Genomic DNA, 61,841 nt, shown 5'->3' with positions numbered 1-61,841 from the left:
GAACTCAGAAGATCACCTCATTACCCTCTTCTATGATTAAAAAAACCCCACCTTTTTTTTTCCTAGAGATTCAGTTATGCTATTCCTTAAGTTCCCAGAGGACATAACATCCAAATAAAAGGATTTTTTCTGTACCTTCTTCTGGAAGGACTGATTCTTATTTCCTTTTTGCCTCTTCCTCTTTAAAATTTTGTAATAATTAAAAACCTGGTATAAAACAAAAAGCTCTTCTGTGGCTGAAATGCTATGTTTTCCATATACACCTCAGCAGTAGGTTTTACTTTTTATCATTTTGACAACTGAGACAGCATATGTGAAACAGGTGATCCCAGCTAACAAAGGGTATTTCCCATGACAGCTTGCTGGGCAGGAGAGGAAGGGTTTAAGAATTGCATAACAGAATTAAGCACTGAACATTTCAGATGCTTTAAAGTCAGTTCAGAGCTATATATTTTGGCAAATAAAGGAGAGATTTTTTTCATCACAATGGATTAACTCTGAGAAGTTATTTTTAGCTTGGAATATTAGTTTTTCTCCAGGCCAGTCCCATAAAATTTGAAGATCAGATTTATACCATTATACAGAAAATATCTCCTGAAAGAAACACCCTGCACACTATCTCTTGGCTACGCAAATAGCTCTCATCAGGTAAACTTCAAACAGCCAGCCTCCCAAAGAAATCTGATACGTAATCACTCGTTGAAGAAGAGTCTGTTGTGGAAGAAAGATGAGAAGCTGTTTTTGCTGAATGTGTTGTGTCATTCTGCACGTACAATGGCTGCTGTGTGGATACTGTATTTGTTACACAGTCGCTCTGCCTCTCGTATTGACTCCAGTTCAGAGACTCTTGTTTATAACAAATTTCACTGGTCATGGGAAAGTTCATTCTACAATTTTATGAGCAATGTTTAGTTCGTTTACCTCAGGAGGCAAAGAATGAGGAACTGGAATGTGATCTGCCAAAGAAGCAGTTCAAGGGTGAAGTGTTCATTTCTTAGCAAATCTTATAAAATATGTCTTATCTCACTAATGCAAATCTCAAGAGGCCCAAACTCTTCCTCTCACCTTTGTGCCTTTAAACATGAGCCATGCCACCTGCAGCAGGCGAGTCCAATAATCTTCTGTGGTTGTGGGCCTGAGGACAGGAGAAGTGAAAAAAAATGTAAACAGATGATTTCTTCCAGTCTGCAGGTAAAAGAGCTTCTCAATTCCCAAATGGCTTCATAAAAATAATTTTTTTAGAAGACAGGTCAAAGTTCCCTCCCCACTGCACTCCAAAGACACACACTGTTCCTCATTTCAGGCTGATGTTCATTGCATTAACAAACATTTGACCATTAAAGAGGTACAACCTTCTAAAATAAGGAATCCATCCAACCTTCTAAAAATAAGGAATTCAGTTTACCACTTAAAACAGCAAAGGGGATAGCTTAGATGCTTTGAGGCAGACTTTCCTCCTCTCCAGTTTACCACTTAAAACAGCAAAGGGGATAGCTTAGATGCTTTGAGGCAGACTTTAGTCCTCTCCTCTCCTCTCCTCTCCTCTCCTCTCCTCTCCTCTCCTCTCCTCCTCTCCTCTCCTCTCCTCTCCTCTCCTCTCCTCTCCTCTCCTCTCCTCTCCTCTCCTCTCGTCTCCTCTCCTCTCCTCTCCTCTCCTCTCCTCCCCTCCCCTCCCCTCCCCTCCCCTCCCCTCTCCTCTCCTCTCCTCTCCTCTCCTCTCCTCTCCTCTCCTCTCCTCTCCTCTCCTCTCGAAGTGACCAAGCAGCTTCTGCTCTTCAGGGGAGCTCATGCTTCATGCAGAAGATACAGCTGGGTCTGTGAAGAAGTTGTGGGATGTAACTGGGGAGATATAGAGATATGGCCCCCTTCCAGTCTTTTCTTTAGAGTGATGTAGCTGATTCAAACACTTCAGTTAAAAAAAAAGTCCAACCTTTGGGTAGTCATCAGAGACCAGCTCTTCTGTTTACACAGTTGACCTTAGCAGTCATACTCTGGAGCTCCTCAAGGCTATCAGAGAAACTTATCTATAATATGACCACTTTACTCTTCGGTCCAGAGTCTGTGAGTGATAAGCAAACAACCTGCTTTAAGGGCAGCAAGCAGCCTTAAGTCTGAGTTTTCCCTAGGCATAATAATATGGGGTTCAAAGTACTGTGTTCTGGTACGAGGCTAGATGCAAATTTCTGTGACCATTGATTGCATCATGTATCATACATGGGTGAGTCAGGGATGTTGTGAAATATTTCCTAGTTATTTGTAACAGTAAATCCATAGCAGAATGTGAATTATGCTCTGATGCCAAGTGCTCCTTATCACAGCATCTGGGTGCATATAATTATTTTACAAACTACTTCTATTATTTTATTTTGCCTTGGCTGACTTAGCATGAATGGCTCCTCAGTTTGATGATGATACAGAAGTCCGTAAGGTCACTGTAATTTTTAAGTTACAATTTCTGTTTTCTAAGTAATGATGTTTGTGCAGATTGGTGTGATACAAGACAAAAAAATTAGAAATGACGCAAATACTAAACTTCTCTAATTTCTGATTATGTATCTAGTTCTTTCCTAATAAGAATCTTTACCAAGTCATTACAAATGCCAATGGCCTAACACAAAACAAAAGATAAATAATTTAAAGGAAAGAAAAAAGGAAATAGCCAACTTTGTCTGACAGCACAGGCAATTTTTTCAACATTTCTAGACTGCCCAGAAAGATACAAACATTCTTTAATACTGACTTAGGAGTTGAACTTTTCAGTTTAGTAGGTGCTCTTCCTGCTATCATAATTGCTTTTTAAAAACAAACAAAGAAACAAGCAAAAACCTGTGTCTTTCACATTGTCCTGAACTCTCTAAGTTTCCTACCTCTCACTGATTTTCAGAAATCTGTCTGCTCTTTTGGGATTCTTGATGCCAGTATTCAAACTTGTTCCAGTAATATCTTTTACTATGGAACCGTGATTACTTGACCTGTGGAATCCTTCTTTGGCTAGCTTTCTCTTGGTTTCCAGTTTTGCTTAGTGGTTACTGAAATCACTTGAATCTGTTTCCCTTTTCTGTGACCAAATCCATGAATTTGTCTTGTTTTCCTGAAAGTGTTATGTAAACTAGTACTTGCTATTAAGTGATTTTGTGAGTTGAGAAAATTAGTCATGTAATATTTACAGATCTCATTCAGAAACACAGAGGGTGTTGGCGGTGTTGGCAATATAGTCCAAATTATCAAATATCAAAAGTTGTTTGAGCACAAAAATATTTCTTTACCTTTGGTCTCCATTTTTCTCCTTCGTGGTTACTCTGTTACCTCTTTGTCTAGTTTCATATCCAGCTTTTATCTATTTTGTCGTTGTGCTTACAGTCACACATATTTGTGTATTGTATTGTATCGATGTGCTTTCACACATCACTGTTATTTTATGTTGCAGTAGCAACAAACATTCACAGAGAAATACTTATTGTCTTTTGTACCAAATCATATATTTTCTACCTCCTTCCTATTTAGAATCACAGACCAGCTGAGGCAGGAAGGCACCTGTGGAGATCATCTGGTCCGAACATCTGCTCAGGGCAGAGTCAGTGAGAGCAGGTTGCTCAGAGCTGTGTCCAGTTGAGTTTTGAGTATCTTCAAGGATGGAGACTCAACAGCCTCTCTGAGCAACCTGTTCCTGTGTTGGACCACCTTCACAGTAAAAAAGTGTCTTATGTTTACATGAAATTTCCTGTATTTCTGTTTGTGCCCATTGCCTCTCATACTGTCAGTGGGCACCACTGAGAAGAGTCTGGCTCTGTTGTCTTTAGTCCCCCCAACAGGTATTTATGCACATGGATAAATCCTCCTGAGCCTTCTCTTCTCCAGGATGAGCAGTCCCAGATCTCTCAGCCTTTCCTTTTATGTCAGGTGCTCCAGTCCCTTAATCACCTTTGTGGCCCTGCGCTGGACTAGCTCCAGTATGTCCATGTCTCATAGTGGGGAGCCCAGCACTGAACCCAGCGCTCCAGGTGTGTCTCACCAGAGCTGAGCAGAGGGGAAGCATCAGCTCCTTCAATCAGCTGGCAATGCCCTGCCTAATGCGGCACAAGATATTGGCCTTCATTCTACAAGGACACATTGGTGGCTCATAATTTTAATTGTTTAATTTAAAATGTTCTACCTTATTCCTAAATCTTTGTATTGTTTCTGTCCCAGTCTTCCTGAATATGTATATGAATCTTCAGTAAATCCTCCAAGCACCACATCAAACATACACTTTTCATTAACTCACAGAACTCCACCTTAAAGCAAATATATTTGTTGTTTAAAGAGACCATGCTGGATCTATTTTTCTTAAATTGTTTTCCTCTTATTTATGCAACTAAATAACCTTTTGCTATCAGTTTTCCTTGCAAAATCTCAGTTTCAGCCTCCATCTGAAAAAGATTCCTTGGTTCTCTATGCCTGTATAATTGCTTGATCTAAAGTTTTTCTGCTCCTTACCAGCAACCATCTCTTTCAAAAGATCAACTCAGTGACCCTTAGCTTTCAGTCTGCCTTTCAGGGACTTGTCCATTGTACCATTCCTCCCTCTCACCCCCTGTGCCAGGCCTCATGCCCCTGGATATTGCTTCAGCAGCAAAATGCGATGAGCATCGTTTCTTTGTCAGCAAATGGAACCGATGATTTTTCTGCAGTCGTTCCAGCCTGTAATATTTGCTGCTTTTCCTTTTTTTGTTTGTTCATGGCACAGTTGCCCAGGAACATCTAACTCAAACAAAACCACAGGCAGTGGTTTGCTGGCATCTGGTTTGTATGGACCAAAGTGCAGGAGGGTTTTCTATTATTATCTTGTTAAAAGTACTCAGCGGATCAACTGCTTTTTCTGTTGCTGCTTCCAGATTTCCCTGATTACCTCCATTGTAAACCTCCTGAAGACAGTGCCTGAATTCAGACACAATTTTCAATTGAGTGTTACTGGCAGAGAATTTGGGATAGCTGAAAAAGTTGCTTGCTGGAAAGAGGGAAGAATAAGACGTAAGGGATGTGGAAATCAGAGTCAAAGTAAGAGCCAGTACTTGAGAAAAAGATACATGAAATTCAGCCGTTTACCACTGGATGGCTCTACCTAGAAATTACAGACGTGCCAATACACCGAATGCCAATACACCTTAATACCTCTTGGTTTTCTGCAATTTTTTGTGGTATTTTGATACACTATCAAAAAAATCCCTTCTGAGTAGCCTGACTGCCTTAGATTTTATTATGTTACACTGAGATAATAGTAAAAAACTAAAAAAGAAGAAAAACCCCATCTATTGCTCAATCCTGTTTTCCAGTTAAAAGCTCTTTGCCTGATCTTAAAGCCTCATCACTAGTGACTAGTTGTCACTGAACAAAGAAGTACATTAGCATTGTGATGCATGATTTATTTTTAACAAAGACTCAATTCAAGCATTGGAATTAGAGTATGTATCATATGGCAGGATTTTATACAGGTAGGCAGTGTTCCAGCTAATCTGCATTGCCTTTAGAAATAGCATTTGAAACTTTTATAATATAATTAACTAGTTCCTCCTTTGGAATTACACAGAAAATCCTGTCTTATCGCAGAAAGTCTGTCTAGGGAATCTGACAGAGAGCCGGGAAGAAAACTGCCAATATCGTACTGAGCTAGTCCTGCAGAGATGAATAGTATTCCTTGTCCTCGAGATGCAGACAGGTGAAACAACAAGCTCCTCCTCTTATCAGCTGGGATTTGCTGAGGCTTAGAGCTTATTAAATCTGGAGACCTGCTGAAAAGGGAATCCAGAGCTCACCCAGAGGCAAAAAAGCAGAAAAAGGTTCTTGGGGGAAGAAAGCCAAGGGCAGGAGTGAAAGGTAGGGTACACCCTGCTCTGGCAACATTGGTAAAACCACTTCAGGCTCTGCTGCCCTCTTCCTAGGACCTGTGTTGTGGGCTGCTGGAGACTCTGCTCTAGATACTGCATCTGTACAAAAGACTCCTTCAATAAAAGGTGGAACTACATTCCAAGCTGCAAAAATATTTCCTCCCAGACCTACTGGTTAGTCTTATCACTAATCCAATGAGGTGCCTTTCTATCTGGTACATAGGATATAATTAGCTGCTACTTAATTAAGTGAGCATGTGTGAATAATCATTTCAGACTTGTGAAGCAAAGAATGCATTGTAACATCCCTGTGGGATTCCTGCGGTAGGAAGTGATCTGACATAGTCAGGGGCTCAAGCACTTTTTTATTCTGCAGGAGATGCTTTGAAATGCAATGATCTGGGATGGATGCTTTATTTGTTTGCCATCTGAAATACTAATGTTGATCACTCCTATTTGCTATGCACACTCAGGTTTACAAATAAAAAATAATAATTAAGGATTTTTTTCGCATTGTTTGCTGAAATGATTTATATGAACTTCAAGCATTTAAAGAAGTTTTCAATGTATGAAAAGCATTAAATAAAACTAAACCTGGGAGAAACTACCAGCCCTTCAGATTATATATACATATTTTGAAAGTTTAGATACTTGCAAAGGAATGATGCATCTTGGGGAAAAATCCAGAAAAATAAGTCACTGCTAAATTTCCTCTTTGAAAATGGACTTTTAAAGAAATGGACGAGGCCTACAACAACACAAATTCTATGAAAGGAGCAGAACTGATGTCTTTGCATCCTGGAAAGCTTAAAAAATGACCCTAGAAGACTCCCTAAAAAGATCTGGAAGGTGCAAACATAAACAAGGTTATAGCTGCTGATAAACCCTTTAGCCGAGCTGGTTGGTGAGATGGGGAATAATTCGCTTCATTGCTTAAAGACTAATTGTGGTTTGCACTCTACCCAGCATACTGCAGTTTCAAGCTCCTCTCTGCTGCTGACTGAAATGCATCATACCCTGAGATATTTCAGTCATCAGCAGAGAGCAAGCTGTACACAGTATTTATCGTGTACAATAGTATTTCAGTAAATATATCTCTATATATCTGTACATTGTGGACCACCTTTTAGCCTCATTGTTATTTGAGGCTAGAGGAATGTTAAAAAGTAGGCAGCATTTAGATTTCTTTTTTCTTTAAAACCATCCATTTCTAAGTTATCATGCTACTAGTTAAAAACAAAAAAAGAAAAAAGAGGAAAAAAAGAAAAATTTTGGGCTTTTGGCCAGACATTGACAATGGAAAGAGGGCAGCCTGCCCAGCATGCTACCTTCTGATGCTTTACAGGACACTTGTGATTCATGCACTGCAGACTAAGTAGCAGTGCTTATATGCTTATGTGCCCATATGTGGTTATACACGGAAACCACAACATGCTCTCTGCCATCAATGGGATCACTTGTACAGTAAGGTACTTTATTCAAAATACATTGGTGCAGCATTTTTTATGACCATTAAAAAAATATGGGCAGAACAGTTTGACCACTGAAGGTAAATAAAGGATTATGAGTGAAGAGGTTGAGATCGAAGGGAAAGATTTCCGAACTGTGACAAGACCAGTCTCCTAGTTTATGTAAATTAGTGAGAGGAGAAACGAACATGAACTGAAAAGACTTCATTAACTGGCTATTCATTACTAGAAAAGACTAATGCTGGGAACATAATGTAGAACAGCTTCAATATGCTATGTCCAATACTGCTGTCTTTTCTCACAGAAAACTCCCTTTGGCCTTGGAGATTTTATCAGAGGATGCAATGGTCTTGCTTATAATTTTCTCATATCAAAGGCCTTGCTTTTTTTTTCTTGATTTTTACATATATTGAACCTGTAGAGATAACTGGATATAACTAAAATATTTATGTGAGCCACAGAAGAGAAACAAAATTTAACACGAGAATAAATTGTGTATTTTATTGACTAGAAGGAACATGTAAGGCAGCAAATGTTCCCTATTACATTGTCACATGAAGTACAAAAAGCATATTATAATGCAGCAAGAAATCAGGAAATTCATGGCCCTTGCCTCTGTAGGTAACTAAAAGGTTTAGTGGTCATGACTACTTCATTTTGAAATATTAAACACTGAGTGCCTGACTTGATCGAAGTAGCTGTGCTGAAGGTGCTGTGCTCCTTGACTCGTGTTCCTGGAGGTAAGGCTCTGGGCCTCGAGCACAGTCAGACTTCTTGGTGCCACAGGGGCAGCCTCCTGCCATGGGCAGCTGGAAGTGGCAAATGCAGGTAGGCACCAAACCTCCCCCATCTTTTCCACAGCCAAAAGGCTCTCTGTGTGTCCATGCCCTTTCTTCCCTCCTCGGGAATGCATGCTCTTCAATAGGTAGCGCGTGGCCAAGAGGAGAGAGAACAATACCACAACCACCTTTCTTCCACATAACAGGTGGAAGGCTGGAGTAATTCATCCAGGAAACTCCCTTCAACCTCAGATATCTCAAAACCAGACTTGCCTGGCACTTATTTGGAAGATGGGAATCCTCACATTTTACCTAGAAAATTATATTGATCTATTTTCCACTACCAGCAATGAAGAAAGAGGAAACAAAACTGTGTGTGATGGAGGCTTTTTCCCTTTTTAAAGACTGATGTTTTACTCAAAAAATTGATTATACTGGTGTAATTAACATATTGGAAACTGAGTTTCAGGCTCTAATCAAGTGTGACATACTGGGCAGCTTGAAATATAACTGATTTTGCTGCTGTAAGGAAGGTAAATAATTCATGACTGTTCTTTATGATAAAGTACTGGATAATATGCTTATCTCCTTCAAGTGCCCTCTACCCTTCCGAAGATCAAAAGGATTCAAAATATCCCCTTGGTCATATTGCACAAAGTCATTATAAAGTAGGTGATAATATTAAGGTGTTATCTTTAACCTTTTGAATTTCAAAATTGCTAGTTAATGGTATAGACTTACCAAATGGGGATAAAGCTAAAATTGATAACCTAATAGACCATACCTGCTTGAATATATGCACAGGAAAATGGATTTATTTTCTGCACTTATTCCTACTATTAATTTTAACAAAAAGCTATGGAATATTGGCCCTCTCAAAGGCTCCCAGTTTATAGTTTCTAGAACACAAACATTTCACCTACAAGTGACAGGCAGCTGCCTTTGCACTGTTTGACAAAACAGGCCCAGGCTAAGCAGAGATTTATTTATACTGAACCTCTGTGGTGGAACCTGTATCTATACAGGAAGAACTTCAGCCCTCTCTTACATTTATGGCAGTGTAGCGTTAGCAGTTACAACATATTGAGACACACTAGCTGAATGGAATAGATGGGCAAGAGTTACTTGGTGAAGAAATTATAAACTGTCTAGTACTATCCTATAGATGAGTCCATTGACAGCATTTTTCTGTTCTGCTTGCATCAGCCAATAGTGCATCACATATGGAGCAGATGTGGCCAGCGAAACAGCTGGTGCTAAAACCCTGCCTCCTTGGTATGTACGTTCTGGGCAGGTTATTCTGGACTAGCTCCACCGTGGGCAAATTTCAAGTATGGTCCTGGTGTGTGTCCTCCTGCTGAGTTTCGTCCAAAAGGAATCTGCTTCATGTGCTTCAAGAGGCAAACCAAAGCACAGTGAGGGCATACAACTGGCAGATTTCGTTTGAAAATAAACTCTTGCACTGAAATAAAAAGCTAAGATCGATGTACTTTGGGTCAAAATTAAAGCAGTTTCCTAGAGGAAACTCCCTGGGACTAGAAGGTACATGGTAGAGAAGGAAACAGGGAACTGTGCAACTTACTTGAAATGTTTTTGTTTTCTTTTTTGGGGGTGGGGATAACACATTCTTGATGCAATGGACTTGCTGTAGCAAAGTACACTGACAAAAGTAAGTTGGCATGGCCTCAGACAACCCAAGCTACATTTACAGATGGAGGGACTGACTGAATGACTCCCTAAGCTGCTGAAGCTTTCCCTCTTCTCTCACACCTATTCCGCGGGGTGCAGGAGGCATGGCACATGCAGGGATCTTTGCTAAAGGGGTCAGGTGCTGCTATGTTGTAGAGTGCCCCAATTCATCCAGCTCCGAATCTGGCCCTGGGAGTATACACAATATATATGTATATAGAGCTCTCTGGATCTACAGAAGATTTAATTCCTAGTGATTTATTTCTTGCTCCCCTCCATACTATTTCAACCAGATAATGGAAACACCAAAAAAACTGTTGGACCGGTGTAAGTTTGACAAGGCCTGAGATTGGTCCATAGTAGTGATGAAAGATCAGAGAAAACAATACGATAATGTTAACGTTAACGTTAAGCATGAAAGAGTAGTCTGTTACTACAGTAGCTTTGTTTCCACAGGGAGCACTTTTTGCAGCAGAGGTATCTGTTGAGATTTGCATTAAACTGCTGATTTTTTCCAGTTTTTGTGCTTTTTAGATGCTGTTGATCCTAGCATAGCATATGATTGGGTACAATATTATTTGATTAAACTGTTGTATGAATTAGCTAGGGATGTGTAGGTAGGGCCAGACTGATGCCTGTGCCTTTTCCATGCCTATGGCTAAGAAGACTTTGGATACTAGTCCCAATCATATATCATATCACAGCAGATATTTAGCAAAATTATGTTAATAGAAGCATTGTGCTACAACGTATTTTCTGGCTGGCAGAGTTGGAGGCTTCTGAGAAAAAAAAATTCAAAAATACATCCTCGCTGAGAATGAAAATAAATTTCTTGTAATATTGCAATGTATGGATGCCTGATGATGCCTTTTTAAGCAAATTCTGTACATCCTATTTGGATCAATTCAAGCAGTCCAGTTACATCCTTCAAACAGTAAATGTCCTCTGTCCTTTAAGGAGTACCCCAACATCAATCTCAAAGCCATATTCATTGACCATACACCTCAAGCTTGGAGGGTGAACTCCCACTTGCCCAAGGTATTTTCATACACTGCCTCTGCTAAGACAAGCTGCCTGCCTGGCTATGGTAGGCACTGAGGTACTGAGTGCACGTTGAGTCTGACTTTCCTCGTGACAGGTTTTGCAGATACCAAGCAAAACCTGATAAACCAGCTGAGCTGTGCTGTTTGGTGGAAGCTGAGATGTATGAGGGTCTGCAGACTCCAAAGAGGGCCTACTGTGAAATGCATTTCTGCTTTGGCATCTCACTCTTCCCACCTATTTGGCATGACAGTCTTGACATGTTTAGATGTCTTGCTGTGTCAATTAAAAGGAGAACGATAGATAGTGGCTGAAATGGGGTACACCATAAGTTGCCAACAAATAAGCATTTTCTCTAAGATTGTTCTAGCTGTTCAATTCACCAGGGTTTTTTTTTTAATAACAGTTAATAAAGAGAAGTCCATCTGCCTGGACTGAGTGTGTTGCAATCAGCTATTTTAACAGTACACAGTTTCACAATGTAGTTTCATTTAGACATAAAAGAGGAAGCAAGTTCAGCATGTTGCAGTTCAGTCAGTTATAAAACCCCCTCATCTCCTAAGGGACTTTCTTTCTATACTTCCGTGCTACAGAGGATTAGAAATAAAACACATGTCATCTTAGAAGTGTATTTAAAAAGGAAATAAAAACAGAACATTGCATTTTGGGGTAGGACAGATTCACAGGAAGCTTTGAACTGGTTAGAAAAGAACATATTTTCTGAACCTGGTCAGCTGCTGTATCTTTGGAGGTAAGAACTAATATATACTATGCATTTTATAAATGTATGAAAATGTTGCTCCTGCTGTCAAAAAGTGGCTCGGTTCTGTTTGTGTTGAATCACAGCTGGTAGGTGTTAAAACGAAGATGTACTTTTTCTGTGTTGAACACATGTGCATGTTTGCAGAGTCTCAGCCACTGTCCACATGCAGTTTCTGCTGCTGTAAGAAGCGATGAGAACATTTGAAAAGTGCCATCTTCACAACCATGACTGACTGTGATTGCAGTGCAACTTCAAAATGCAAAAAAATTTATTCCTCTGTTATTTCTAAAGTCTTTCCTAAAATCATACTAAAAATGTTTTTCAGAATACTTCTAAAGGGAGTCTTACCAGGTGTGTTGCTTTTATCATGATTATGGTATTTTTATTGATCTTTCTGTGCATGTTAGTGTATTGTCTAAATAATGTCTTCAAAGTGGAGTACTCTATTTGTAGATTAGAAATACAAATAGGCACCATAACTGATAAGCATGGGCATCATATTAAAAAAAGTTCATAGAAAAAAAGCTGAGAGTTCTCTAAAAACAAGATGATGTTAAAAAACATAAACAAAGAAGCTTTATCATTGTATTTTCCTGATTCATAGTGAATTTCCTGGTTCGCTGCAAATTCGCAGCTTGACATGGGAGTACACACACAATATGCACCCTCCCCCCTCTTTTTTATACTCTACAGCAGATGTGACTAACATTTCAATGCTCGTTAGTGCACCATTTCCCTCACTCCTCCTGGGAAACCCCTTCAGCCTTTTCTGTCTTTCTTGCTTTACCATTTATTCTTTTCACTTCTAGAAAGTGTATTCTCTTCTATAAGAGGGCATATGAATTTATTTCCCCTTTACTTCAAATGCTTAAATACAAAATATTGCAGTCCATATAGATCAGTCATGACAGCAACCAACAACTCATTAAAATAAACACAAAAATCCAGAAACATGAAATTATTTCCACCCCAGAAAGACATAAAAGCACAATGTAGAAATATCATGCAGTCAGTCATCTTTCTGAGTTTGGAGCCCGATCCTTTCCTGCCTCACATGTCATATTGTTGCTTACAGCTGTAGATATGAGATGTAAAATGCTATCAAACCAGATTGATGGTGCCCTAAACCAACTTTGTGTGGGTATAGATGATTAAGAAGAGTGTGGAAAATGATGAACCAGGCTTGCTCTGTACAAAGTTTCAAAGAACTTGAACTGATAAAACAGACTTGGATGGGAAGTTATTTGAGAGCTCAAGAAGCTATGGTTACCCACATACAGTTTTCATTGTATTTTTATGAAAGCCGGTCCCCCCAAACCCCACTTAAAGATACAACAGCACTCAAACATGCAGTAAAAATGTATTTTTTTCTAAAGGAAAGAAACCAGCTGCTCCTGAAGCTCACTGCCATCCATTTAGCATGATTAAAAATGGATAGACACTCATATAACAAGAACATTCAACAGTACAATAGACAAATAAAGTATAATGTGTTCTTGGGGAAGACATCTCTCCTCACTTGCTTCCTTCAGCCTGTACTTCAAGGAGATTCCCTCATACTCTTGAAATACAGGAGTATTATCCTCTCAAACATACTCTACTTGTCCCCCCCAAGACAAGTCATATTCCCCTGTGGGAGAGATACTCCTAGCTTTCCTGCATGGCTTGAACTGTTGACGTGTGAATAAAGAAGATGAGCAGGCCTCATGGTTTCTTGTCTTGGAAGACCAAAAGATCAGAGCGAAGAGAGCTGTGGGAAGGGGTTTGGCTCATGATCACTGCTGAAAGAGCCTCACGGCACAGTCCCACAGGTCCCAGATCTTCCAGAGCAGCAGCAGCAACAGGGAGAGGAAGTTACACATGCAGCGGGTGGCGTTCGGATGCTTGTGCAAAAGCACCTCTTAGCTAGTCCTCTTTTGCCATGGGCAAAATGGGCCAACTCCTACCTCAAATAGCAGCCTCCTTTATCATAGAATCATAGAGTCATAGAACAGCCCAGGTTGGAAGGGATCTTGAAAGATCATCTCATCCAACCTTCCGTGGGAAAGGGAGTCTAGATGAGATTATCTAGCACCCTGTCCAATCACATCTTGAAAACCTCCAGCGATGGGGAATCTACCATCACCCTGGTGAGGTTGTTCCAATGTATGATTGTTCTCACTGTAAAAAATTTCTTTCTTATATTGAGATGAAACCTCTCCCAGTGCAACTTGTACCCATTGCCTCTTGTCTTCTCCAAGTGGCTTCTTGTGAAGAGAGCCTCTGTCCTCTTTGCAGCTGCCCTTTAAGTACTGGAATACTGTGATGAGGTGTCCCTCCAGCCTTCTTTTCTCCAGGGAGAAGAGTCCTAACTCCTTCAATCTTTCCTCATAGGGCAGGTTCTCCATCCCTTTGATCATCTTTGTGGCCCTCCATCGGACCGTTTCCAGTCTGTCCACATCTTTCTTGAATTGTGAGGACCAGAACTGGATGCTACAGGTATGGCCTGGCAAGCACTGAGTAGAGTGGGATGATCACATCTCTGTTTCTGCTAGTAGTGCCCCTGCAGATGCAGCCCAGGGCCCAATTTGCCTTCATTGTCACAGCAGTGCAGTGCTGACCCATGTTCAGCCTGTTGTCCATCAGGACCCTCAGGTCCCTTTCAGCAAGGCTGCTCCCCAGCCGCATCAGATCCTAGCCTGTACTGGGGTCTTTGGTCATGTCATCCCAGGTGCAGGGACTTGCACTTGTCTTCGTTAAACTTCATACTGTTATTGCTAGCCCACTCGTGCAGCTTGTCCAGGTGTCTCTGTAAGATGGCTCTCCCTTCTGATGCATCCACCTCACCATGTAGTTTAGTATCATCAGCATTACCTTTACTCAAGCCAGCCCTGGGCACTGGAGAGAGCCCTTATCAAATGGGGTTCATATACCAAAGATCTGTGGGTTTCAGGCATTAAGGAAAGGCTATACTCATCTATATGCACAGCTCATTATACTACCTTCTTCACTCTCCTGATTTCTGTGCGCTGGCTCCACTGAGGCTTCCTGGGAGCTGTTTCACACCAGCCCCAATGGAAGGTGAGATATGGGTTCTGCAACATATGCAGGCTCCCTCTCCAGCGTATCCTGCTTGCCAGGTGAACTCTTGTGTGCATGTCCTGCAATCTGACGCAGATCCCAAACCTCACTGAAGGGATCTATCTCATCTCTATAGCCTGGAAAAGTGTCTCTTAAAATGAGGAAAAATACTACAGATGGATCCACAGGATTTGGGTTCCCTCAAGACAGGGAGACTTTGTCATCTAGTGAGTCAGCTAGAACTTAATGTATACCCTGTGATAAAACTTGAACTCCAACTACCAGCAGCACAACTTTATTGCCATTCAGAGCCTTGCTCACGGATGTGAAAGCCAGACATATTCAAAACAAGCTTGTCTCTTCTATGAGTTTCCATCCCCTCCTTTTGCAATGCAAAAGAATGTCCCTTTCCCCACTGAGCTGTGATCCCAGCTGGCACCACGTTCTTTCCATTCTCTCTAGCAACTTTTCATCTTGCTCAGGTTTTTATATAGGATACAATTTATTGTATCTCTTTGTGTACACTTCTCAGGCTTTCCTTAAGCGTTTTGCTTATCCTGAGCCAAGAACTCCCATTCTGTTTGCCTGCTCCCAGACTCTAACCTGAGGTCTTTATGCAAACATTGGCACCATCTCCAAGCATTATAACCCAGCAAATTTGCTGTCACTGAGAAAATACTGGCAATTCCACTGGATTCTCTACATGGCTTTAAACATTCATCCTGCCTTTAGGCTTTTCTTCCGCTGAAGAACCGAACAAAAACCCCAGGGAAGACATTGAGTTTTTAAGATCATCTGACAGTAATAAAGACTATGTCAGAAAAGATGGTGTAGACCAGTCTTCTCCCTCTGTCTCCACTGGGATCTAGGCTTAGATAGAATGTAGTCAGCTCCCATTGCCAGGGTAGTAGCTATGCAAAGAAAAATCTCTTTGTTCACCTCACATGCAAAATGCATCGGATCAAAATTGTAAAAGGGACTGTTTTTCCTTGTGCAATGAAAGTCATACAGTTATTTTCAGGAAGACGGAAGTGAAATCTGTATTTAAGGAGCATGAAACCCAAAATATTGAAAGACATTAGATATAATCCCTGTGTACTTAGAATCCTGGTGTACACGTGCGTCTGTGGCATGGAAGGGGGATTAAGAGAAGGGGCACAAGAAAGTAGAATTAATGAAAACTGTCATCCTTATCAGATGTAAAATGCAAGAATTAAAGGTGACTCAATTGCATGACCAGCCATTGGTAGTGATGCAATAACAACTTGATGAGCGTATATATTACATTAAGTACTAGGACCAGAGATATATGCGCCTCTCTTTTGCATGCAGGCTCTCAGCACCACCTATCAAAACTTCAATCCGATTTCCTTGCAGAGCTGGGGATAATCAGATTAGAGCGACATCCCTTGCCAACTTTGGAGGGTAAGCTGGTAACTCATTCAGCAAAACACACAATGCCTGAGCACGATGGAAGCCTAATCTTTTTGAATTTGCCAGTTCTTTTGTTTCTAGTCCTGTCTCAGTGTGGTCTAAAACTCTTAAAATAAGTATTGCAGAATGCTGTGCAAAGAAATGAAACCAACGGTTTCATTTCCCTAATGTATCACCTTATGACAGAAACACTGTGCATCTGGGTACTAGGAAAGAGAGAAGTGTCACATGCTACCTGAACACAACTGGCTGTGCATACATTGTCTGAGAAGTGAACAGGCCATATGTTATATTGCTACTTATTTCTCAGAATCCACATTAAAAATAAGCATAGGAATAAGCGTATAACAATTCCAGATTCATACTAGCCGAAGTTAGTGGTGACTTTGCAATAAAACCATCTGGGCCATGGATGAGTGGGGGAAGGGAACAGCCTTCGCACTGCAAAGGGGGGGAACAGAAGCAGAAGAGAGAGAGGGTGATGAATTGATAACCTGAGTAGCTCTAGCATTTGGCTAAGATTCCCGTGGTGGCACCTTCATCACAGCTAAAACCTAAAGCAGGACAACAGCAATGTACTTCAAGGAATGCCAAGCCCCAAACACGATTTTTGCCCCTCATGCAAACAGATCTCTTTTCATCAAATGTCACCTGCCTGTGGGAAATCTCACACAACTTGTAGCACCAAAGAGGATCCACAGTCACCAAGCAAGTGTTTGGATGCATCTAATCTCCATGAATATTTCATTCTGAAGGAGGTTTATTTTCCCTCCATCCTCCTTCTTCATATCATGGAAGTGATTTCCACCCCCCCCCCCACCCCCCCCCCCCCCCGAGGAAAGTCTTTTCTCATGCTGTTTCCTTCCATACATCTGCATAAAGTCTATATCCATGCTTAGACAGGATTTAGCCAATATTTATTATTAGTGCAACATTTTGCATTAGCAACTGTGACACATGAAATACTTTACTAAGAAATGAGTCCTTTCATTCTTGGAAAAGATGTTGAGCAGTTGACAGTGGCATGGGGTAGTGCAGCGAGTGCCAGAGAGATGCCACCTCCGCATTCACAGTTTGTGGGAAGATGTTCCAGTTCTGGTGCTCCATCACAGCGGGTGTTTTGAAATAGACAGGAAAACTGTCAAATAACTGGGACATATGTTCATATCTGCAAAGACAGTATCCGTAAGGATTAAAATGATATGATTGGATTAAATAGTAAATTAAGAAAAGTACTCACTGTTAAAACAAAGACAAGCTATTTGTTCCTCTATCACACACGATATATTGTACTATAGAAAAAAAATCCATTTTTTATTTTTATTAATTTATTTTCATTTAAGATTTACTTTCTTTTTGCTGAACCACACAATTTCTTTAGGACATCTTTCCCATGGATCATGTCCTTGACATCTGTTTAAAAAAAAGACACAGAGATTGACTCAAGAACAATTATATGGTAGTGGAGCTGCTAAAGCTTGGGTAGAACATTTAGTGATGTGCAGATGCATGTGTGTCCTTTCTAGCAAATCCCGTCTTTCATTGCTAACATGTCTATGCAGCTTTTGAGACTGAGCTGCTGCTCAGAGAGTGGAGAAAGTTAGTGACTGCTGGAAGCTGTTTGTGCCTTTGTAGAAACGCAATGGAAACTGATTTCAGAGCTGGTGGTACTCACAACTAATCCAACAGCGGAGGAGCCAAAGTACTTCTGAAATGTGCGCTTTCCTATGCATTGCATAGGAAATACGTCTCTTCAATACGTCTCTTCAAAAGTGCGCTGCAGATTTCTACATCTAGGGTAGTCAGTTTAAGATCCTTTTATAGTAACTGGAGAGCGATAAGCAAATCTACAGCATAATTCATCTAATTTCGATGTAGATGTCTAAAGCAGGCCAGATGAATCATGCTTCCAAAAAGCCTTGCTTTTGCCACTGACATTTTCCTGTCTAAAAGATAGAGACAATTAATTCCATCCTGCTTGGCATGCAGAAGTGCAAAGTGCTAATTTAATGATCTGAGATTTTTTAATGAAAAATGAACCACACTTACAATCATTGATTGGTCTGGAACAAGGGGTGATACTCTCAATATGAATCTCAAATCAACATAGTTCAGAGGCAGCTGACAAACCACACATACCAAAAGCTGCTTCAAAGCATGTGAGAAAAAGGGGGAAACGCCTTGGCTTTTTACGGAAGTCAAGGGTGAAAATACACATATTTAAGTGTAAGCTATTACAGCAACTATTACCACAACAAAACACTTGTTCCTCTCTTCCCAACTCACTTGTTGTTGGATGTATTGGACATGCGATATATTATGTTATACAGAAAATGCTTTGATGTGACTGAGTTAACAGTGCAACAGGGAGACTAGCTGATCACTTCACTCATTGACTCATGTCCTCTAGAAAGACAGAGACACTCTTGTTCATGTCCAAATCGGAAACATCTCTCCACAGCTAGTATCAGACTTGCGAGTGTAATCACCACTCAATGATTTTGTAATGAACTAACGGTTTCTTCTTGTCCTTCTTCTGCCCGCTGGTGGTTCCTTTCCTTTGGTGAAGGATGCTGTCAGAAGGTTACCTTTATGGAATTGCCTACCTTTGTGAAGACCTGAACCCTGAGCTCTACAGCAAGAGTTCAGCTGAGAAAGTGGTGTATGAAATGAGGTCCATTAATTATTCTTCCACGGATGAAGCACAAGGAAAAAGCCTCCTTCAGAGATGCAGATCTGCTGGCAAGTGCATTTCCTCAGTCCGCTCTAGAGGTAGCAAACACAGCAGAAGGCAGAAAGATAATCTCCTACAGCCTGCACAGCACTCAGAGCCCGAAGGGCAGCCGTCTCCAGCTATGCACGTCTGTGAGGGGCTGACAAGAAAAGACACCTACCTGGTTCCGTCTTCCTGCAAAAGCATTTGCAAGAACTACAATGATTTGCATATAGCCGGGGACTATGTGATGCCAATTAGCTCAGTCACGACAGATTTTACCTGCGACAGCGGCATAGGCCCCTTCTTGGAGTCCTCAGAGATTCCTCCCCCCATGGAGTCCATGAGGGTCCCCCCCAGTGACACCAGCCGCAAGCCAGTCCAAGGCTACTCCTCATGCTGGCGGCTGGCAAGCTTAGTGCCCCACCAGCAGCCCCTCTCCGACTCAGCCCTGAATGACTACCTTGAACAGAAGCTGGTGGAACTATATAAGCAGTACATCATGGATAGCACAGCAAACAGGGCATCCCCCACTCAGATCCTGGCCTCAGAGCTTATCATGACTAATGTCGATCAAATCAGCATGCAGATATCACGAGAGAGGAATATGGAGACCACCAAGGCCAAAGACATTGTCATTAGCCGCTTCTTACAAATAGCCAGTGAAAAAATATCCTCAGAAATTAGCACACCTAGCCTGCATATTTCCGAATATAGCCACACTAATGCATAGTATTTGAATGTCTGTTGTTAGAAAGTTTTTATATTCTGCAAAGTCAATTTTTAGTTTCTTAAGATATTTTTCTGCTTCATAAAAAGACATTTACCATCTACCACTTGAATTAAACCTTCCAGTACATATTAAATAAGTAAAAATATCTGTACTGTGCAGCTCCTATTGTGATTCAGATTACTTATTGTTGTGTTTTTGTTTTTTTCAACTTTTTCCCCAAAGGCTTATTTCAGTGAGTCTCAGACATTAAAAAAGTTTTGGTAGAAAAATGACTAAGAGCATATGACACTCTTCCAGGTGCTCAGGTGTTCGCTTTCTTCCCCATGTGCTTGACATCTCATTTCAACTTTCGTCTGTCTGGAGTCTGCCATCCTACCCCGGGGTCTGTGTGAAGCGAAGGCTTACGTCCACGCAAGAACAAGCACAATGATCACAGAGCCACAGAAATACAGAATGTAGGATGTCATCTAGTTCACCTCCCTGCCCCAATCGGCTTTACTTATGACATCCCTCACAGAAGTTATTATAATTTGTTCTTGAAGATATCAAGTGATAGACATTTACGGTTTCTTCTATGCTAACCCTAATTATTTCCTTGGTGTCTTCCTGTTCAAAAGTTACCAAGCCTTTTTGTGAAGCAAAAAGTGTTTCCAACCAGACTTTATCGGTAGGAGCGTGCATGTATACCTGTGTGTTTTGCACTGAACTGAACTATTACAATGGACACTGGTAACCTATGATCACAGACAGACACCACCTTTGCCAGCTGCTTGCAGACCTGCAGCTGTGGAGTGGTCGTGTAGGGACAGCAATGATAATAAAGGGGGAAGAGAAAGAAGAATTCACCTTTGTTAAGAGAATTGCGCATTGAAAAATATGGGCTAATCCAAAGTCCACTTGATTAATGTGAACAGTTCCTTTGAATGCAGAAGGAGAGCTGAAACGGACCACTCAGCAGCATGGCTAACCCCTTCTTTTGTTGGGATCATTGCTGTGTATCAAAGGTCAAGGTCATTTGAACCTGTTGTATTTCTAATAGGAAGGTCCTTTTTTGTAAAATTTCACTAAGTCTTAAAAATGAAGAAGAAAAAAAGTAGCTGCCTTGTGGGCACAGATGGTTACCTACTTTGAGTCTGTATAACATGTAACACGTTGTCAATGCCAATTCGTCTTTGGTTGAGTTTCTAAGTATCAGTTTAATATAAATACTAATTTATAATAAATGTTCATAAAATGTTTCATGTTATTGATTCCACAGTGTTGTTTTGGCCTTTGTGTTCTTTTTATGTTCTCTTTTTTTTTATGTAAGGCATGCTTTTATGTATATTCCAAAACCAAATGTAAAATAGTAAACATGTCAGTTTATTCTACTGCTGCTGTCTTTCCAGAGATTACTGGGGTAGCTCAGTATATTTTCCTGCTTGTGCAATGAAGGGCTATCCAAAGAACAGTTGCCGTAAGAACCTTTGATGTGTAAATCCAGAGACTGTATATCTGTTGCCATAGCAGCCTACCCAAATACTATTATTCAGCAATTCAAGATAAATAATATGTGGCGTATAATATTTCTAGACTGTGATCAAATGCAATTTACAAATAGAAAAAAATGCTATTTTTAAGAGAAAATAGCATTCATGGTAATGCATAGGCACACATGTGTGTTCTGCATGCAAAATCCATTACCAATAGATCTTAAATATCTTGAAACTCTCCCAGAATAAAAGGGTACACTAGAATCTATGAAAATTGTTTGCAGAGGCCAGCAAAAGTGAGTAAATACAGGAATTTTTATGTCCTACAAATATAGATTCAGGCTTTTCAAAACATGGAGGTTTTGTTCGTGCTGATTGACATTCACATCACTGAATTTTAGTAGCAAAAGATGTAGTAGAAAGCAACTTCAGAGTTGAATGCATAAATCAATACCCTTGCTGAAAGATCTGGCACCTTCATCACAGAACATAGTCAATTCCTACACTCAACTCTACCCACTCCACAGACCGCACACCGCGTGCACAAAACAGCATTTTATCATCCATTACTCAGAAATCCAGACCTTGATTTTCCCCCCAGCTGGTAGGGCTGTGACCAAGACCCGCAGGCAGCAGCCGCTCACCACAGCCTCCCTTCTCAGAACAAATGCAGGAAGCAGCGAGGGCAGCTGGAGAACAGGGGCTGAGAGGTCTGCCCTGGCCCGCGGGAAAACGCCCTCTCGTTTACTGGGCTCACTCCACAGCTGCTGTGTCAGAGGGCTGCAACGAGAAGTGGGGGCTCGGCACTCAGAGGACAGTGCTGCTATAGCAATGCACTACAGAGCAGTGGAGAAGGAAGACAAATCTTCAATGTGCAAACTCATGGCTGGCGCTTATAAAGGGCATGTTTGATGCTTACATTTATTAATCCATCAACTACAAATCATTCCATTATCATGCAGCTTTTTCCAAGCAAATCACTTAATATAATTATACCTACTTTCAAGCAAAGGTCTTATTTTGTATTGTCAGACTGACATTTATGGATTTTATTCATGGAAGGGTCACAATCATTGCAGAAGCTCATTTATTCCGGAAAGACACCATCAACCTCTTCCTCCCCACAGCTGGTTATTTTCTTTTCCCTGCCTAAATATAAATCCTGTAGTGTACTTTCTTCTCACACGAATTACATACCAGTCACATCCCATTATCTGAAGCAGTACCAAGTAGCTCTTGGATTTAAGGCAGTTTCTACATAAACAACTATTTCTTACTTTCCACTGTGCTCAGCTGAAAGTTCATTTATATCTCTGTCCTTCCTCCATTTAAAACTAGTCTTCCTCTGCACAGGTACCTCTCTAGGTGTGGCTGTTTCAAGCTAAATGCACTTGGGTAGCAATTAGGCTGCTATTAGCATGAGTCAGATTGTTATCTAAAGCGATTATCATATTCTCTCTCCTCTCTCTCTCCTCTCCTCTTCTGCCTCAGGGTCAAATGTTTAAAGAGAGAGAGACCAATTTTTTCGTAGCTCCATTAAATAACTAATTTTTAGCCAGGGGCACATCGTTTCTTGACGCGAGCTTATCAAAATGCTGATGGAGTCCCAGTGGCTGGGGAGCGCGTGCTGGAAAGGAGAGTCTGAATTCTGCCCTTACAATACTTCATAATAATATGGCTATTTTAATATGACTAAGATCACTTAAGAAGGCAAAGAAAATTGTAATGAAGATTTCAGTAACTGTTCGGTTGATATTTTGACCAACTGCCAAGAAACTAATCTCAGAAGGATAGTTTATAACCACCTTCAGCATACGCCAGCAGCTTTCTTAGGTGTTTTTTACAGAACATGTTACTCATTGCTGATAACATGATTACAGCACCTAGGAGTTACGTTGGTTGTATGTAGTGTGACTGTGCCGCCAAGAGTCCAAGCCCATCACCATGGCAGATGATGAACAATACCTGTGTGCCTCCAGAAGGGCTGGGTGTGTGGTGTGATGCAAAAAATCCTTGGTGGGGGCAGAAAAGAGAGGGAAAAGGAGGTTGTCAGATTTGTTGCAACCTGTAGCTCCTGCATTTGGGTTTAACCCCTTTGCTAGCTCTGATTTCTTGTCCATAGTCTTAAGACTACCCCTTCCCTAAGCTTCTCTCTACCATGGCTTTCTCTCAGAGATAGGACCTGCTGAGGATGTAACCAGCTGCCAGAATAAGGTAGGAGGGGGGTAAAGGGACTACAGGTTTGATTACCATGTTTATCAGTCAGAATTGCTGTAAAATACCCTTGTTACTAGTGTCCACAGGGGAGGCATCCCGTGTTCTCACAGATTCAGGAGAGACAATTACCGATTTAGGGAGATCACCACATTACAGTGAAGACTCACTACAGATTTTAAACAAATATCAAGATATGAAAGGCCTGGTGCACTTTTGCTAATTGCTGAAGTTAGTAACTTGCCACAGATCTTAGCGTATTATTAAGATTTATGTTAAAGGCAGCCTGTTGGCCTCCAAAAGGCAGCTGTGTGCCCACGACAGCTGGTGGGTGTCCACTTGGCATCCCTGTGATGTTCGCAGAAGCAAACTGCTTCTGACAGACTGATACGATGACTACGGACAGCGCTCAGAAGGGGCGGAAATTTGTCCATCTGCATTAATTACTCACAGCGTGGACACACCAGGTGGCTTAAATTGGTGTATTGACATCTGCCGGTGTAGATGGGCAGGACTGGCCTCTGGTCAGTGGAGCCACGGCAACTAACATGGACCAAGACCCGGCTCCCAAGATGTAGTGTGCTGGGTGAAACCATCACTGTCTTAGAAGACCATTTACAGTTTAGGAATGTATAGCAAAAAATGACTAACATGTAAAGGAACAGAATTTTAGGTGAAAACAGAATTATTCTGTGCATTGCAGCGTTACTTCTGCTTCTGCTGTACCAGGAAGGTCTGGCTTGCCATCTCCCCAGCATTAATGCCGACAGGATTAGGGTGACTTTTTGGAATACTAAGCAGGCTTCCTAGGGGCTGAAGGGAACAATGTTTCCGAGGTTCATTCTCAGACCTTCTTACATCTCTTTCAAGCAAACGTTGGATGAACTACCTTACCTGAAGTGGAAATCCCCTCAAGGAATATTAACAGCGCCTCATTTTGAATTAACATCTGATTATTACTGAACTCTGTACTGCCATTCACCCCAGCGTTACCCTCCCACTTTATCTTTCCACAAGGCTGGTCACTGCAGGCTCCTGCACTTTTGCCATGTCAAAACCTCCAGGAACCCCCCGAGGTTTCCCTCCCTCCTCCTGCCATGCTACTCCCTTTGGTGGTTTTACACGCCACACTTGTCCTGCTCCTGTGCTCTCTAACCTCCCCTTGCCCCTCTAACCTCCCTCACAGAAGATGATCCTGGCTCCCCTGACGAGCAGGAGAAGGGCTGGTAGGATGGCACAGCTGGATACTGAGCATCTGGAGGGAAGCACTGGTGAAGGGTGAGGATGATGGGGAGACATCAAGAGGGCTGGGGGTGGCCGCAGAGCCCCTGTGGCGGAGGCGAGGGACGCCTGCAGAGGCAGAGGAAGCTCTTGCAGAGTGGGGTTTGTGAAATGTGCTCGGGGACGGTGGGGAGCTGAGGAAAGAGGTTTCACAATTTTCTTCATGAAGACAAGTCTGAGGGGCGGCAGTGTTTCCAGCCACTCCCTGGCTGGATGGAGCGCCTCCATATTTAAAAGACAACAATCTCGCCAGCTCCACCCGTGGCATTTTTCAAGCTTAAAGAGTTGCAGCATCTGACGTGGGGTTTCATTCACTCCCTCTGCAGCCATAGCTGAGCAGGAGAGATGAGGGACCTATGGCCAGGTCGGTGCTCTACCGCCTGCACCAGACAGCCGTGTGCCAGCACGGGCTCCTGCTCCCCGGGGGTGACGGCAGGGACCGGGGGCCAGGGGAGCTGCCGCCACTCCACCTGCAGCAGCCGCTGCCCAGTTGTTCCATAACCTTCCTCCGGACCCCTGCGCCCGCTGGCTCAGCACTGACTGCCAAATATTTCGTTCCTTTGCTGAACTTTGCTTGCTAAACACGAAGTGGAATAGGAGACCTCTCTTAAGAACAAACAATGGGAATGGAAGAGGTGTGAGGCACAGAGCCAGGCCGTGCAACAGCTTTTTTCCAGATTCATTTTTGTGTAACCAGAGCTAGAACTATGAGAATAAAATCATAGACGGCAGAGATGACTTTGGTATTTTCATTGATGCAGTTCTTCAGTTTTCATCTTTACATGTAAGGTCCCTTGCCTGACAGTGGATCCCGCTTGGAGGGTAGGGGTAGAACAGAAAAAAAAACAGTAATCATTTGAACAGCACCATTCTAACACAGGTGACAGATTCTAATACTTTTCTAAATGAAAGCTATTTATCAAAAGAAAGAAACACATTAAACCTGTTAGAGATAGGCTTAGTAACAGTAAGAGCACCAGTTTTAAGCAAGAGAGGTTAGAGATTGTCAGTTCCAGCACTTTAAACCAGCTAATCTCAAGGTGTTTTTGAGCTATGTAGCAAAAGCTGGCTGAAGCGTCTCTTCAGAAGCACAACGCTTGACTGAAGAGGTACAGGTGAGAAGTTAAAAAAAATAAATCTACTGAGCACTCAGGTTTTCCATTAATAAGGTCATATTAAAAATGCAAGTTCTTTACAGTCTGGAGAATTCAAGCAGAAATTTGATTATTTGATTATATGTACCTAGAATTTATTATTTTTAAAAAAGCATAATCTAACAGGTAGGGAAAGATTAGTCTATCAAAAGACATTTTCCAAAAATCAGCCCAGAAAGAACCAATAACTGATCCTGAGAGGGTCTAGGCAATCATAAATCAGTGTAAATTAGGGGTTGAGCATCAGAAAGTACATAGCATCGTTTCAAAAGTGTCCCCTGCTTTGGCATCCACCTTTGTGAAAGAAAAATGAATCAGGAGCTGGTGGAGGGGGTAACAGCTCTTACTGTTCCTCAAAGATTTATTTTTGCTGCTTCACAGATGAGAAACATCTAAACTATATATCTAGAAGCATCCCTTCCTAACTTCTCGCTACTCTAAGAAATGAACCAAAGTTTCCTTATTTTGGCAGTGTGTGGCAGCTAACATCCCTTTGGTGTTCACAGACCACAGCCAGTTTTTGGTACTGATCCTCTGTGCTACTGGCTCACTCAAGCACGTCTAGCAGAGAGGCCTCCCAGGGTTCTGTGTCCTCCCTTGTCTGTGTGCATCACTAGAAGTCCTTGTGGAGACCCCCCCGCTCCGTGCATGCTCCTCTCATGCACTGTCCTTTGTTCTGGCTGCCCTGCCCCATTTGCACAGTTCCTTTCCCTCAAAGTGCTTTGCCACCTTAGCAGTACCAGTTGTTGGGAAATACTGATGGCTGCAGTTCTTAGTCCCAGCAACCCTGAACCTTTTTTTTTAAAAAGAGTCAATCACCACACAATTCATGGTATATTCCTAAGAAGCAGCATCATGCTCACTGCCTACGGCTCCCAAACTGAGAGATGGGTTTAATGATAAACAGGGAAGGAACAGGCAGCAGCAGCCGAGAGGTAAGATGAGCTGGCAGATGCAAACAGCTGGGGAGACAAAAACTCATGTGGACTTAATCAGCATTACTTCTACATTATCTCCAGCATATTCTGACTCTTTTATTAGCCTGCTCTTTGGATAGATATCCAGTGTCCCCAAATCCTCTTCTTTATAACTAGGTTCATAATCCTAGTTAAATTCCAGGTTCCTGCGTCCAGTGCCTCTTTCCAGATGACACTTATCCATCTTCTAGATATCTTAGCATCTTCCGAACTCAAGGAGAAATTTCCATACTTCACATAACCATGGCTCAGGACAACTTCTCTCTAATATTCACAGCTCACATTTACCAGGTGCTGTGCAAATCACTACTACATCCCCTTATCCTTGCTACTCCATGCATGTTACAGAAATGCTTCACTTTCCTATTGCAGAGAATATGGACCTCCCCAGCTTCAGTCTCACAGTAGCCAAATTTTATCCAGACCTATTCCAGCCCATGTCACAGGAACTGTACACTCAAGGCCATATGCAAATTATTTGGAAGTATGCAACTCAAATTGCTATTAAGACATTCAATTTCATATGAAGCTGCACAGTTTGTAACAGACACCTATGAGACTAAGATGATAGAGAGGTATTTATTAGTAGAAAAAAGAACCAGGGGAGGTTATTTTTAATTCACACAACTACTTTTCTTTTGCTTCAAACTATGTTCTAAAATCCATAGTGACAAGTTTATAGTTTTAAATCCAATGAGGCTACCAACTCTTAGTAAACATTTGCTTTATCAACTTCTCTTAGCAGCTTTGATCGTGAGCACTTATTTAACTTAATTTTATTTCCTCTGATCTTGCCATTTTCTTCTTCTTTTACTTTGCCCTTTGTATATAACCCTTTGGCCTTGGCCACTTTTAATGTGCTCTTCTTTGAAATAAGGATATCACAAGTATGTTAAACTGAATCAATGATGATATACTGAGCAGCCCTAAGGTAGCTTTTTTTTTTCTTCTTCCTTCTTTTAATTCAGGCCTTGAGCAGCTGAACTTAGAAAAGAAGCTAGAGATTTAGTCATTGGAAAACCAATGAAAATTAATCACTTACTTAGAACAATATATGGTTCTTAGAATAAGTATGGTAAACTAAAGTTTCTTTATTTCTGTTAGCCTATGGTCTATTGCAAAAAAATTTCCAGACTGGATACATAGCCCAGAGGACGCCTATGGAAAACAGAAGGTCTGGTAATAAATACACTTCTGAAGACTGGAGCAAAGGAGAATGGTACCTCTAGAATCACATTCATTGAATCAACTTGAAACAATTAAAATCATAGATTCATCCTTTTGTAAAATACTACATTACCTTTTAGTCAGGAACATGATTATTTCCTAATGATTTCATCATATATCTAAGGTACTTGTGTAAAAGTCAATTAATCTGATGTCAGTTGTTATTACATACACTATAAGGGTTATTGAACCATTTATGTATAGAAAATATTCTATTGCATTTAAAGATCAAAGGCAGTTGTGAGAAGAAAAAACAGTTTGAGATTACATTCAGTTTGCATGTGTATTGGATTTGCATGGCAAGGTTTTGGTAGCAGGGGGGTACAGGGGTGGCTTCTGTGTGAAGCTGCTAGAAGTTTCCCTTACGTCCAATAAAGCCAATGCCAGCCGGCTCCGAGACAGACCCGCCGCTGGCCAAGGCCAAGCCCATCAGTGACAGTGGTAGCACCTCTGTGATAACGTATTTAAGAAGGGGAAAAGTAACTGCGCAATGGCAGACAGAGAAGAGAGGAGTGACAATATGTGAGAGAAACAACTCTGCAGACACCAAGGTCAGTAAAGAAGGAGGGGAGGAGGTGCTCCAGGCGCCGGAGCAGAGATTCCCCTGCAGCCCGTGGTGAAGACCATGGTGAGGCAGGCTGTGTCCCTGCAGCCCATGGAGGTCCACGGTGGAGCAGATATCCACCTGCAGCCCACGGAGGACCCCATGCAGGAAGAGCAGGTGGATGCCTGAAGGAAGCTGTGACCCTGTGGGAAGCCCACGCTGGAGCAGGCTCCTCTCAGAACCTGTGGACCCGTGGAGAGAGGAGCCCACACTGGAGCAGGTTTGCTGTCAGGACTTGTGACCCTGCGGGGGACCCACGCTGGAGCAGTCTGTTCCTGAAGAACTTCACCCTGTGGAAAGGACCCACACTGGAGCAGTTCGTGAAGAACTGCAGCCCGTGGGAAGGACCCACGTTGGAGAAGTTCATGGAGAACTGTCTCCCGTGGGAGGGACCCCACGCTGGAGCAGGGGAAGAGTGTGAGGAGGAAGGAGCGGCAGAAACAACGTGTGATGAACTGACCGCAACCCCCATTCCCTGTCCCCCTGTGCTGCTCGGGGGGAAGAGGTAGAGAAAATCAGGAGTGAAGTTGAGCCCGGGAAGAAGGGAGGGGTGGGGGGGAGTTGGTTTTAGGAGCTGGTTTTATTTCTCATTATCCTACTCTGATTTTGATTGGTAAAAATTAAACTAATTTCCCCAAGTCAAGTCTGTTTTGCCTGTGGCAGTAATGGTGAGTGATCTCCCTGTTCATATCTTGACCCATGAGCCTTTTGTTATATTCTCTCTCCCCTGTCCAGCTGAGGAAGGGGAGTGATAGAGCGGCTTTGGTGGGCACCTGGCATCCAGCCAGGGTCAACCCACCACAGCATGCCGATTGTTGTATACTGTGAAATGAAGTTCATTAGTGACCTGTTTCTTTATTCTGCTCACAACATGACCAGCAGCATATTGGAAAAATCCATGATACATACTCTTTTATCTAACAAAGTCATACAGTCTCTGATCCTTGTCTGTTAGATGTGACCAACATATTTTAAACTGCAGTAAAGCAAAAGAAGAGGAAAAAGAATGTGTGATCTTTCAAACACAAATTAAAAAAAAATATTTAAAAGACAAGTTTTGTTATAGGCAAGTTGTATCATCTTTACTCCAATTAAACAGCACTTTTCTTTGCAAGTCATGAGCTCAATGGACTGAGTCATGAAACAAAGTATTATTCAGTTTAAGTAAGGGCATCAGATGCAAGCCTTTAATAAACAAAGAAAGAAAATTTCTCCAAAATATACGAACAGTAACTTCAGTGACATGATTGTAACTTGGAGAGAAGCTCTGTGTTCAGGTGCTCCTACTTAGATTGCAGTTCCCAACATGAGACATCCAAATCTGATAATTTTGGAGGTAGCACATTTCCATGCATCTGTTGTTGTTATTATTACTATTTATTTATTTAGCTTTTGATAGATGGGATAAGGTGAGGCTGTGAGATGTAACACTATTTATTTTTATTCGTGTTTGATGACATGGAGGTGTGATAGCAATGGATGAATGAAGAAAGAATAATGATGTGGTCAAGACAAGGAATTAGTAAAACAATCTTTGTAGAAGGGTGGGGAAGGCAGGACTGAATTTTTCAAGGATGTTGTAGTGCTTAAGAATGCAGAAGCTGAGAACTTGGACAAGAGCCATCTGTATCTGTTGATGGACAGCAATTGTAAATGGCATGCAGAATAAACTTAAAGTAACAGGAGAAGCAAAAGATGTAGTTGTTGGGAAAACAAATAGAATTGAAGGGGTTTTTTAAATGTTGTTTAGACAGAAGAGAATAAAACATCTTTGTACTGAGTACTCCTTTGCAGAGGAGTTCAGGAGAAATGCAAAAGACATGATACTGGGGACATGAAGCCATGGAGACAAACAGAGGAGATCAAATTAAAAAAAGGAAAAATCGTAGGAGAACAATGAGCGAGAAAAAGTATAGTGTCCTGGAATTGAAAGGTTGAAGTGTAATTTTAATTTGGGGTGCTCAACAGTTATTTTATGAAGAAAAAAATGGAGGGGTAAATAGGAAAAAGTGTGATGGCAAGTAAAAGATATGAAAGGGTCTGGAGCTGTGGTCAACTGAGTTGCAAAAGTAGAGTCATTTATCTAGGAAGACTGAGGAGCCCAGACTGAAGCACAGGGAAAATCAACAATTATGCTCATAGGAGAAAGGAAAGAGGGTGGGAAGGAGGTATCTTAAGATGAAAAAATGTCACTGAACTGGAAGAACCGGTGGCCATAGAAAATGTCATGGTATTGTTGGCTAGGGACAAGAGGGAAAGAAGCCCAGACAATGACTAGATGGGGAAAACATAAAGAACGAGAGATCAGAGGAAGACCAGTGTTTGGTGAAAACAGCCCTGGAGACCTGCCTGGGGCTGCCGAATGGTGTGGTGAAACATACAGCAAAGGGTTTGCGTGAATAATTGCCATGGGAGCTGTAGGCAGGGATGAGACAGTGGAGAGAAAAAAGTGAAAATAGAATGAAATTAGAGAAAAAGACTGATGGGTTCAGATCACAAGAACTGGGAGGTATGAGGAGAGAAGAACTTAAAAAGTTGCATTCAGATGAGGAGAAAGAGTGCAAAGAGAGAGACTGGAAGTGTTGAATAAAAGAGAGAAGCCTAAGAAGCCCAAGAAGTTCTTTGATCCAGGATGCACAATGTAAATCTGCAAGGAGAGGCAGCTACATGAGTAGTACCAATTTTAAAGACATAATTCCTTGAGACAGCGAAGAGCTGAAAGAGATGTCTAGAGGCTCCAGATACATACTAACTTTTATAAATGGAGTGGTCATTCCACAGGTGGTAAGAGAATGGGAAGAAATAGAAATGAAGAGATGTAATGGTTCTGATGCAACTTGTCATACCTCACATACAGCTTCCACTTTTTGGCTAAATTGCAGATTACCACATTTCAGTATTTCCTCTAGAGATTTCTCTAGAGATTTTCCTACTGTGGAGTCCAAATATCAGAGAGACTTACAGCAAGTAGAGTAAAGAGGTCATGATATCGTGCCAAGATTCTCCAGAGCTACCTGGGACATGAAGTCACACTTTTGATTTTATATTAGTATTCCAATTTTGTTTTCAGAGTGAAACAATAATAAAGAGAAAGGAATGCAGTTGGGAAGTATACTAATATTATGTGGAAAAAGCTTGATATTCCAGGATGGGGATTTTCTGCAAATTTTAGATGAATTGTTGGATCTGAGCAATGGTTTGACTATGGAAGTGTGCCTAGCCCTGATAACTGACTCTCCCAGCTCCTGGGAGGACAGTGAGAGCTGGCAACTTTCCTGCCAGCCTCCTTTTCCTGGGTCTCTCCTCCCTTTCCTATTAAAAATGAAGATAGAGACAAGATAGAGACAAGAACAGAAATAGCTACTCATTTCTCATTCCTTACTTGCACTTTAAAGAGAACAGTCGCACTGATGGGAAAGCTTTTCTTAGGCAGAATGCCCTGGAGGCTATTTTTAACAACTTGGAATGAGTTAGATTTCTTTTATGTGTACTACATACCACCTCTGACTTCTCCACTTCTCAATTATCTCACCCTGGCCTGGGTGACCTAACTTGTCCCACATGAACACAGCTGTAGCATTGCTTGCATCTGCTGTAGTGGGAGCCAGAAATATGAATGCTTTTGAAAATCAGGCCTGTAGATTTCAGCTGGCTGTGGGACATGGAGAAACAACTAACCAACCAACCAGAAAAAAAAAATGCTCCAGACCAGCTTGTCCTGAGTAAAGGCACGCACGCTACCACAGAGGCCGTGGTATCCAATTTCATGGAACCTAATCCAGCACACACATGGTCCTTACAACCTACTGCAGCTGCATGATGTTTTGCAGCCTTTGAAGGAACAGATTTATCTAAAGCATATATTTTGTAGTATTTGTTTTCATTTCCACATTATAGACAGCTGTAGCAACACAGTCTGGAGGCAACAAAATGAAAGTCACTATATCCAGATCCAGTTGCAAAAGGAAGAATTGAATCTGCTTGTAGAGAGGACTGAAGACTCTTTAACACTATATTCTTTGCTTGTTCAGACTGAGTGATGAGCTAACCTAATTTTGAGATTTCACAGCACTTGGTAAATAAAGATCAGTATCTTTGACAGAAAGAAAGGTCATCATTTTGGTGTTATTTATATGGCAAGTCTTCTAAGGGTAACAGATAATCAGCTGAGTACTTCTGAATTTTAATAAAACTAGAAGCCATGGTTGCTCCCTACCTTGAAAAATACCTTGTATAGATACTGAAGAAAGAAAACACGATAATTCATTGCCTTTGAGCTGTGAGCTCTAAGGGAGAAGAATAGGTGTGTAGCACTGTAGGCAGAAAGCATGTAGAAGTCATTGAAACTTGCCTTTTTTTCTCTCTGATCTGAATTTGCAGCTGGATGTATTTTTATATAAGCTCCAGAAAAGCTGTATAGTATGAACAATATTTTGAAGCCCTATTTAGTACTGTTCCTTCTCCATGTCTTGACCTAAAGCTTAGTTTTGAAGTCTTCCTAATGCACATCCTTAGAACTAATTTGAATCACTTTTTATCTCCTCATTCAGTTTGTCTGTAAATTAACAGAAGAAAGGCCTACTACATCTAGGATGACATATTTTGATGAATGTAAGATGTCAGCTGGAAAGCTTCTCATTCTGCAAAGTGGAGTGAACTGTTCAAAAATACTTTTTCGAAATAAAAGACCTATTAGAGTGTCTATAGAAACAAGTAGGGACTCGGACTGATCCATAGCACCTTGGGGAATAAAAAGACTTTGGATCACTGAACTGTTGTCTCTTAACTGTATGTTCCTGTTCCTGATCTCCCTATGAAAAGATAATAGATAACTCCTAATTAAAAAATAATTATTTTAGAAGCATCAATTAATTTCTTCATACAAGTGAAATACAAGATGGTATGGGAATGGAAGCGCACTTTGACAGTCTTCCACTCTGTTAAGCAGTTCTCCAAAAGTGCATTGTAGTAAGGAAAAGCAGATCATTTAAACTGACCGACCTCCACATTTTTTTCTGCATTTCATTAAATTCAATTGTGAATGTAGTTTTGGTTTACAATTAATAATGGGGGACAGCAATCTAAAAAAATGATTATAAGGTGAAGATTGTGGATGGGTAATAACCATTAAGCTTTTTTTGTGCCTAACCACAGAAATGAAAACAGGCTCAAATTCTCAAATGAAACTAAAAGTGAGTGATATTTAAGTAATGCAAAGGAAACACAGTTGGGAAAAAAAGGTATCAACTTGCCATCAGAACCCTTCCACATCCAGATTAAGCAAAAAATTCTCTTTCTTCCTGAACTGTTTAATCTTAAATGTTGAATTTGTCTGCCATTCTTAATAGGGAAAATATGGATTCTACAGTTATTTGCAAACGGCTGGACTAATTGTTAAGCTTATGTGCAAAGGATACTTGAAAGCATAATAAATATTTTATTTGTTGATGAGTATTTATTCGCAGATGGGTATGTACAATACACTGTGTATATACCTTGCATAGTTTTTGATTCAGACCTAGGTGAAATTTGAAACAAATATTGCAAACAAAATGAGAGACACAGAAGCTGAATTTTATTTCTACTGCAAGCGTACAAACAAGGAGTAAAATAACCTGTCTGTGAATATTAGACCTCTAAAATTGTGATTATTTGAGTAAAGAGTTTTCAGAGAAGTACAGACACATTTTTTTGACAGTATTCAGTAGCTGAACCAATAAAAACATATCCCGTAATCACCATAGATAATTAGCTTGACTATTCCTGTTTCTGTTTATGCTTGCAAGAAAGCCAGGGAGGATAATGTTATTTTCTTGCATTTATTCCTTTGAAAATATATCTTAATGAATACCTATTGGCCTTTTATTCCTTTGTGAATTGACTCTGAAAAGCTCCCTGTGAGTAGTCAGCTAAAATTCAAGCTGGGCATGCCGATTGGCCACATACACAGATTTCCTGCCCTGATTAGAGGCTTCCAGGACATCAAATCACTCAGAAAGAGGTAGCAGCTAGATTGGATTAGGAAAGTTTAGAAAATTTTAAACCTCTCCTGGCCACACAAGCCTTCTGTGAATCATCCTTCCTAGAAAGAAACAAATTAGAGTCAAGATTTATTGGTTGCATGCAGAGTTTAAATTTAATTTTCCCCTGCCCCTTCCACCCAAAGGAAAGGAATTGCCGTAGCGGTGGCTGGGCTGCTGTGGGAGAAGCTTCTTACCCTCTAGGCTGTCCAGCTTCAACAACACCTTAAACTCAGTGAACCTATTTAGAGTCTTCAATGATACAGGCATGCCAGGTTGGGGTAAAGGGAGCATGATTCAACTAACCAAGGCTTCGGAGGGTGCGAAACTGTCCTAAGCAGTGTCCTGTATCATACTAATTGTGATCTTCCTTATGGGAGTGGTTGAACATAGGAACATACAACTTGCTTTCCACAAATATTTGTGTGAAAAAATATTGATATTTGCAGAAAACTAAAATAAAAAGGGACAAGCAGAGCCTGTGTAAGATAATTTTAAAGCTGAGCAAATAGGAGCTTTTGGAGATAGCTTTTCCTCTTTTAGTAGCTAGTTATTAGACCTGAAATAAACAAATTATCTATAAAAGCTTTATTTTCACGAAGATTTTCCTTACTGGTGAACAACTATATACTAAGAAATCTATGAATGGAAAATACGGTGTTAAATATGAAGCCTTGGTGCAGAAACTAAACAGTATGAGTGAAGTCTGAAACATTGGTAGGTCCAATGCACACATCTCATTTGTTCAACCTCTTCTGCTTCCTTTTCATTGCATTTGGTGTCTATAAGCTGTAGCGCAAGTCTTCACCTGCTACGCACCTGCTTCACCTGCAGGTAAAAAGCGCCCAAATTTCTATCAAAAAAAGCTAGTTTTGGATTAATTTTAATTCAGTATACACACTGTTGCAATGGTAGAAGTATCATTGCACACAAGACATTAAATGACTGACTTCTGTGTAGAAAACTAGCTAACAATCATTAAAAAAAATACAAAAGCAAAACAACCAGAGTTATTTATCTTTTCCATTTTATGAGACTTGCTCTTCTTGAAGGTCTCAATAGTGACTGGAGAACTCGTGAGCGTTTAGTCTGTGCAAGATTGAAGGTTGAGCAAAGCAAAATGAAAAGTCTTTTCATCAGAGTATTTAAAATAGTTTGGTTTTATTCAGGTTGGGGGGGTTCCTTATATGATCTTTTAATTTTTGTGCCTGGTGAGCACATTGAACAAAGAGCATTAATATTAATAAGACACAGGTATTTGGGTACTTCTCAGAAATGGAAAAAATATATTTAAGGGTATTTAGCATTAATATAATCAACAGCCACAACTGAATTTGAGAGCCAAATGACTAATTTTGAGGAAATATGTAAATAGTTTTCCTCACATTAACAGTCTGATTTAATATTATGGTTATATTTAGGGTAGTGAAAATATATCTCAATGCATAGCTAAAAATGTATTCATTTTCATGATTCAAGCAATTGGGTTTTAAATTATTTTCATAAGGTTTAAGCTAAAATGCATTTAGAAACATGTTAACTAAATTGACCCATGCAGTGGTAATGTTATTTCATAGCTCCTGTAATTGAAACACATTGCATAACATGGTTTTAAAGATGGAGTATTTCTTGGCTTAGACATGTCTGGATTGTAAGATCTGATTCAAAGCAATTTCCTTTGGGAGCTTTGGTCTCAGATGGATCACAGTTTTAAAACAAACCTCTCGTCCTCCCAAAGAGCATGTGAATTTGACATATCTTTTCACTATGCACAAGTTTGTAAAGTACAGAAATGGGCATGCTGCTATGATTTATTTATCGATTAATGTGCAGATTTGACTGAGGCTAAAATAAATGTTTGAAAATGAGCAGTGAATGATTGAAGTGAACATAGAGCTAGAGACATAGGAACACGTCTTAGTCTCTGGTGTGATCATGCAAGAATTACAACTATCTACTTGAAAAAAGTAATTTTTTGTACAAGATGGTTGTGAAAGAAAGTTTGAAACTGGATTTGATCATAGTCAGAATTTTCTTAGCTCTCGGAGTCTGCAGAGAGTCTGAAACAATGGCTCCAAGCAAAGAAGGCAATGCTGCACTTGCCAAGTGTAAGCCATCAAAACTAATTTTTGATGTGTAGAACAGAAAAAGAGAGGAAGAAAGAGGCCAGCAAAACAAAATCATCTCCTCTGTTGCTGTTTCAAACCCAGAGAAGCCAGCCCACCTTCAGTGCTGCGGATGCTACGTGGGGGTTCACCTGCTGCCCTAGTCCACGTTTCCAATCTCTTCAGCAGTGTACCCGCCTTCGTTTCTTGCTGGTCGCACCTTCACAAGAGCAGAGCGACTCACAACATTGCTTTACTTCACCTCCAGCAGAAGGGTGTTCACCCTTTGGTTGCACATGCTCTGTGGTCGTCTTGGTGTGGCAGGCAAGGCCAGTGGGTAAACAAGGATGACTGGTTGAATGTAAGGCTGTGGAAATGGAGGAGGAAATAAAAGTGCTCATTACATTTTGAACAATTTCTCTGTCCTGCTTCAAGATGGGAAATCTGAGCCTGTGCCATCTGGTTACCTGCCAGATGCTAATTTCACCCAGGATCATTTTCTGGAGTTTTTCCTGTGGCTGTATTTTGATATGAGGATTTCTGAGCTCTAGCAGCTCTTAATTCTAGTTCAAATATTAGTGCCAGGCAGCCCATGGACAGGAAAGATCTCATTATTTTTCTTTAGGATTCCACATTTGGCAGGAGCTGTAGCAAATGAATTGTAAAAGGCTGGTAAAAGGGCACATCATCATCTTGACATACAGTTCACACGTTGCTTATGTTAAAATGCCGTTACTTGTCAAAGGGGTTTTACTAGGCAGACAGATTTTGGAGGCTTTCTGAGTGGATGACACACAGTCTCACTGATGCCTGAAGCTTGCAGCTTCCAGATATTTCCAAAACCAGACCTCTCTGAACCCCCGGTTTTTGTGGTGGAGCACTACCCTCAAGACTGAAGTGTCCGCAAATCAAAATATAGGCATCCAAAGAAGTAAAAGGTCAGAAGAAATAGGTATTTGGATACTTCTCAGAAATAGAAAAAAATATATATTTAAGGGATTTTAGCAGATTCAAGATTTGTTTTTAAGGTGGTGAAACATTTAAAATGCCACAGATGGAGTTCACAGCAGGGCCAAACGGGGGTTAAATTAATCTCCAAACTCACAACAGTGACAGTTAAATCTCATTTGTGAGCTGTGAAAGTGCCAGTTTTTATTCATTCCCAGGACTTTACAAAAAAAAGGTGAGAACAAAGGAAGAAAGGAAGACTCATTTGGTTTTTTTCTGATGTGGAAACGGATGTTTATCAACTCACTTTCTCTAATGACTCATGAGACAGCAAGAAAGTAAAAGCATCTCATTTGCTCTGCAGATCAGGACATAAATATTCTGTCTCCATGCCACTGTAAGAAAGAGGCATTGCACATCTCTTGTTTTGGAGTTGCCTGCCTGTTTTACAGTGCATGAGCATAATAACTGTTATTTTCTGTCATTTTCCAGCATTTGAGTGTGCTCTTAAACACAGGCATGCAGGCATTTGAGCTCCGTTGTTTCTACTGTGAGCGCAAACCCAGAAGTCTCCACTGAAGTCAGTGACCTGGTGTAAACCAAGATGAATACAGAGCATAAACAACTTAAAGACCCAAGATAGCGGGTGCTACAAAGTGGCCTTAAAGCACGTGTATGATGATCGTGGAAAAGCTCTGCTGCCTGTCAGCCTCATAGCACTGCTAGATGCAAGAAATACTCCAGCACCCGGGTGAGCTGGGATGCAGGTTGGGCAAGAGTGGATGTAAATAAGCAGGAGGTGAGAAGAGGCTTGGCTGTGATGAACTTACCCTTGGCTCTTCTGCACCTACACGAGAGCTAGCAAAGCAGGGATATAACTGAGGGCTGGTTTAGTCTCTATCTGGGGATCAAGTTTACAGGGACTGAAAATGGAAGGTGTAAATTGTCACATCTTTGCCTCACTGACCAGCAGTACAGCTCCTTGCAGGCAAGAAATGTCTCAGCAACACTCTACCTACTGGCCCCATGTTGATGATTAGGTATAGGATGTCCCATGGCAGGCTATGAAGTTTGAAAGGAGGGAGACGTGGCTAAGCACATGCCAAGGCCTGTACTGCAATCCTGAGCACTGTGCTAGGGTGGTATTAATGTGTGTTAGACAATCTCTGTGATTTTTTGGATGTGCACTGCCCACAGCAGTAATCACCTAATGCATCATTAGATTTTGCAATAATTGGCTACAGGCCAATATTTGCAGGCCAATACAGGCTCCTTTACAGGAGGAAAAGTGATTTTCCTGGCATCACATTTTATATAAGTACAGTATTAGTCATATGCCATTGCTGGTATATTTGACTTGTTTGCTGTCTAATGTTTGAGGTGAATACTATTTAAGATTTATTTTGTAATTTTCACTATGCCAATGCAAAACATATAGTTTGTTGCCGTCAGGTTGGAAAAAATTACCTCTTGATGCAAAAAGGGTGTCAAGATTTGAAACTTCCCAGTGATAAATGACAGAGGCACCAAATATACCTTGTTCCTGTATATCGCTTCTTTGACTGTGATGCGCTTTTTATATAACATTGTGGCTTTCATTCTTATCCCCAGAATATCCTTGGAACTGAGGAGTGCTGTCCCAGCAATGCTATTATGCTGACAAAAAGATTTTAATTTTTAGACGATTATAAAATACACGAATGCAGGCATAATGTTTTAGTTGCATAATGTAATACCAAGAATAGCTCACCAGTCATGTTAATCAGATCATCATTCACTCAAAATCCCAATAATTTGCAGTATACTTTGTCTGAATAGAGGTCAGACAAGCAATTAGTGCTGATACTGAAAGCTGGCACTCAGTAGATGGGACAGTAATTACAAACTGTATAAAACTTGAAATATTTTACATGAGAGGCTGCTACAATCTTGGGGCCTTTTTTGGTGCCTATGAATTCTCATCCACTTACACTTGTTAATGCTTTCTGATTTGAACAGATCCGCAAATTAAAGGAAGAGCTGTCTTCAAACCATTGGCTCTCCAGTCTATTTGAGTTAATACAGTTGATATAAAGTTACTGTTTTCAGACCTTCCAAAATCTGATCAGAGCTCTAAAATGACATTGCACCACATCTGTTCCATTCAGTTATGCCCATTTAAAATAATTATAATAGAAATTCCTCCTTGCTGAGAAAACTCTGGACCTCTAGAGTCTTCCCTTTAACTTGCATAAAACTGACAGGCATCACATCTTTCTCGTTAGCAATTCTGCATAATATTTCTCCTGCCAATGCAACTTAAAGCTCCTGGTTGCCTGAAGTAAGGTCAGGAAGATTGAAAAGATGAACAAGTATGCTGTGTGCTTTTTTAATAAAATGAATATATTAATAAAGTGAAAATGTTTATTTCTTCATTGCAAGAATAATTACAGCACTAATTTGGAGATTTGCTATATTCTTGAATAACAATTGTCTAAATCATTCCCATCATTGGAAAGATGCTTACAAACGTTGTAAACATCAAGACTAATTTTAGGTTAAAGATCTAAGAAAAAACTGGTAGCTGAAAACTTAGCTCGTCAATAATTCAAAATAGTTCTGGGGAATGTCATCTATTTATTGGCGATGCTAAAACTGTGGCTGTATGGGTTTGATTGCTCTGCTGTGCCACAAGGTGTCATTGTTTTACCAATACCAGCTTTGAAAATCTACACTACAGGAAAATATACAAAAATTCCTTTGCCTGACGTTTTAAGAACTTGGAAACATACATAGATAATTATCTAGTTTTTAGCTGCTTGAGGAATGTAGAAAATGGCAACTTGTCAAAGACTAAATCAGAAAGATCTCCTTTACACCCATTAATGTACCAGTGAGTGTTCACGGTGTTCAGGCTGGTTTGTTTTTTCCTTCCTTATGTAAAGGCATGCCGTGTGGCCATTTGATTCCCTTACCTCGATATGGTAAGGAATTTTATTTTAGTTCTATTTCAATGGCTTGGAGGATGACAGACAGCATTTTGACAAACCCAGGTTTCTGTCCCCCTCAGGCAAAGGTCAGGTTCACAGCTGCTGGCTTCATCCCCGCCTGGCTGCTTGCCCTGGGAGGGCTGCCCCGCCGCTTGCTCAATGCCAGGACCTGTGTAGTTGTACTGGTATTATTGACACAGCGCTTCTATGACACTGAGCCCATTGCACAAACATCAGATAGGATAGATACTGTAAAGAAGAAATTCTACTATTAAGCTTCTATAGGAAACAAGTGGGCTCGAGCATTAGTACTACAACATTTTCTGCAAGTGCATCAGCCAAATAAAGCCCCAAGAATATTTATCCATTCAGGAGATTTTCCCGATAGATACCTACTTGGTAAAACATTTCTCAGACAAAGCTTGTGGGGGGTATACATCACTTCTGCAGGGCTTGTCTGGTACAGTGCTGGGAGCTGGCTGCTCAGCCAGGAGTTCCCCTCTGTTCTGAATGGGAACCACAAAGGGGGCTGCTCAACCATTACACTGTTTGCCCTGTGCTCAAGGCAGCCAGAAACACTATTTCAAAATTAGTTCATTATACAAAAACCTTCAGAAAAGCTAGGGGATGAAAGAGAGTGGGGAAAGGAGGGAGCAAGATGAGCTGGCTCACAGATGCAGCGGGTGAGACCTGGCATTTACTTGTAAGGCTGGAAGAAGTGCTGGGAAAGGGAATGCAGCAAAGGAGTTGTAAGGGAATGTTGTGCAGCGGATGAGGAGGTATTGATTGGGATTTTCTGCCCAGGTACTTATGACCTTGGAGAGTACATCTGAGTTTCCTAACGTGAGATGGTTGAATAGGAAACTTTGATGTGTTAATAGGAACCTGTTGGTATATTACATAGGCATTCGCTGTTGAGACCAAAGATAATAAGCTGAGAGTTAAGAAGGCCAGATACAGGTACATCCTATGCATATCCATAGATTATAAAGATAGCAACCTAATGCTGTAATAAAATAAAGTAAAATAAAATAATAAAACAGATATCCTAGGCATTAAATCATACCACTGTCAGGTGAAAATGGGTGTTAAAGACAGTGAGTAGATCCTTCATTTTGTAATCTGTCTTGGAAATCTCAGTGGACCTTCCAAAACTTCAAAACCACTGGAAATGTTTCTTCATCCTGGGATGAAGGTTACTGATAAAATGGCATGTGAAAAGCTTGCTGGAAATTGCTGTCTAAATCATTACCTTTTCTGTGCATGAATAGTGACACTCTCTGAAGAGTGTTCAAGTATAGAAAGGAAAGAATTTCTCTACAGGAGTTTGCTGGATTACAGAAAGACATTAGGCTATGTTCTCAATATCAGTCAGATTGCTCTAGCGAGAGGAAAATATGGCTCTGTTGCTTCAACCTTTCTTATGAATTTTAGCCCTCGTTAGTTAGAGATACATTTTACTGAGCAGCCAGAGAGCTAAGCTCTTACTGAGGATCCTTTCTGTAATTCAGTATTGATAGTAAAAAAGTCTGTAGTAAAAAAGCACACAAAATCTTCTCTCTGGGACTCCTGCTTTGCTTTTCTTGCCAGTGAATGTACCAAACATATTTTTTTTGTCTTTGATTTCATACACGCAACAAACCACACTTCCTTATGCAATGTCTCTTATCAGGAGCTTCTGTGGGTGTTGTCACACAACATTTGTTGGCAGCAGCGGCTCGCAGTGTGGCATCCATCTCACCTGCTTTCAGCTCACATGGGTGCACATCTTCTCAGGCAGGTGTCTGTGTGTTTAGCTATTTCACCTTGCTTTTATTTCTGCTTTCATTAGGTTTCACCAGACAACATATGTATACTATTAAGTATTTAACTGAAAATCAGTCTTCACAAAACCAGTGTTTACAGTAGCAATAATTAAATCTCATATTGGCAGACAGAGCATGACTCATGTCTCTGGGACAGGAGGTAACGTAGGATCTTTCCAAGCTGTGTAAAATCTTTTCCCTAGGCTGTCAAGGGTGCCTATCACCTTTGCTAATGATTCCCCAAATGTCACTGTGTTAATGATCTCTTTTCAGCTCAAACTGTAAGCCATGGTCGTCTATTTCCCATGAGATAGATAGCTTGCTTTGTGTATAGACTGCATTTCAAACCAAATGGAAAATAACAAACAGTAATAACAATTCTGATGAAAACTGCTTCCACAAAACGGCTCAAAGTGTCATGCAATAGTTACAAAGATAATGTCTCATCCATTATAAAAAAGCTACCATACCAGGAGCTTTTACCGTGCACTGTATTTGTTCAGCCTAGGAAGAGGTGAAACTTCAGCCTTCTTTTTTGCCTCCTCCTGTCCCTGTGCAGCACTTTGCAGCAGCAGTGGCTCTAGCCACCATTTGCAGCTGTGGTTGTGACGGTGTGGTGGGGATTTGTGGAGAGGGACCTCAGAGAGCCGCACAGTCGCACCCTTCTTGGTGACACCGTCTGCTGCTGACCGAAGGTCACAGCGTGACCTCTCTTCATCTGCAACCCTGGGGAGAAGAGCCCAAGTGCCTGAGTGCTGCTTCAGCATTGCTGGAGACATTTCTCTGGCATTCAGAGCAGCAAGGCAAAGAAACGCTCATATTCCTTTCAGGGCTTGGCAAGCCTCATTTCGTAAAGGCTTTTTGCATTTGCCAGATTTACAGTAGCTGTCAGTCTGCCCAGTTTTGGTACTCCCTTCATTAAGTCATGCAAAACATTGGAAGAGAGATGTGTGGACACTGAATGCAGAAACAGGTGGGACACAAGTTAACTTCAACATGGGGAAGAGAAAATCAATAAGATTAGAGGGAACTGCCTTAAAAGTCAAGTTTTGCACTCACTAGGTTTAACCTGCTTTTTCAGCTCCAACCAGTTGCTTAACTGGACAGGTGATTCAAGTGGATAATTTTAATCTGTGGAAAAGATGGAGAGAAAATGAGGTGACCCCTTAGATTAACTCATCTCAGTATAAAGAGGCTGTTTCTGAAGACCACTTAAAAAACAGGTGTCTAGTGACCAAAGTATTTTTCATTCTTTCCCACTGTCATTATGTTAATCGAAAGAGATACAGATGCTCATCTACCAACTTCTCACTAATGTTCAAAGGCACTTAACTCCTATTTTTGCCTTTGAAAATCTCCCCCCCATGATAGATAATACATTTCCAGCAGTCCTTCATGCTCAGCATTTATCACATACTCAGTAATCCCTGTCTTCTCCAGCTTCTGTGCTGACAAGTGTTAGCCCTATATTTCAAAAAATTAATAACCACAGGGACACATTTCAACTTAACAGAAGCTGAGGATTGTCTTGGTTTCCCACAGTAACCATCAGAAATCCTGGAAGAAAATCGGTCAAATGAAAACTTTATATGGCAAAATAGTAGGCAGAAGTATCATAGTCTTATTTCTGGAAGATGACTGCACAGTTGTTAAGATGGGATGTATTTTACACACCAATTCCTCTAAATTATTCTGATTTAAAAAATAATTCATAATGTAGGAACACTTGACCCATTTTGGATAGAGAGCAAAATTAATGGGTCAAACGAAAGTAGCACGTACTTTCACTTCTGCATGGCATTTTAGCAATGCATTTTCTAGAAACTGATGCAAAAAACTAGTTCTGTTTTTCCTGATTGGGGCATTGTCAAAAAGATTATAAATTTGACAGTTAAAACAATCTATGGTACAGATAACAGCAAAATATTGATCTAGAAACAACAGGAATTTCATTTTAGGCCAGCTTTCTTTACCACCATCCTTGATTAGTAACGTGTGAATACCTTACAGCTTTCTATTTCTTTTCTTGCTGCTATTTGTTATTTCATCACAGAAGCATTGGGAGAATCTGTGATGCTCTAGAGAACTGCTGTATAGAATACAGAGAGCAGAGAAGATTTTTTAAGATCCTTATGGTCCTTCCCCAAAGACAATCTGTTCTTTGCAAAGTTAAGCTAAATATGTTAGCGAATGATGCTAACTTTTGAGAAAGTGTGAAACAAAACAAGCAGGACTTAAATAGATCAGGTACTTGAACAGAAACTAAAGTAGGACTAAATTTAGAAATACTTTGGTTAATAAATCAAGATAAAATCCCAAATTTTCAATCAAGTAGATCAAGATTGAGAAAATATATGGGTTTAACATTGCCACCTTATTTTGAGTAGGAATTGATCGCAATCTATTGAATTCAATGAGGAGAGTAAATGTTCCTCTTGATAAGCTGACAAACTGAATTTCAGAACATAGGTGCTATCTTTATAAACTCAGGAGACCAAAACTCTTTTCTCTGTATAGTATATTGCTTTGCTTTTCCTCAAAACACTTCCCATTGGAGAATATAACCAAATGCCCTTTGTAGAGTTTCTCATTTCTGATCCATTAGTTGCTTCTGCATTCACTGGACTGAATAGTGTGAAGCATTATCTAAGAATGGTTTTGTTTTGTTTTGTTTTGTTTTGTTTCTTTTTTATTTGTCTGGAAGGCATCATAGTACCCAAGTCTTATTTCCAGTTACACGCATTATGAAACAAAGCCAAAGATCACATCTTTCTTCCACTGGTTCTCTTCGAAATTGTTGCAGGAGAAATGTGGCATTGAGATTTTATATTTGTTTATTTTGGTTTTGCTAAATGCATCCTCCATCCTTTCTACACTTTTCTGTCCTCTGATGACAAACACTAATTACTGTCTACAGAATTCTTCCTCTTTCCCTTTGGCAGGGGCCTGGCTTAAAACCCATTTCCCACCAGGGAGCAGTCTGAACCGAGCAGTCCTCTCTTATGGCACTGAGCTAACTCGTGCCATAAGGCACATCCTCCTCCATCACCGGGACCTGCTCAGCCACCATCCCAACTCCATAGAAGTACTCCCATAGGTCTGAGTGGAGATGAGTGAAACCTCTTGCTTCTCACAGAGTCTCATCCTGACCCTCCTCATATCCAATATCACAAACAGCGACCTTTGTTCTGATCCATGTCTTACAGGCATATGAACTTGAGGTTATTTTCTATGCATAGTTTAATACAAAGAACATGGCATTCTGCTTTTACAAATAAACAGGAAAGAAATGAAGCATCAGGTATCGGCTGTTGAACTTACCAACAGCTATTTTTGGAACAAACTGTGACTAAAACTATGTAACAAGGGGACTTGCATAATAGAATTTACTTTATTCTGCATTATAATGTAAAACTCTATGTCCTGTGACTCCAGCTACAGTATTTTATATCAAAATAGTGGATGATGCAAACCAGATTTCACTACTGCTGAGACCTTACTCTCTGATCTTTCTTCCATTCATTTGGAAAAAAAATATACAATTTCCTTGCAAATGTCTCCCCCAAAACCTTTTAAGAGATAAATATTTTCCCCCTCCTTTATTCTGATGTAAACTTGAACCCATAAAGTTTTGTTAAAGAAGTGTAAATCTTTCTCCTCCAGACATTATCGGCCATGTTTCTTCTTATCCTTTGGATGACTGCAGTAATTTTTATACTATGCTGTCTGGAATGTAATGTAAAGTGCTTCATTAATGATGATTTGTGCCATTGAAAAGTTTAAAATGGGCAGATCCTCGCAAGGGCCTGACATTATTTATTTTCGTTCTTCGTATTAAACTTGGCAAAGAACATTTTAAGAGCAGTTTTGCTTCTACTTGGGGATGCTATAAGCAATATTTCACATGCCATTGCCTCAGAGACAGTATTAATCAGGAGAACAATAATAATGGCTGCACACATTGCTAATAAATGTTTGCATTTACTTGTAATAAAAGGGTTACATTTCACTCTGTGAAAGGAAGGAGATAAGTAGAGATGCTTGTCTGCATTTGGAAACGATGATGTTTCCAGAGATTTGCTGCTTTGAAGGGTTAAGAAATAATAATAATTGGACCTCAGGGATCCAGGCCCTGCAGAGTGTGGTACGGCAGTGCAGCAGAAAGAAAATGTAACTGGAAGCTGGGGATTGCCCTAGGGGACAGGCTAGGGCTCCCTGGGGTACCTCGCCTCAAAAGAAAACCAGGGGATCCCACTTTACTTTGGAGGTGGGGAGGGGTAGGGAGGAGCAGGAGGTGGGAGGGTATGCCTCGACGCTCTGACATGCTGATGGATTTAGCTCCTGATCTGGCTCCTGGCTTGGGACCTGATCCTGGATTTGGGGGTGTCCAGCTTGTTACTTGCCTGGAGAGTGAACCAGGGGGCAGAACTCATGCTAAAATACATGCGGGATAAAATAGTCACAGCACAACTTAATGTATGAAAACTGAAAGACTTTTTTAACTTTTCACTGTCTATTTGACATTAACTTTTTCTTTTTTTTCTCCCCGTGGTATATCATAATACAGGAGGAAACAGAGGCTCATTTGCTAAGCAAAATTCTTTGTACTAAGACCAACACAGTGTGGTATAAAATGCTTATGTTTTTGTTGCCTAAATACAATTTTTGCAAGACATTTTAAAAACATGAAATTTATTGGAAACAAATCTGGGGGAAATGTATTTTTTTGTGTATTTGATATATAAATAGACATTTTACTACAGCTTAAATTTCCTATGACCTCATTTAAATAGCAGGCATAGGGAATGTCAAATGGTAGGTAATTTCATTTGTGTGTTTTAGTTCACTCTGACTGTATTTCTCTAGGCAGACTGGGGCTTAAATGTGTACATTAGTAAACTGGAGAGAATTACTTCTGAAGATTTGAGGCTCTTGTCTGTGAACTCCAAGGTGGCTTCTGGAAACAAAGAATGACAATAAGCTGGCTTTCACAGTCAGAAAAAAAAGGTTAAAAGTGCAGTGTCCCAAAAATTGGTTTTAGGACCAGTATTAAATAACTTTGCAGGAAAGGAAAGGAAAGGTCAAAAACAGTATTAAAAAAGGCTCTGAATTAAATACCCTAGAGAAATTAAATTGTTAATAAAGACTCTTACAGCCCCTTTACGATTAGTGTTTCTTGGAACTTCGAAGAGACCAGATTGCCTGTGCAATGTAAAATGTCACTGGAAAAATATTTACTTAATCAGCATGGTTTAAAATATATGAATCTTTGCCTGGCTCAACTCAGCTGCAATAATTTGCCAGCACACATCTGCAGCAGTCAGATACCAGCCTAGCTGGGTCTGTGGTTCATAGTTCAGTCAGTCATTGGTTCCCCAGTACTAGAAAAAATCCAGCAATCTGTTTTACAGAGTGAAATTCTACAGAAATTACAGTTCCCACAATAGAAATAATAATACAAAGCTAGATGTAAGGGGCTCTCACCAGTTTCAGTGGTCAGACTGCTAATTATTTCAGAATGACTGGGAAAAAAACCCCACACAAATAGGCTAGCAACAGAGGAATTATTTACTACAGATTGTATTTAATTTTACACTTAATCAACAAGCATAATTTAATTTAGCAGTAGAGAAACAGAGTGAACAAGGAGGTACTTACTGCAGGGGGAGGAAGCCACCCCGGGAGGAGAGGAGTCTGCAGGGGGGAAGAGGAAGGAGGCAAGTCCAGTTGGAAGAGCATACCAGCACCGGTGCCCATGAAGGGGATAAAAGCTGGGATCCCTCACAGCTACCACACTTCTCCTGACAAGAAATAGATTAACTTCTCACTCCCTTTGCAGGACGCAGCAACCTTGACATGCTGCTAGTACGTGGGATGATATGAAAGACAATAAAAGAAAGGAATGTGTTCACTCTAATTGTCAGAGAAAAAAATTACCAAAGAAGAAGCAAAGAAATTTTTGTGAATTAGAGCTTGTCAGGGGACAGGCCCTCCTTAAGAGTTGTCCAAGCAGTGCTATTCCCAACAAATTCAATTAATCTGAAGTATTGACATTTATATCCAGGATTATGATGGCCTCATGTCAGCAACAATTTGCCAGCAGTGTTAACAATGGCAGAACCGATACTCAGAAATTCCCAAAACTTTTAAAACAACACAGATGTCATATGTCTACTCCCAGTTAGCAGTACAAGACATTAACAAGCTCAATGATCAGTATAAAAAAGTTTTATAAAGCCTATATACATCCATTTGCCTTTTGACTAATGAAACTGCCTTGTGGGTTCATTTTCCCCTCCCATTTTCTCCACCTAAATGTAGCAGTTTAGGAGTCTCATTTTCATTACAGATGCTGTTGGTGCATAAAAGGAGAGTGCCTGTGGAGAAAGCTCTGCATTAGACGTGCTGCCTGTGGAGCACTCAAAAGACATTTCTGATAAAACATGCTATTTGAGTTATTTTTCCTTGTAAAGAATCTTATGCAAAACCATGCTGCAGTTTGGTCACAGTTTACGAAGTCGGCAGTGCCCAACACTTGGCATACTAAGAGAAGGTACAACTGTGCTGGGTAAAGGCCCAAGTATGGGGTCCACTCAGGAAACTGCACAAGCACAAATAGAGCTTTGTGGAATTTTTCAAATTAATAAATACTCTCTTGAAATGTATCTATAGTTAAAGGAAAATAATTTGTCAATATGCACGGAATTTCATAAGTAGTTTAGCCTTCCACACCTTCCCTTCTCCCCAACTAGTATGCCAAGTCGCAATTTTTTTAAACCTGGTTCTACTACCACCATAAACCTGAATCTGTTGCATATTTGAGATTGACCATGTGTGGAAATCTCAGTTGTTACACTTTAACATGTTAGGGAGCTGGGTAGATAAAGAAAATCCTGTACAGGTCCACTTTGAAAAAAGGCTGATGTAAATATTCAGTTTGTGTAAAGTATCTATCTGAGGCTCCATACCCAGAGAAAACAGGATGCATGTCCCAAAGGAGGGAAACATTTCAGGGGGTGTTAATGCCTCATCACCTTAGCCATCTGAGACTCAGCTATAAGAAATTAATCCTTTGGAAACCAAATTTCATTAGTTCCACTCCTCACAACACTAGAATCTAAATAAAACTTCCTGACTTGTATGTGTCAAATGATGTTTTGAGATTAAATGTATCTCTCCCTCTCTCACCGTGCCCCCATACGCACCACAGGTAAATACCCTGAAAATTAAAAAAATGTTTAATCTCAAATGCAAACTTCTTACTTTAGGAAGAACACTGAAAAATATTTCTTTAGGGTCACCCAAATCTATTTTTTTCCATTCTATATTTCTTTACCATGATATAAAGTATTTTATTTTCAGAGTTTCAACCAGAAACTGGAGTCCCATCTGCTTTGCCATGGTTAGTGCGGAACAGCATCAGTGGTAAAACTTGTCTTTTATTTTGTGTAGTGTCTGTAAAGAAATACCCATTTCTTCCCATGACACCAGACCAGAACTGCTTCTTCTTTCTGAATCTCGTGATCTAGAAGATGTGTGGAGCACAGCATTACTTCACATGCACTCTTCAAACTTGGAGCGGGACTGGGACTGATTAAAGCTGTTCTGCCAGATCTGCCTCCTGTCATCTGGCAGAGAAGTTGATGCACTTCAAAACTGTGCTGTGTAACCAGACAAATAGACAAGCGCTGAAGGAAGACAGAAAACTCTGCTGCCAACTCTGATATGAAAAAGAGAAAGAAAGGAACAAATAGTATTGGTGATGCGCTGTTTCAAATCCTTTTGAAGGCTAGTGACAGAGAAATAACGGCGCCTTTTGATTACTTTATTTTTTGCGGGTAGCACATCGTGGCCTTCTAAAGGTAGACATAAGGGGGCTCTGAAAATGCGCTCTGGAGTCTGGGAACTGTGTGGCTACAGTAGGTCCACTGGTGTCCTTAAACTAACAAGCCTGCCTGCTGGAAGGGTCACAGCCACACTGATGGCTGCATGAAGGTGACAGAAGATACAGCTTTTGGCTTATGACAAAAAATGGGCAAAGCAAGATCATGCCTGTCTGCAAGAACTCTGTCCTTTGTCACCTCCATGCAGGCATCATATATCAATCTTAAAAATAATGAGGATTTTTTGTCCTTATCAATGATGGGAACGTTACTCCAGGGTTTCACCAGTCTGGAAAAGTGGGAGGAAAGCAAGCAGCAAACAGGCAAAGCAGAAAAGAATGGGAAGTAATCAAGAAAAAAAAGTGTGTGCGGGGTGGAAATGTCATCCTCATCTGAGAGGAAGAGCTTGGCAAAACTGAGAAAGGTAATAAAGCCCAACACAGTGCTGAATGGTGGGCAAATGTAGATGTGGGTGTTCCTCCTGTACAAGGAGAAAATTTGGGAGGTGACCTTTATCTCACAAAGTTGTTTAGAGGGGACAAGGCAATAAAGGAGTGAAAAGCGGTGTGCTGTAATGTGGCCTAAATTGGGTATCCTTTTTTTTTTTAAAGGTGTTTCTGAATTATTATTTCCTAATCATGGAAGGCCATAGTTCCCTGGCAAATCCATGAAATATGTGTTTGCCAAGGTCAGTGATGATTTTGATACATGGATTGAAAGCTTTTTAGTCATACATTAAAGAAGGGAAGGAAGTTTATTAAAGGAATTTTTCTTCCAACTGTTTTACTTAGTCAATGTGAATTCAATGTTTTGTGGCAGTTTGAATAAAAAAGCCATATACTGTATGAATCAAACTCATTTTCTCTTTCAGACACTGAGGGTTTTTCTTCTGAAAAGTATCTATATCTGTGAAGCCTGAATACCATTCCATACTTTGACTACAGAAAATGCAGAAAGCCATACAGACTCAGTACACCAAAATGCCACACTCATTAAATTACCATGTGTCTACTTTAGTATTTTAGTTTGAACCAGGATTGCATTTTTGTCTCCACTTACTGCACCTCACATCAGAGAATTGTCTTGGAGGACACGAACTAGATTCCTTGATGAAAGTGAACTGGCAGGTACTGTCCTGGTGTGTACATAAGTAAGGCACGTCAGCTGCTGATGAGCAATTAATCCATAAACCCAGAGTAAAGCTGGTCTGGCATAACTGCCTCTGAAATGCTTATGGTATGTATGACAGGTGCTCAGCATCAGCTGCTTCAGCAGATCTGCTCCCATTGGCTTGCATTACTTGCTAATGTAGACATAGCATAAAAGTGCCAGCACCCAGCGCTTAAGGGAACATCTAACCCATGGGGCTAAAGTGCATTTCCCAGTTCCTGGCTCTGTATGCCCACCCTAGCCCTATTTGGTCTGTGTGCCATGGTGAGACCTTAGTGTGCAACACAGTGGGGATACCTGGACCCATGACCAGGGGCTGAAGCATGGTGTACCTCAACAAGTACCTGGGTTGGAAAACTCATGAGTCAAGACAGCTCGGTATACTATGCTAATAGAGACCACCTGTCCAGAAGCATAGCCACAGCTGATGAGAAATAACTGCTCCTATACTGAGTTGGAGGCACAGAGGATGAGTTATTTGGGGCCAGAAGGTTTGTCTTTATGTGAAAATATTTCTCCTGAGAGTCCCACGTGTCATTCCGCACGGTTTCTGTCTGACAAATGTAAAGCTCTGCCTGCTGCTTTTCAGAAGTCACAGCTGCCTTAGACAAATAGGAAATCTGTTCTGAGCATACATTAACCATTCCTATAAACTCTGCTTTAAATTCAAATTAAACAGATAATGTATGAGAAGTTACTGGTCATGTGTACAAGAATGCTGTGCTTTCTTCAAGGCAATTGCAAAATTAAGGAAAAACACAACAGGGAATACAGGGAAGACCCCAATTTACTAAAATAATATTTTCTTTTTTTCACTCAAAAAAAATGTCTGCCTTCTCAGGTGTAGGGCCTCATTCCAAGGGCTTTATTTTTGATGAAAAGAAACCACCTCAAGGTTAGCCTTGAAAAAACACATAGTAGTATGTAATCATACTAGACAGACAGCTTTGTTAAATGATTTTTCACTTCATAGATTTCTCAGGCATCTTAGACTGTATGTGTGAGCAACATAGCACATACCGAACACAATTTCATTCTGGACACAGAAAAAGAGGTAGGAATGCATGTTACCATATAGACATCTGTAGTCATTCATAAACATACATGTATACTCACATACACTGCCAAATAATCTTAAGCATCTCTCTTTTGCCATTCTGGTGTGCATAGAGCTACAGAAGTATCTGTACCTATATCATTTTGCCCATCTATATTTCTTTCTATGAATGATAAATAATTAGTGGTGTAGCTATAAAGCTTATGTATTTCTAGCCAATGACACCTTCAAGGTCCCTCCGCTGCCTACTGCTTGACCTTGGTTTAAAAGCACACGGAATGGAAACCTTGAAACCAAGATCAGCAGGATTCATTCTGACAGAAAACAGATGCAGCACAATAGAGAAAAATACACATTTAATTTTAATCTTTTTTTTAAACAGCCTGACTATTACCAGTTCTTAAAAAAATCCTAAGGTACAGACTGTCCTTCACACAAGTAGTATACATTTTAATACTCCAATTACATTTGGATTGGATAGCATTGTAACTACAATAACCATAGCACTGTCCACATTATTCCTCCCTTTAGACACAGTAGCAGGAGAATGCATACATACCTGCAGAAGTAGCATAACAAAGGGCTATGGACTTAAGATGACCCTTCTTAATGAAAGATTCCCAACTTCATAAAAGTACAATAAGAAGCATTTTATTTCATAATACTTGGACAGGGAGGTTACGAGGCTGCAATATAGACAGATGATACACAGTGACGTGACCTTAAAGATACTGCTTTTGTCTTACATTACTTTTCAATTTTATGTTCTGTCTCAAGCCAGCTAATCTGAGGGAGGGCTTAATAGGCTTCTTACTTGTTTTCTGAAAGGGAATGAAAACAATATCTTTACAAAGTGGGGAACAGAATTTGAGACAATGTCACATAACACTGGTGCAGGTCCGTATGAAATGGACAAAACCATGCCTGGCTCTCCAGCTGCACTTGTCCATGGGAAGTGATCACTGAATAGAAGTCTGTCTCAAGTCTTCTCACTAGGATGACTGCTTGTGTCATCCTATGTTATTCAGTGCTTTTACTGGGAAGAAAATATAAACCTTTCATGATATTGGTTGTCAATGTCACAAAGATGAAAGTGGTGCTTAAATAATAAAAAGAGGCAGATCACTTGTACAAAGCTGCCTGGTTTGTTTAAGCTGCTCATGACCGAAGAAGGAATGTCTTAATATTGCTAGAGCAGAGGAACAAAGAATATAGGACAATGTTTCTGAGGTTATCCTGGAAAGCAGCAACACTTAAAAGAATTAACTTAGAATAATGGTAAAAATAACTAGCATATTTGGATGAAAAAAGAGGGACATACTAACAGAGTAGAAAAAGATACTTGTAATGACATCTGTAGGAACAATACTGGAAGACAGTGTACATATCCAAAGTCTATTCTTCATAAGAGTATGTGGAGATGGTTTTCAAAGACAGGAAGGTCCTGAACACCTTTCTAATGATTTGGGTAATTTAAAGAATCGTTATTTGAGCATCCAATTTTTGGAGGCACGTGAAAATTAACTACATTCCACAAATGGTCGAAGACTCAACACAATAATAATTATTGATTCTACTTTGACAGAGTAAAGGATGGCTAACAAATTAAAAAAGTGGGTGGAATGGATTGCTATGACAATTGAATATTTCTTTCTGTGATGCCAGAAGACATTTCTGCAACAGAAAGAACTATTCCTTCCTTTTACATGGGTAAGCATTGTAGAATCTGGTAATCCAAGACTCAACCTTTCTCAATTTGTGGATGCATAACCATTTTTCAGCCCACATGCACAACCTTTTAGAAATTTCAGGTATGCAGATGGTTAAAGAATTTCTGAACTTGTTCCCTTCTGTGAATTACATATAAGCAGCACACAGGCTTCCAGAAGTTTCTTCATCACGCTTTAAATATGACACCATTCTCTTTTCTGTAATGGACTTCAAATCACTGATGTAGCCTCTTTCCAAACCCTTTCTCAATTTTGCTATTTATCCAATTCAGTGCTAGCCTGATGACAGTCTTAGCCCTATAATTCAGCCCAATACTTGCAAATGCAAGACTTGCCTGACATTTCATGCTTCCTTCTGGTGTTTTCAGGCATCACCATGTCACAGCTGATCTCCCAGTTCAGCACAGAACAAACTTCTTTTTTTGCCTTTTAATAGGCAAACAGAAATTTTAATCCTCCACTTCCTTAGGGATCACTGTCTTCGGGTATAGCCAGAGAGTCTTTGTCATACCTATTTTAGTAAGCTGTATTTCATCTTTGTTTCCATTCTTGTGTACACACATACACAACATACTCACGCCCATACCTGCATATTTCTGAAACTCAAAAAATTTGATTGTAAAACTAAGTAAATTTTAGGAAAGAAAGTGCTTAATTTACTCTAGGAATATGGTTATGTATAGTTGAATAGGAGGCTTGTGCTATGTTACTATACACAGGCTTTTTTTTTTTCTGTTTTCTTCTTTATAAATTGAACTTTTCTGCGTGAAAAAGTGCAGATAATAATAAGAGCTTTAAGCACAAAATGTCTGATAACGACAAGAACAATGAGATGACAAGCAAGACGGGTAAGAAAATAAAGACACTAGAAGAAAGGCAGAAAAAATCCTGGAAATCTGCACACAGGCCTGGGAGCATATTATTGAATCTGAACCATAAACTGCATTTAATGTAATTTTATCCATTGCACCTAACTACAAGGATGAACTCAGGCAGAGGTAGGAAATACTTATATGAATTGTTTTATGCTTACTATTTCTCTCTTCTATTTCTTTTTATTATTAACCACTTTAAAATCAATTAACATTTAGTTAAGACTATTTTGTCTATAAAACTATAAATGTTTTATAAACTATAAACTATAGCATGTCTTTGAAGGCAAAATGAGCTCCTAACCTCAGAAATGAGTAAGAGGAGCCTGAGGTCTTTTCATCAAAGCAGCCTAAGAATTGGTGCATTGCGGACTTCAGCTAAGATAGTGCAGTTAAAGGGAAAGTCAACTGATCACAGTAAGAGAAGAACAAAGATCAATATTTTTTTATAAATTAGATTTCTAAATTATTGTGTGGGATTCATAGTTCACAGTTTTGGGAAAATGTTAAAGCAAGAGATTTTGTTATGCAAGAAGAAATATCTCTTGGGAAATTCGCTGCTCTTTAAAAGATCCTCTGACTGGTTTTCCACCGTTAGGTTGCTGGAACAAAGCCTGGGGACCAGTCTCCTCACTAGTAGTTACTGTCATGCTGGTTAGGATATGTCATTACTTCTGCCCATACTGAAGCACCATAAATTAGCTAGCACATTATGTATTTCACCCTTTAAAAGAATGAAATCAGGTAGGGATGATTTTTTTTTTTTTTTTTTTTTCACGTGAACTGGTCTTCACAGGCTTATGCACTTGGCAAAACCTTTGTTTTATATTTTAGTCTTACAGTGCTTCTTTAAGCTGCTTAATCATAAGTAGAAATTTTCCTCAGAAGCTGCTTATGTTGTTTTTGAAGAACTATTCATGAATGGGGCAGGTGTCAACTTCTTATCTTTTGAAGTGGTGTATTTCAGGGAGTCCATTTCAGCTTTGAATTAACCTACAGCTCTTGTAGGCAAACACAAAGCACTGACAACTCTATAAATAAAGTCAACCTTATAAATAAAGAGACACCAACTATTCATACACTCCAAAATGTATACTGATCACCGAGAAATAAGAAATGGACTTCGGAATATTGAAACACATAGGAGACACTGTCTTAATTAGATTCCTGTATCAATTTAGAGCTTAGAAAAACATCCTGAAAAGGCTTGATTCAAAAGGAAAAAAACAATACCTCTCATTTTCTAAGTAACAGCTGGCAGCTTCATTTTACTGACATCTTCTAGATTACAATTTGGTAACAGGTTGTTTTTTTCTTTTTTAAGTGATGGTCTATAATAAGTCCTACATTATAGTGAAATAAAATAAGACTTTAGCTTTGGCTTTGTTCCAGATCTTAAGCCAGAAATTGAATTTTTTATAATATTTATTATTTATCTTTTAAATAATATATTCAAACTACTGTTTAAACATTAATTTATATTAACTTTGCTTCCAAAATAATACGATTTATGTAATACCTGAAAATATAGGGCAGAGCGTGAGGCTCCTGCTTATCAGCTAAGTTAAGCTGTTCAGTGAGTTAGACTTCAAGCATTTAGAAATTTTCAAGAAGTTAACAACTTGAATCTATACTTCCCAGTCAATATGTATATATGGACTTTGCCATACTTCTTTACTGATAGTGCAACAGTGTTGAAACCGTAACAGCAGCTGAGTTAGAAACTGCATGGAGGTTGGCTGAAAGCTACTGAGCAGGCTTGTTGCAGAGAACGGAGTCCTCTTTCCTCCTTCTCTCTGCCTGGCTCGTGGTGACATCTCTGCTGGTCCTTGCTAGACAGCTCCTGGGGCTCCAGCACGTGAGTCATACTGTGGAGCCCTTACACTGCTTGAGAGCTTTATTGGCTGCATCTCCAGTAAGCTTTATTAGGGTGTAACACATGCCTTTGAACATGCCTAGCCATGAAACACTACCAGTTCAGCTTCCAAAGCTGTTGTGTGTAATAATGGCCTGAGGCAGAGCCAGCATTACCGAGCTTCAGAGACCTCAGGCGGCTGCCTCCTTTGTCGGTGCTTGCCTCCAACCAGGTAATAAAGTGACTTGAGATCTGAGAATCCATAGTTAACCATAGCATTATATTTGTTCTGCATTCATACAATAATCATAAATCACTTTGGGCAGTCCATTTTCAGGAGATGACTGCCTTGCTCCCCAGACTGAAATCTCTATTCCCTCAGCCTTGTGACTCATAATGCACCTTTAGTCATATTTTAACCTTCAGCACTGTACTCTCTGTCACATCTTATTGCTTAATACATGCTGTTGAGCACAGCAACATCACTCCACCAGATAAACCTCAGTGACTTCTGTATGAAAAGCAAGTTCACTTGCCTGGTTTTTAATAAGAGTTCCCCTTTAATATGAATGCTTAATATGAATGTTCCCCTTTAATACAAATGTTGCGTGCATGCCCTTGACATACTTGCTAGATAATAATAACACTAATGTCTGTATACACAAGGGTAAACCAGGGTATTTTTTGCCATATTATAAAGCCAAGCTGGTTTACTGGGTTTCATCTCATTAGATTTAATAATTCTTTTTCAAAGTCATTTGAGCTCTAAAACACAATACATTTGAGGATGTTTCAGGAATGACTTTAATCTCTTTACAGTCAGAGATACCTTCCCTATCTTCTATGTATTCTATATGAAATCTAGTGAAATAACAGTAGCTGTGGAGAGGTAAAGGAGCCCTGAAATGCAGTTGGTATTTTAGATGTATCAATAGTTTATTCTATGGCTTTACAAACGATATGGCTTTACAAAACCATATTCTATGGCAAAAAAAATGTCCCTTGCTATTTCAAAAAAGAGAAGCTATTGAGGAATACAATATGGGGTTGCTAATCCTCACCAGTCAAACATCACGTGAATAAAAAGATAATAGGAATTTTCCTGTATAATCTTTAAAGGCAATTTTTTTTTTAGTTTGTCTTTAGGTTGTTTTCACCCTTTGGAAGGAACCTATTTGTTTTCAGAAGGGTATAAAAATCCTAGGATGACTATTCAGACACTACTATGCACAGGAAATAGAGACCTCGCTGTTTATTACTCAGTGATATCTCCCTTTTCTTTCCCTGTTCCCTGGCCTGTGAGGAGCTGTGATTTTCATTACGTGCTGTCCCTCTGGCCATGATGCAGAGACGACCCATTCACAGCTTTTTCTTGGAGATCTTGTTTTCCCACATATCTTGCTGCTACATTCACTTGTGACTATCCCAGTGCTGTCAGGGAGCTTCCAGCTCCCACCGACTCCTTCACACCAGTGGCTGCTGCTCACAGTCCCTGGCAAGCCCTGCTCATCACTGCTCATTCCCCTTCCTGCATAGCTCTGCTATGGATGCCTCAAAATTCCTTTGACCCCTGTTTGACTCTCATGTGCTCACCAAGATGGTTTTTCACACTAACCAACTTCAGGCATCTAATGTGGAGTGCTCTCCTTAGGCTCCTCCAAGAGCAACTGCCGCCTCACTTGCAGAGATTAAGGAACTGTGCCTCCAGTGTAGCTGGATACAGTAGGTACCTAAAAATAGTTAGAAGGAACAGTTGTCTTTATTTGTTTCTGAGATCTTTTAGACAACATTATTTTAACTTCTCCAAGATACGAACATTGCTCTTATTGCTATTATGGCTGCAATTGTATTGATCATAACAACTGTGTAATTGTAATTATTGTAATAATAAGATAGTATATAGCAGTAACAATGATATTAGTTATTTTAGCCATTTCAGTGAAAGACTTGATATTCCAAATATGGTAACATTTACTTTTCTACCACAAAAGAATGGATTGCTTTCAATATAGGCCAAGATTTTTTCCTAAAGGCCCCCACTAGTTAAACCGCTCAATCCATTTTTAGGAAGCCAATTACAGATTCCTGCTACTCTTAGCTTTTGGCAATGGAGTCACTTACGTACTTACAAGGAGAAAATTTTTCTAAATTTTGGTTTTCATTTTTAGTTATGGCATAAATATCTCAGATTCCTCATAGACATTTAAAACACAATTTTTTGTTTAGAAAGTATAAGCTATGCATTTTCCTCAAATGAACATTGAACATATTGCAGTTTTTACTGAAATGTGGCAGAATGCAACTCTACAGTAAAATTTATGGATAAATAAATACCAAACAGCACTGGACAGGAGTAACCAGAAACACAATCCAAGTGGTTCATTCCAGGGACACTGCTTTTGTTTCTAGATAAGCATTTCTTATACTTCATACTCATAATCTTTATGCATAGTATTTCACTATTGCAAAGATAAAGAGATTAGCAACTGTCTTTCAACCTGCCTTAACCTCCTTTCATTACATGAGTAAACTGTATATCATATTCAAAAAAGCAGCAGAAGATACTATTGACCACAGAACCGTTCAGATCTTCAGATTATTAATGAAGGAGAAATACAGATTCAGTAACAAGTTAAAAGTTAATAGAATGTGCCTTGCCCCTTTTTAAATACTTAGTTTTAGGCATTCCTAATGGAGAATAAAAAATCTGTTGCATTTGTTTTATCTGTTGCATGCTGGAGAGGCTGTGGCAAGACTAGTAGTTTGGGAGGAATATTCAGTGACACAGTGCTAGCAGGTGTCCAGTGCAGTCCAACTTTCAGCTTTTTGGAAGATAATGGTAGGGCCAAATTCTCTACACTTCCCCATATTCTTTCAGAGAAGATAATGCTTTGTTCAATGTTCACCTCAAGTCTAATTCCATGCAGATTATAGACCCTGCTCGTAAGGATTTAGGGAAATTAATTGGAAAACCTTCTCCTTGAGTTTATGGAAGTGAAGATCTCACTGAGATAATAAGCTTTACTCATATCCTAGTGAAAGACAATGAGAGACTGAGTGCGATACCTCCAAGCACAGACTTACCTCTGCAACTGCAGCCAAGGAGAAGCATCATTAAATTATCCAACCTTTGCTTCATCAGTAGGTAGCACTTGTTATGGCCTTATTTTCTCACCACAATAACCAGTAACAGGAGCTTGGCCAAACCTCTGTAGAAGTGAGCTGCTGTGTGGGAGGCACGGATCACATTGCTGCTCCTTGGGTTAACAGGGGGATGCAGCTCCCTCAGCTGCATTTTGTTTCAGTGGTGTCTTCTTCAAGTCCAAATGAGGGGATCCTGAGTAAAATGGTGATGGAGACAAAGAATTGATTTCCTGCTAACTCAGACAAGTTGTATCTCGGCTTGAACCACAGTCCCCAGCCATTAAAGTGAAAACCAAGTGGCTGGCAGACACGACTCCTTCCCTTTTAGCATGGGCTACAGCATGATTACATATGCCTAACTGAGTTACTATAACCTTAATCAGAAGATTTGCAAGTAGTTTTCTCAGCTTTAATCTGCTTGCTTTTATCCTTTTCCTGCTGCTTTGATGGGTCGCCCAGACAGCATAAGCAAGTGACAAGACAAATACTTTCAGAGGTGGGAAAGTAACAATTTCGCAGTGCAGAAAAAGCATGTCTTCTAGTGCTGCAGTCTGAATTTTAATTTAGGAACTCTTCTTTCTGGGAAAGAGCGAAAGGATGTCACCTTTCATCTGGCCTACTGGATGTGTTTAAATTAGCATTTTAATTTGGATCTGGAGTAAACTTTGAAGCGACTTTCTCAACGCTTCTTGCTTGTGGTGCTTTGGTGTGCACCATGGGACAGTCTCAGAGTATGTGGACTGGATTTCCTTCAGCTGAAACCAAATCCAAAGGAGTGGTCCAGGAGCACACCTACTGTGCTCCAAACACTGATGGGCATTAACGGGCTTGACTATGGTTAGTCTGAAGAAAGCATGCTCTGCACTCAGAGGGTGAACGCCAAGTCTTCATCTGTAATGGTTTCACTCTACGGATCGATTCCTATTGCCCTATTTGACTTGCTATGTGGCTGTAAGCAGACATAACAATTGTGGATTGTTCAAAGCTCAGAATAAGCAGTTCTTATTTATGCTGCAATAGAGCTGTCATGCTGCTTAGATGTCTATATATAGTGTGAATATATAAAGGCACCTCAGGCTGGAGCTGCTTCTATCAAAGTCAGACTTCTGTAAGACAAAAAAAATCTGAAACAAAGAGGAAAGTCAGGATTCCTGCATGGGGAGAACAAATCTACTTCGCTTTCCACGTCTGGAAGCCAGCAGCATTATTATCAGTGAGACAGATGGACCTATGCTATTTTCTAGGTGTGTCCAAAGACTGCACATAGGCACCAACAAAAAGATCATGTTGTTATGTGAAATCTGCAGTAGCAGATGGGATCAGTTTCTTGCAAACAGAAAGTCAGAGTGAAGATCTAGAGCTAGAAACCATATCAAGTGTGGAGGAACTGAGGATGCAATTCAAAGTGGAAGTTCAATGGCTTACGAGGGTAAGACATCTAGATGGTAAATCAGAACATTGTGTGACTGAGGCATGTGGGAGCTACAGGGCCTTGAGAAGCATTCAGGGAGGCACTGACAGATATTGACAGATGAAGACATGATCAGGGTTGCTGCAATTGTCTTAAGCAGAAGTAGCCATAACATTGCTCAGACTAGGAGAAGGAATAGTGTCAAAAGCTGACACTCATGACTCTGACTGGTAATGACAAGAGTAGCATCTATCTGCTTATTAATCTTGGGAGACTCCTGTGTGAAATCTGAGCTAATTCTGGGCTGCCTGGCTTTTTGTCTTGGGCCAAAATAGTGGAAAGAAATGTAGAGGAGAAACTACAAAATATCAGTTTCCTCTGAATATGGTTAATGGGGG

General features: G+C 40.2%; 1 protein-coding gene across 1 annotated transcript; it reads left to right on the top strand.

Moving 5' to 3' along the window:
- The first annotated feature begins 18,669 nt into the window (after positions 1 to 18,669).
- On the top strand, positions 18,670 to 19,545 carry TASL (TLR adaptor interacting with endolysosomal SLC15A4). The gene has a single exon (XM_009810411.2). It carries the CDS (start codon positions 18,670 to 18,672, stop codon positions 19,543 to 19,545), a length of 876 nt encoding a protein of 291 aa, XP_009808713.1.
- Positions 19,546 to 61,841: the final 42,296 nt, after the last annotated feature.

The sequence above is a fragment of the Gavia stellata genome, chromosome 1, assembly GCF_030936135.1.
Source record: "Gavia stellata isolate bGavSte3 chromosome 1, bGavSte3.hap2, whole genome shotgun sequence".
In the NCBI taxonomy this organism is placed as follows: domain Eukaryota; kingdom Metazoa; phylum Chordata; class Aves; order Gaviiformes; family Gaviidae; genus Gavia; species Gavia stellata.
The sequence above is the reverse complement of the archived record's forward strand: the minus strand, read 5'-3'. Positions and strand labels throughout refer to the sequence as shown.

Excerpts from the sequence above, each read along its gene's own strand:
- TASL (XM_009810411.2), top strand. The coding sequence starts at position 18,670 with ATGCTGTCAGAAGGTTACCTTTATGGAATTGCCTACCTTTGTGAAGAC.